This window comes from Bombina bombina, chromosome 11 (genome assembly GCF_027579735.1).
Source record: "Bombina bombina isolate aBomBom1 chromosome 11, aBomBom1.pri, whole genome shotgun sequence".
NCBI classification, from domain to species: domain Eukaryota; kingdom Metazoa; phylum Chordata; class Amphibia; order Anura; family Bombinatoridae; genus Bombina; species Bombina bombina.
The window spans coordinates 155,846,662-155,918,750 of record NC_069509.1 but is presented as its reverse complement, the minus strand read 5'-3'; the positions used below and the strand labels follow the sequence as shown (position 1 = coordinate 155,918,750).

Below are 72,089 nucleotides of genomic sequence, written 5' to 3'. Positions count from 1 at the left end.
AGCAAGCTTGGAAAACACTTTAATAAATGTGAAAAAAGCAATAATAAAAAACGGTACTGTGCCTTTAAGAGAAAAAAACAACCACATAAACTGCAAAACAGTGAAAAAAAAAGTAGTAAACTCTACGAAATTTTTCTAGTGTGTATAAGGGACTAAAGCAGCATTGCACCCACTTGCAAATGGATGATTAACCCCTCAGGCCCAAAAATGAATTAGAAAAACGTTAAACCTGTTAACAAACAGTCAAACACACTGCCACAAGCTCTGCTGTGGCTCCTACCTGCCCTCAAATACGATTTTTGCAGGAACAAAACCCTCTATAGAGGTCCTATAAGCCAGAGGACTCCTTCAGGGAAGCTGGATGTCTTAGACTGAAACGAAAATAGGCCCCTCCCACCATGCACTCAAAGTCAGAGGGCCTTAAAAAAGTACTCCTAGGAGTAATCTAACAAGCCATGTGGAAATTAGGCCCCAAATAAAGATTTATCTCCCTCAGAGAAAAAATGTTTTTATTTATAAATCATGCAAACATTTTTTACACTAAGTAATATAAGTATTAACATGAATATTATCCCTTTTTGCAAGCATGATCCCAGTTGTTGTTAAATCACTGTATCAGACTTACCTTAAATATACCAGGCACTGTCAGCATTTTCTAGACCTTATCATCTCTCTAGAAAAAAAATATACTGAACATACCTCAAAGCAGGCAATCTGCAGCCCGTCCCCCCAACTGAAGTTTTCTTTCCATACTCTTCAGTTATGTGTGAGAACAGCAATGGACCTTAGTTACAAACCGCTAAGATCATCAAACCTCCAGGCAGAAATCTTCTTCCAATTTCTGCCTGAGAGTAAAAACAGTACAACGCCGGTACCGTTTAAAAATAACAAACTTTTGATTGAAGGTAAAAACTACACAAAGTCACCACATCTCTCTTGATACTTCCTTTCTTGTCGAGAGCTGCAAGAGAATGACTGGGGGTGGCAGTTAGGGGAGGAGCTATATAGACAGCTCTGCTGTGGGTGTCCTCTTGCAGCTTCCTGTTGGGAAGGAGAATATCCCACAAGTAATGGATGAACCAGTGGACTGGATACACCTTTACAAGAGAAAACAGTAGGAGAAATATCTGGGTGAAAAATGGTGCCAGAAGAACAATAAATTACTGCCGCCTCATAGACAAAACACTGGTGGGAGCTGTGGACTCTTCCCGTAAGAAGAAAAGAAAATGATCAGGTTAGCATAATTTATGTTTTTCTTCTTAAACGGGAAGAGTCCACAGCTGCATTCATTACTTTTGGGAAAACAATACCCAAGCTAGAGGACACTGAATGCAAACAAAGGTACAAAAAGGGGGCCCCTTCGAAAGGCACCACAGCCTGAAATACTTGACACCCTATAAAAATATAGACAACACGGGTAAAAAAAACAAACCCAAAGCCCAGGAAACTGCACAGTAGTTACACAACCAGCAAAGCCAAGCTATAGACGCCCAGTCCCAGAGTCTGTCAAGCACAAACAGCCTCCGAAGAGGCAGCCTCGCAGCTCTCGACTTCCATGAAGAGTACCTGGCCGAAAGACAAGGACCATTACCTGCCCCCGAAAGGAAAAACAGATTCCGAGAAGAAATCCAAGGATCATTCCACATGGCTCAACAAGCATAGAACAATCCAAGGTTGTCTTACGATAGTAGCACCCAGGGAGACAAACTCCCTAGAAACACAAGGACCTGAAAAAATCCATACTCAGGGAAACACGTCCCAAAAGAGGACTCAAGGGTCACCCTCATATCTCTGACACAGTACCATACCATAAGGTACTCCAGAAACACATGAGTTCCCTGTTGCCTCATATCAGATCGAAACCTGCAGACTAGGCAAGCATAGACAGAAGAAATAGGATAACTATCCCAGCAGTTAGCAAAGAGCTCTCCAAGATAACACCAAACCGTCTGAACAGGAACTCTCAATAACCAACTCCCAGGTAGGAAGCTGACTCAGCCATCATGGAACCCAATCCACCGAGAGGCGATTTACAGCTTGCTAGCACACATTCAAGGTGCAAATAGCTGTAGCTGGTTTCCAACTGTAAACCTTCCAAAAACTCAACAGCCCTCCGAATACCGGACTCCAAGGAGCGTCCCCTCACAGCACCAGACGCCGGTAGAAAAGAGGAGATCATCAAAAGTCCTCCCACCGAAGGGGAGGACAGACTCTAGAAGAAAATGGTCAACATTGCATAGAGTAATCATTCCCTGACCTTCCCTCCAGGGTAATGGTCCCAGCCCAAAGGCTAGTCAAAGACCAAAGAAAAGAGTCTCAGACCCCTGGAAGAAAAAAGGATGGAACTACGAGGAGTAAGCCCCCGAGTAGAACTCTAACCACTACTACAAACAGCATGCTACAGTGAGTCAGGACAGATCTTGTGCTCGTGTACAAGACCCCCTACACTGCTGTCTTCCCTAGAGAGGAACTCTTCCCAAGGGAAGAGGGTTCTCAGACCCCCAGCATCTAAATATGAGAATCCAACAATGAACAGGAGCCCAATCAGGATTCAAACCCCCAGCCTCCCGCTGCAGGAGCGATGGAACCAGTTACTACTCCACATCTCCCTTTCCAGGATTCTGAAAACTCAAGAAGGGAAGAACCCTTACAGGGCAAGAAAACAAGGACCCACAGGTCGTCACAGATACTGAGGTAACTCCGAACCAGGAGAACCCATCCCCCACTCTATTGGAGAGAAGGGGACTTAAAGCAACGGAAAACACCCTACCATAGAGGCGAGATGCCTTTGCCATATCGCCAACCCAGTTGAAAATACACCTGGAGTCTACAAGGAACCTCAAATGCGCCAGAAGACCAGTAGGGACCCATCAGAGAGACCTAGAACCTAAACCACAGGCAGATAGGAATCTCCCATGAGAAACAGAGCCCCGCCCCCTTCAAAGGGACACGCGGGACCACAAACACCTAAGGTGAGACCGAACCGTCCATACCCGAACCAGGGAGAGACATGATCCTAGGCCAGAGTCCTCAAAAAACGGAATCGATCGAAAAATCTAACTTCCTGAGGAAGTCCTATGATTAGGAGCGCACCATTTAAAGTCCATAGACTAGGCGATCTAGCAACAGCCTCAAACTTAAAGTCTCTGAAAGAACTCCTAAACAGATTAAGAATTCGGCACACAGTGCTCCTGGATCGCAAGGAAAAATCTCGTAGACAAGCTTAACCACGTGTTACACACGCTGGCAAGGTAACAACCAACACCCGAAGGTGGATGTGAACCCTGGACCTTGCTTGCCATCCCAGTAAGTTAGCCGTAAACCACCCTCCACAAAGCCACAACGGAGCATCGAGAATAAATGGTCAAATACCTGACCCCAGAAGGGTGACCATCTGTAACCGACCTCGGCTCTTGCTGTTAAGCCCCAAGGCTAGATTTGCAACGAGTACGCAGATAACACCCAAACGTGGAAGACCATGGTCAGACCAAGGGTATTATATAGAAGAGACAACAGCCAGAGATCCTTGCAGGATCGATCTTCCAAAAACCCTGTTAACAGGGTGAAAGCTGGAAGCTTCGCAGCTTCCCTAGAAGGCAGGGAGACCCCTGCACTCCACCTCTTAGAGTAACGCAACTGAGCAAAGGAAGGAGGACATGCTCACACTTCCAGACCAGATGACCCACCCCAAAGCGGGAAGGAAGGAGACTCCGCCACGCAACAAAAAGTTTGAAGCTAAAGAGTCAGCATCTGGAAGAACCTCAAGTGAAGACACAAATCGTTCACCACTCAGAACACTCGAACACATAGGTCACTCACATCTCCAAGCTCCAAAGGAATTGAAACTACGGTTCTGAGTCCCAAGGGACCTGTAAGAACCATGACGACGTCTGAAAGACACATATCTCAGGCGAGTAGCCAGAAATAGCCAACCTTAGATCAGCACTCACAACCCTCCATTCAGAAGCGCTGTGTCTACACACTAGCCCGGAGTCCCTATCAATAGTATGTCCCAGGACATACTTGAAAACGAGAGAAATCTCAATGTATCCTTCCTGGTAAAATATTTTATAAATAAATAAATAAATAGGCCAAGTGACATTAAGAATCCAACAGTATTAAATCAGCACCACGAGGGTGACATGAACCCAGGTAACAGCAGAAAGCGTCCGTCCAGTACCTGCCTGGTACAAGGACACTGCAGAACTATCCAAGGAAATTCGATCTGAAGGTTCGATAAGTGAACAAGAAAACATAATTCTGTTATTCAAAAAGTGCGCAAGTTCAGTGGAAGTGCCCACGCAAAGACAAACGTTTTCAAAACGGAAATCTATCGGACATGAGCTTAAAAAACCCAAATCAAACATATCCAACCGGATCAAAATAAAAGAAAGGCAGCATCCGCAGGTGAATGCCCAAGGAGAATGAGAACGCCAACGGGACCAGCTGAACAGAGACTCCATTCACCCAAGCTCAAAACTAGAACAGGAAACATAAAAGAAAGTAAAACAGAGACTCTAAGGAGATTAGCTTCATCCCCAAACGTCATATCCAATTTGCCATCCAGCATCTAAGGCCTCGGATCCCCCGGTCCACTAAGACTTGGATCCTCTAAAATCGCCAAAACATGTCTTAAAAGAACACGAAGACGTGTCAGCCTATAACGGAAGGCAAAATCATCCCTCGCCGGATCAACGAAATGCTTCCCCAAAAGGCTGAACTGAATCAGGCGATCTCACGCCCAACGGCCCTGGTTAACAGAACACGGACAGTATCTTAGAAATATTTCACTTGGGACATATAAATGAGTCAGCGCCATAGAAATGGCCATGCGGAACCTTGCCGTAATTTCTGGAGGAAACAAGCTACCCTCCGGAGGAGTAAAGGCCCTAGGGACACCAGCATGCGTAGCCGAGAAAGGGTCTGGGGCACACGCCTCACGGGACATGGAAACCTCGGAGGCGGATGGCTCAACGCACTCTAAGCTCCCTGATTCGGGAGAAGAGAGTACTCTAGAACGGCAATTGGAACATAACTGATGGGCATTGATTACCCGGGCCATTTCATATTCATCAAGACACGCATTCTCTGTATCAGAGACATCCATGACTAAGATATCAGAATCCTTCATAATCTTGGGATTACAAAAAAAAGATTAAATACTAACTGGCACCCTTTTTACACCCCCAATAGCTGAGGCACTCACCACCTCCTGTGAACCAGACAACCCACAAGCTAGACTCTCTCTGTCGCCACACAGTCAGTATACGGAAGTGTGAAACGTAACCACACCCGTCACGAGGTGCACCATGCCAGTCACAAAAAGGGCTCGCAATCTCAAGAGATTCATCGTCATTAAGATAAGGCCGTTATGTACCGTAAAAACCATGAGCCTAGGTATTGCTACACATTAGCTGGTAGAACCATATAGCAAACACGATTAAAGTCCCCCCTGTTCAATAACTCCCCTTAGGAGATATTAACCCATGAATCCTATTAAGATAAAAGGAGTCCCACCGGGACCCTACCTTGTTTCGTTAACATTATATTCCCATATAAAAAAAAAATGAAATGATCGTACCGGAATCTACGCCGTGGAACAGGAACTCGGCTCCTCCAAGTGTGACAGATAGTAGCCTCGCTTCTGACATGGACTTGAGTGAATAAAGGCAGGCAGCGAAACTCATCAACGCTGATTGCCAAGGAGTTAATATGAGTCGGGATGGTTTCGCAGGAAAACTCTCCCTGCATCTCCGGACTCTAACATTCATCCATACTCTCACAGAGAGGCTGATAGGATTACTTAAAACTCCAGCCCCATTTGGAAGAGTACTACCCTCCATAAGAGACTATCTCGAACTTCTGACACTTCTCTGCCAAGCTCCTGGAGAAGGGTCTAGCTGCAGACTGGAGCTCCACTCTAGACAGGAAACATGTGACCTCCACTCCACTTTTTTTTTTTTAAATCAACTTTAATGTAACAAAACAAGCTATAGACAGTCATTCTGAAAAACAAAACATTTTGCAGCTTTCTTGTTCTTCTTAATGTGCACTCACAGTGGTTACCTTATAAATGACAATCAGCATAAACCACTGTGAGTGCACATTAAGAAGAAAAAAGGCTGCAAAATGTTTCGTTTTCAGAATGATTGTCTATAGGTTGTTTGTTACATTAAAGTTAATTAAAAAAAAAAAAGCTTTGAATGTAGGTCACGTTTCCTGTCTAGAGTGGAGCTCTAGTCTGCAGCTAGACTACTTTGACCTCCTGTGATGAAAGGCAAAAAATGACTGGGGGATGAGGGAAGTGGGGGAGGTATTTAAGACTTTGGCATGGGTGTCTTTGCCTCCTCCTAGTGGCCAGGTTCTGTATTTCACAAAAGTAATGAATGCAGCTGTTGACTCTTCCCGTTTAAGAAGAAAATATGTGATTTATCCCTCCTGTTCAATAATCCCCTTCCCGAGATATTAACCCTCGATTCCCTTCAGATAAAAGGAGTCACACTGTGACCCTGTCTTCTTGCGTTATCAAATGTGGATAAAAAAACATAATTTATGCTTACCTGATAAATTCCTTTCTCCTGTAGTGTAGTCAGTCCACGGGTCATCATTACTTCTGGGATATTAACTCCTCCCCAACAGGAAGTGCAAGAGGATCACCCAAGCAGAGCTGCTATATAGCTCCTCCCCTCTACGTCACACCCAGTCATTCGACCGAGAACCAAACGAGAAAGGAGAAACTATAGGGTGCAGTGGTGACTGGAGTATAATTTAAAATTTAGACCTGCCATAAAAAACAGGGCGGGCCGTGGACTGACTACACTACAGGAGAAAGGAATTTATCAGGTAAGCATAAATTATGTTTTCTCCTGTTAAGTGTAGTCAGTCCACGGGTCATCATTACTTCTGGGATACCAATACCAAAGCTAAAGTACACGGATGACGGGAGGGACAAGCAGGATCTTTATACGGAAGGGACCACTGCCTGAAGAACCTTTCTCCCAAAAACAGCCTCCGAAGAAGCAAAAGTGTCAAATTTGTAAAATTTGGAAAAAGTATGAAGAGAAGACCAAGTTGCAGCCTTGCAAATCTGTTCAACAGATGCCTCATTCTTAAAGGCCCAAGTGGAAGCCACAGCTCTAGTAGAATGAGCTGTAATTCTTTCAGGAGGCTGCTGTCCAGCAGTCTCATAGGCTAAACGTATTATGCTACGAAGCCAAAAAGAGAGAGAGGTAGCAGAAGCTTTTGACCTCTCCTCTGTCCAGAATAAACGACAAACAGGGAAGAAGTTTGGCGAAAATCTTTAGTTGCCTGTAAATAAAATTTCAGGGCACGAACTACATCCAGATTGTGTAGAAGTCGTTCCTTCTTTGAAGAAGGGTTAGGACACAATGATGGAACAACAATCTCTTGATTGATATTCCTATTAGTGACTACCTTAGGTAAGAACCCAGGTTTAGTACGCAGAACTACCTTGTCTGAATGAAAAATCAGATAAGGAGAATCACAATGTAAGGCCGATAACTCAGAGACTCTTCAAGCCGAGGAAATAGCCATTAAAAACAGAACTTTCCAAGATAACAATTTGATATCAATGGAATGAAGGGGTTCAAACGGAACACCCTGTAAAACGTTTAAAACTGTTGCTCCACCATGGAGCTTAAATTTAGTTCTTAACACAGGCTTAATCCTGGCCAAAGCCTGACAAAAAGCCTGAACGTCTGGAACTTCTGACAGACGCTTGTGTAAAAGAATGGACAGAGCTGAGATCTGTCCCTTTAAGGAACTAGCAGATAAACCCTTTTCTAAACCTTCTTGTAGAAAAGACAATATCCTAGGAATCCTAACCTTACTCCATGAGTAACTCTTGGATTCGCACCAATGTAAGTATTTACGCCATATTTTATGGTAAATCCTTCTGGTAACAGGTTTCCTAGCCTGTATTAAGGTATCAATTACTGACTCCGAAAATCCACGCTTTGATAAAATCAAGCGTTCAATTTCCAAGCAGTCAGCTTCAGAGAAATTAGATTTTGATGTTTGAAAGGACCCTTAATTAGAAGGTCCTGTCTCAGAGGCAGAGACCAAGGTGGACAGGATGACATGTCCACTAGATCTGCATACCAGGTCCTGCGTGGCCACGCAGGCGCTATTAGAATGACTGATGCTCTCTCCTGTTTGATCCTGGCAATCAATCGCGGAAGCATCGGGAAGGGTGGAAACACATAGGCCATCCCGAAGGTCCAAGGTGCTGTCAAAGCATCTACCAGGACCGCTCCCGGGTCCCTGGACCCGTAACAAGGAAGCTTGGCGTTCTGGCGAGACGCCATGAGATCTATCTCTGGTTTGCCCCAACGTCGAAGTATTTGGGCAAAGACCTCCGGATGAAGTTCCCACTCCCCCGGATGAAAAGTCTGACGACTTAGGAAATCCGCCTCCCAGTTCTCCACTCCTGGAATGTGGATCGCTGACAGGTGGCAAGAGTGAGACTCTGCCCAGCGAATTATCTTTGATACTTCCATCATCGCTAGGGAGCTTCTTGTCCCTCCTTGATGGTTGATGTAGGCTACAGTCGTGATGTTGTCCGACTGAAACCTGATGAACCCCCGAGTTGTTAACTGAGGCCAAGCCAGAAGGGCATTGAGAACTGCTCTCAATTCCAGAATGTTTATTGGAAGGAGACTCTCCTCCTGAGTCCATGATCCCTGAGCCTTCAGGGAATTCCAGACAGCGCCCCAACCTAGTAGGCTGGCGTCTGTTGTTACAATTGTCCAATCTGGCCTGCTGAATGGCATCCCCCTGGACAGATGTGGCTGAGAAAGCCACCATAGAAGAGAATTTCTGGTCTCTTGATCCAGATTCAGAGTAGGGGACAAATCTGAGTAATCCCCATTCCACTGACTTAGCATGCACAATTGCAGCGGTCTGAGATGTAGGCGTGCAAAGGGTACTATGTCCATTGCCGCTACCATTAAGCCGATTACCTCCATGCATTGAGCCACTGACGGGTGTTGAATGGAATGAAGGACACGGCAAGCATTTTGAAGCTTTGTTAACCTGTCTTCTGTCAGGTAGATCTTCATTTCTACAGAATCTATAAGAGTCCCCAAGAAGGGAACTCTTGTGAGTGGAAAGAGAGAACTCTTCTCTTCGTTCACCTTCCACCCATGCGACCTTAGAAATGCCAGTACTATGAGACTTGGCAGTTTGAAAGCTTGACGCTTGTATCAGAATGTCGTCTAGGTACGGAGCCACCGAAATTCCTCGCGGTCTTAGTACCGCCAGAAGAGCGCCTAGAACTTTTGTGAAGATTCTTGGGGCCGTAGCCAATCCGAATGGAAGAGCTACAAACTGGTAATGCCTGTCTAGGAAGGCAAACCTTAGATACCGGTAGTGATCTTTGTGAATCGGTATGTGAAGGTAAGCGTCCTTTAAATCCACTGTGGTCATGTACTGACCCTTTTGGATCATGGGTAAGATTGTCTGAATAGTTTCCATTTTGAACGATGGAACTCTTAGGAATTTGTTTAGGATCTTTAAATCCAAGATTGGTCTGAAGGTTCCTTCTTTCTTGGGAACCACAAACAGATTTGAGTAAAACCCCTGTCCGTGCTCCGACCGCGGAACCGGGTGGATCACTCCCATTAGAAAACACACTCCGGTGCTGTTTTAAAATAACAAACTTTTGATTGAAGATATAAAAACTAAGTATAATCACCACAGTCCTCTCACACATCCTATCCATTAGTTGGGTGCAAGAGAATGACTGGGTGTGACGTAGAGGGGAGGAGCTATATAGCAGCTCTGCTTGGGTGATCCTCCTGCACTTCCTGTTGGGGAGGAGTTAATATCCCAGAAGTAATGATGACCCGTGGACTGACTACACTTAACAGGAGAAATGAAACTATCTTACCGGAATCTATGCCGTGGAACAGAAACACAGCCTCTCAAGTTTGACAATCTTGTAGCATCACTCCTGACATGGACTTGAGTCATAGAAGCAGGCAGTAAATCTCGTCAACACGGATTGCTTAGATGCTGTTAATACAAGTCTGGATGGGTTCCCTGCATCTCCGGACTCTAACATTCATCCATACTCTCACTGAGAGGCTGATAAGATTACTTAAAACTCCAGTTCCATTACGAAGAGTACTACCCTCCATAAGGAACTACTCTGTATCTTCTGACACTTCTCTGCCAACCTCCTGTGACGAAAGGCAAAGAATGACTAGGGGATGAGGTGGGGAAGGTACCTAAGCCTTTGGCTGGGGTATCTGCCTCCTCCTGGTGGCCAGGTTCAGTATTTCCCAAAAGTAAGGAATGAAGCCATGGACTCTCCTCCTATTAAGAATGAAAGAAGCATTTATATCTACACAATGTGATAAAGTAATGTGATCTGATTATACCTACAAGCTCAACCCATTTTATTAGGTTGTGGCTTCAAAACACAAAATCAACTCATTCATATACACAAATATGTTTTAAAAAAGCAAATCTCATACATTTAAATTGGAAACACATTAAGGGAAAAATGTTTTATAGTATACTGTCCCTTTAAGTCAGAAGATGACAGAGCTTGCCACTGCCATTTTGTTAATCTTTCCATTTAATGAAGTGTAAATTCGGGACAGGTATCAGGCAGGTTTATTGTGACTTCTGCCATGTGCTCTCAGTTTTCAGGACAGGATCTTTCAGGCTTAAAATTACAGGAAAAGTGGGCAAAATAAATAATTGTACTATAACACTTTTTTTATTACAATCTCTGGTATTTAGACCATCAAATACCCATAAAAAGCTGACCTGGCAGGATAGAGATTATCACCACTTATAACGTAATCAAACAAGTTAAACATGGGACTGAAGATGTGCTAGAAAGAGCTTCTGCGTGAATATTACAACATTTTCCCTCCATAACTAAGGACTGCACACACCTGAAGAAAAGGTGAAAACCCTCACTCCTATACCAGTGTGGAAGAAGTTATTACCAAGATCTTACCTTTGCCTCTTAAATTACTAACAGATTTTTAGTTGCATCTAGAACACACTAATGCCTATTGATAGAAGCAACAGCTAAATGATCCAGGTCAACCAAACAAGCCGATAGAATCATTCAAGTCAAAATTAAAACTTTAATGATTCAGATAGAGCATGCAATTTTAAGCAACTTTCTAATTTACTCTTATCAATATTTCTTTGTTCTTTTGATATCTTAATTTGAATGCAAACGTAGGGGCCATCCCCTTACTTGATTCACCTGGGTAGCGCATGCTGATTGGTGGCTACATTTAGACACCATTACAAGAAATATAGCCCAGTACTTACTCACAGTCCAATAGCCAGGTGCACGTGGCAGGGACCCTGCACAGATCCCTAAACACAGAAGATTCAAATAAAACCAACAGCACCTCCATTCTGCATCAAACAATGTAACAATTTTTTTGCATATATTAACATTATCTACGCACCCCCTCTAGTGGACACAGAAGTAGAAATCTTCTTAACCCATTAAGACCTGAAAGACATATCAATAATTAAGAATACAGTCATTAAAAACATTATCAAATTTTATCATCATATTGATCATCATATTGATCATTAGATATACTGTAAACCACACCTATATCACCACTACTTAATCGTAGCAAGTTTATAATTTATAAAGTAACATTCCAGTCAATCTCTTTATTCATTCCCAATGGTAACAGACTGTAAGGTATAGATCCAGATTGTTTCTCTGGATTTAAGAATTTTTAGTCCATCACCTCCCCATCTAGGTTTCCTAACATGTTCTATAATCTGGAATCTAAATTGGGATATTGAATGACCTGCATGCAAAAAATGATTAGAAACTAGAGCATCTAAATTTTTCTGTCTAATATTAGATTAGTGCGAGACCGGATGAATAAACACAAATCAAATAATAGACGGAAAAATTTAGATGCTCTAGTTTCTAATCATTTTTTGCATGCAGGTCATTCAATATCCCAATTTAGATTCCAGATTATAGTACATGTTAGGAAACCTAGACGGGGAGACGATAGACTAAAAATTCTTAAATCCAGAGAAACATTCTGGATCTATACCTTACAGTCTATGTTACCATTGGGAATGAATAAAGAGATTGACTGGAATGTTACTTTATAAATTATAAACTTGCTATGATTTAGTGGTGATACAGTTTCTTTACTGGTGTGGTTTACAGTATATCTAATGAGCAATATGATAAAATTTGATAATTTTTTTTAATGACTGTATTCTTAATTATTGATATGTCTTTCAGGTCTTAATGGGTTAAGAAGATTTCTACTTCTGTGTCCACTAGAGGGGGTTTGTAGATAATGTGAATATATGCAAAAAAAAATTGTTACACCTGAACAGGTAATTAAGTCCTTCCCCTATTGAAGGGTATAAAATGTGAACAGGGATATGGTTATGTATAACATGATAAAGGTAAATTGCTGACCGAAACGTCGTTATTGTATGCTGTGATGTCTCACCATTAAAGGATTTTTTTTATGCAGAATGGAGGTGCTGTTGCTTTAAATTAAATCTTACATTTAGACACCAATCAGAAACGCTACCCAGGTGCTGAACCAAAAAAAAAAAAAAAGTCCGGCTCCTATGCTTACATTCCTGCTTTTTAAAAAAAAACGATACAAAGGGAACAAAGAAATTAATAGGAGTAAATTAGAAAGTTGCTTAAAATTACAGGCCCTATCTAAATCATGAAAGTTTAATTTTGAAAATTCCTGGTGGACCAAACCAAAGACTATGAGACCTTTCCATACAAGCTATAAGCTGTACTTTTGCTCTTTGGAAGCACAAGAGATGGGTTACTTGGCGTTTCAGATCCCTCACTATAGAAGTAAAAGGACCAACAGTCAGAGCAGGGACAGGGTCTACACATAGGTGTGTGCAGAATGTATACAACCCTAATGCATTGAGTGCAGTTTGTCAGGTCCATCCATCTGTCCTCAAATATATAGAGCAGTATGTATACATTACTATGGATTTACCTTTGGGTAGCCCAAACAAACAAAATTTAAAAAAATATAAAAAAAAAAAAAACGTCATGGCCAAAAAGATCGGTACCACTGCATTTCTGTCAGATAATGCACCAGTTCGTCCAGAAAATTAGGCACTCTCATATTTATATATCTTTTGTTTGTATTGGTATTACACACAAAAAAAAGGGAAGAAAAAAAAAACCCCCACCCAAATGGACTGGACAAAATTATTGGCATCTTAAAGGACCAGTCAACACAGTAGATTTGCATAATCAACAAATGCAAGATAAGACAATGCAATAGCACTTCGTCTGAACTTCAAATGAGTAGATTTTTTTTCCTGACAATTTTAAAAGTTATGTCTTTTTCCACTCCCCCTGTACCATGTGACAGCCATCCACAAATGCATACACACTTATTCTTGACAATGCTCAGTAGGATCTGGTGACTCAAAAAGTTTAATATAAAGACTGTGCACATTTTGTTAATGGAAGCAAATTGGAAAGTTGTTTAAAATGACATGCTCTATCTGAATAATGAAAGTTTAATTTTGATTGAGTGTCCCTTTAAGAAATAAATGCATTCCAAGTTTGTGATGCTCCTGTAATTAAACTCACCTGTATCAATAAACAGGTGCCGACAATATAGAAATCACACCGGCAACAAGTTAAAATGGTGAAAAATTGACTCAACCTTTCTGTTGTGTGTCTGTGTGCCACCCTGAGCATGAAGAGAAAGAGAAGCAAAGAATTGTCTGAGGATTTGAGAACAAAATTGTGTAAAAGCATGAACAATCTCAAGGTTACAAGTCCATCTCCAGATATCTTAATGTTTCTGTGTCCACTGTGCGCAACATTGTCAAGAAGTTTACAGCCCATGGCACTGTAGCTAATCTCCCTGGACAAGAGAGAAACATTGATCAAAGATTGCAACGGATTGTTCAAATGGTGGATAAAGAACCTCAATCAACTTCAAGCTGACTTTCAGGCACAGGGTACAAATGTGTCAGCTTGCACTATACATTGCCATTTGAATGAAAACTGACGCTATGGTATGAGACCCAGGAGGAACCCACTGCTGACACAGAAACAAACAAAAAAACGTCCAGAAGGCAGCAGCACTCTTAAACAGTATTTGTTAGTACAACAAAATAAAATGCAATGTTTGACCTATCAGTCCTTAATCCTGCATGATTTCGAGGTCTGAAACATTGCATTTTATTTTGTTGTACTAGCAAATACTATAAGAGTCCTGCTGCCTTCTGGACTTTTATGGGCCTTGGGTGTGGACCCAGCAGCAAGCACCTAGCTTGCACTAGTGCTGAATATTTCGGTTTTCACAGAAACATAAAAAAGCCAGATTGGAGTTTGCCAAAAACCTTTTGGGAGAATGTGCTGTGGACAGACTAAACAAAAAGAATTGCAGCTTTTTGGTAAAGTCCATACTGTTTTCAGAAAAAAAGAAATTAGGCATTAGAAGAAAAGCATACAGTCAAACATGGTGGAGGTTCACTGATGTTTTGGAGTTGTTTGGCAGCTTCAGGCACTGGGTGTCTTGACTGTGTGCCTGACATTATGATATCTAAAGACTACCAAAGAATTCTGTGGTGCAAAGTTGGGTCTCCGTCAAGAGGTCATGGGTCTTACAGCAGGACAATGACCCAAAGCACATGTAAAAAAAAACACAAAAAAAAAAAAAAAAAATGAACAAGTGCTGGAGAGTACTTAACTGGCCAGCAATGAGTCCAGATCTCAATTCATAGAGGACCTGAGGAGAGATCTCAAAACAGCAGTTGGGAAAAGGAACCCTTCCAATCAGAGACCTGGAGCAGTCTGTAAAAGAATGGCCCAAAATTCCAGTAGAGAGGTGTAAGAAACTCATAGATTGTTACAGGAAGCAATTGATTTCAGTTATTTTTTCCAAGGGGTGTGCTACCAAATATTAAATTGAGGGTGCCAATAATTTTGTCCAGTCCATTTTTTGGAGCTTTGCATGGAATGTGTCAGATTTTGCTTTTTTCCTCCTCCACTTTTTTGTGTCATACCAATACAAACAAAATAAATAAACCTGATAATGCCTAAACATTTGTAATTGCAACAGTTTTCTGGGTGAAGTGGTGCATTCTCTGACAGAAATGCAGGGGTGCCAATATTTTTGGACAGACATATATACCCCTAGCTCCTGTTTTATATATACACCCAACTAGAAGTCTTTTTAAAGACTAATATTGCCTAGGACGCCTTTGTCAAAGTGTCAGAAGACTTACATTAAACATTTTACCCCCCTTCAATAAAAACCAGGCTGGTCCATTTGGAGTTGTTTATTTGCATTATTTAATGTGGTACAGTATTTATATGAATGCTGGATGTCTAAACAAAAGATTAGTATACTTACCATGTGTTTTGGTTTACTGCTGTTTATTTAAATCTGCATTTCAGAGTACAAGACAACAGTATGTTACCCATCTACAAGTTGCCAAGCTACATTTTTTAGGTTTTTATGGGGTAGCAATATAAACAGTAATAAAAAATAAAGTTTACAGATTATACACAAAATAAAAATATTTCATTGTCCGTTTACAAGCCAGAAGATGTACACTTTTGTGGTCCTTTTAATGAAAAAGATAAAATGAAACAAAAACTTTATATAAACAGTTTATTTACTCTAAACAGCAACACAGACAAAAACGCCATATAAACACAAAAAAGGAACTGATGCAGAAGCAAGATGCTGACTGAATAGGAGGCTGTAGGTTGGAATACAACCTATTTTCTTAAAATAGAAAAAGAAATTTAGGGGAGGGGGTGGAATTTATGACATTGTAAGTTTTTTTAGATTTATTTTTTTTATTTTTTATTTATTTTTTAATACAGCCAGCTATAGGCTAGATATATTTCTAAACATTTTAAAGCATGCCTGCATCCGATAGCAAAGGAAACTATAGATTACTAGTGAATTTGTAGAAGTATAAAAGTTTATAATTTTACAGCAGTTGAAATACTGACATCAATATTAAAATAAAAGCAAGTTTTACATCATAACAATCAAATTACAAAAAGACTGAAGGAAGAGACCCTGTATGAAAAAACTGGGGGGATATTCAGCAAATTTAGAACTCTATACAAGTGTCGAAAATGGAAAATGGCACACATACAACCCCCTCCCCTTGGTGAATCTCAATTGTATTTAGCATCATTCAATTTTGCAAAAAAATTTGTAAACAAGTTCTTGCCAAACCAATCCCTTCCTTTAAATTTTGTTTATTGTAAGATGCCATATAAGTTGGTGTTTATGATGGCGCAAATTTCTTGGCTTGTGCTCGGACTCTCTTTTCGTATTCAACTCTGTTTTGGCTGAAAGACAAATCAAAAAATAAAAAATTTTTACCAATGTACTTTTCAGCTTTATTAAAAACATAACTTATACTACAACACCACCTCCACTTAGGAGTACGTGTGTGTGTGTGTGTGTGTGTGTTGTATTCAATTGCAAAAATATGTATGTTTTAAGAATTTGCATTTTTGCAAATTGTATACAGTATGCTTAGAACAATTATCTTAATTCTTTCACATACATGTTTTTTTTTTTAATGTAATATGTATTTTTAAAAATTAACATACAAACCGACACCACAAAAAACACACAAACACTACTAACCAGTAAATTGTGTATGCCTCTGCTTGAGCTGGATCTTGTATATTTGGTTCATTTAGAAGTTCTTGTATTCCTAACAAGATCTAAATAATCAAAATTGGGGGGGAAAGTTAGTTTGACAATTGCATTAGCTCCAGCAAATTAACAGAAGTTAGATTTCATACCTGTTTAATTGTGATTGCTGGCCTCCAATCTTTATCTTCTTCTAAGATAGACAGACACACTGTGCCTGATGGATAGACATTCGGGTGAAATAATGGTGGTTCAAATTTACCTAGGAATGTAAAAAGATTACATGGACTGAGTTGCCAACTATATCTAAAGTTGTTTACACTAGATTTTTTTTCACGCATTTTCAGACCTAGTAAAAAACAAATTATGCTTACCTGATATTTTCCTTTTCTTCTGATGGAAATAGTCACAGCTGCAGTCATTACTTATGGGAAATAAGAACCTGGCCACCAGGAGGAGGCAAAGACAACCCAGCAAAAGGCTTAAATACTCCTCCCACTCAACTCATCCTCCAGTTATTCTGTCAAGGAACAATAAAAGAAATATCAGGGTGAAAGGTGCAAGAAGAATATAAGGACGCCCCATATAAAATTACAGATGGGGAGCTTTGGACTCTTTCCATTAGAAGAAAAGGAAATTAATCAGGTAAGCATAATTTATGTTTAGCTGAGAAAATGTCAAGAGGAAAAGCCCCAGTGACACTGACTCGCAGTTAGTCCAGAAGCCATACTGGAGACCGCAAACTGGCTCAACTGAGCCAACAGTCCATCATGAGACAGTCGCCCAACATATGGCCCCCCACTGCTCATCTCCACAAATGGAGACATCAACCGAACAAGGCAAAGGAGAACCAAGGAAACCAAAAGGTCCCCCAATACAAAAAGTAACACCTCCACTAGTGAGCCCAGAGGGGCCCAAACAGGGAAAGGAGGCCACGCCTATACCAAGCAAAACCTGGGATAAGACCGAGCACAGATCGAACAGACGTCTCCCCAATATCCTGCAAGCACGGAATGCAACGGAAGAGGCAAAATCCTCCGTGTCTGGCCATAGAATACCAAGGTATTCGACCCTGAAAAAGTGTCGAATACACCCAGGTGAAAAACCTCAAGTTTGAGAACACAGAGTCCATAACAGGACGACAGAGGATACTTGTGAGGAAGAAGCAGTCCAGCAAGAAAAAAAAAAAAAAAAGACTGCAAAAACAACCCCCATACAGAGGGTATGTTCCAGGTATCTTAAGTCACCAGACCTACACACAGGTCCCTGAAAAGGGGGAACACAAAAACCTCAAATAGAGGTCACTCGAGAAGGAGGAGAGTATACTCTCAGAACCCGAAGGAAGAGTAAACCTACTTGTAATCAATGGAGCAAGTTGAAAGGACCCTAGGAAACTAAGCTAACAGGATAAACTCAACAAGCTCACACATCCAGGAGGAGACTGCTCAAACACAGTTCCTTAGACCGCTTGGCCATCCTGACCTGCAGACCCACACCCAACTGGACCAACCCAGCCTCCGGGATCCAAGACAGGGAAACTAAAGAATCCCGAAACAGGTACAAGAACGAGTGTAAGGATAGCACAGCTATCCCCCACAGAGCCCCAATACAACCCAACAAGGCCATAGACCTAAGGAACTATCAAAATAAAGGGCCAACAAGTCTGCTTGGAGCCAGCAAGACCCCACCAGGGGTAACCAATCCCACCGCCCATCCAGGAGAAGCCCCAAGCAAGGACTTAATTACCATAGGGAGAATATCCCTGAAAGAAAAAAAAAAAAAAAAAAAAAAAAAAAAAAGGGATGATGCTGAAAGGGCAACAACTGTCCTCAAGGCCCGAAGGCACTGGCTAATGGGAAGTGAAATTCCCAACACAGATGTCCTAGAAAAAGGACCCCCTACAAGTATCTTGCCAAGTAGAGGCACAGCCAACCAAGGGAATCCACGGGAACACTGGCAAGCTGACCAGGGGAATGCAACCCTAAGGCTCACCAGAAATTGGACATCCAGCGCCAGCAGCTTGGTATGAACCAACTACCCTTGAGGCTCAAGCCACATGGCTAGCCACCAGATGACATGGGCCACTCTGTGGCAAGAATAAAATATATTACGAAAACCTGGCCAACCGTAACCAGGCGAGTTAGATGGAGCAAGGACATAGCCCAAGTTCCCACTACCGTGAAACACCCCGACCAGCCCTCAGATCCAAGATTCCAAAACCACCCAAGACTGGGTCAGTAAAAAGGCCAAGCAAAGCATCAGCAACCAGAAGTCTGAGAGAAAAACAGGTCCGGGCACCTAATAGTTCAGGCAAACCTTACCCTAGAACTAAACACCCCAAACGGCCAAAAAGCCAGACACAAGAATCCGGATAGCAAGAAGAACTCGAAAGCTCCAACCAAAAGGAAGGAACCACTCCTAGCTAAAGTCCAACGCTCCAAGAAGCAAGGCTAGAAGTCGTATGAAGATACGTCTCAGAGCCTCAGGGCAACCAAGGGATACCTTGAGGTCTAAAAAAAAAAAAAAAATCCTACTAGCAAGACTAGTCTCCCTAACACCTTTGTAAAAGCAGAGGACACAAGGAAGAGAAGGCACTAAAGCCTACCCAGCTCCGGAAAACCCCAAGCTAAACAAAAAAGTCCCCGCAGGGAACCACCATCACCCAGAAACACAGATCCTAAAAAGGAGATCCACTCACTCGGAGGCAATGGAAGAAGACCCAAAGGCCTCCTTATAACTCAGTCAAGAGTAAGAGCTGCATCTAGATATACTAGAAACTGCTATGCGTACACCTGAAAAGTTTCAAGAGCTGCAACAGGTTTCAAACTGCAAACCTTCCGCATGCTAGACAGCTATCCTGTACAAGCTGATGGATGAAGCCCAAAAGGACACATCCAGAGGCCTTAAAAAAAAAAAAAATATAAATAATTGAAGGCAAAACCGCTCAATAGCTGTAAGGGGCATTAAGCCCTCCCACCCTCCACCACATGGGGGAGGAAACTCTAAGATCTGATGAAATCAGATGTCAGTGACGCAGCGGAAAAACTCCCCGGTCAGCTATGACTGAAGGCTATGAGGACAAACAATCCTTCCCACAGGTCCTCTCAAATGCTTAGTTGAACAAAAAAACAAAACAAAAAACAAACAATCATAACCTGAGAACTCTGTGCTTCTACCGAACCAGCCGAGCAGAACAGCGCCACGCGTCTGAACAGCCGCAAAACCGAACGAACCCGACAGGACCAGCCTGCACCTAGGGTCCCAACCAGCAAGCTGCGTAAATTTTCCCTTGTAGGGGAAGGAAAAAAAAAAAAAAAAAAAAAAAGACTAATCTGTCCAACAACTTCCGAAGTAGTAATTAAAAAAAAAAAAAAAAAAAAAAAAAAAAAAGAGTTTATCAATCCCAGAAGGTTCCCGAAGGAAACAAAAGACATCTCGTCAGATATATCTATCCGGAGGTTAAAGCCCAAAAAGACACAGCCCTACCTGCAGGACCAGGCACACAGAGCCCTATCACACAAAACCGGGAAAGATCTCTAACAAATAACAATCATTACTTCATCCCCACATGTCTAATAAGGTGCACCATTCGAATCATCAGACTGAAAATCCCCATATCTGGTAACGATAGGGTCAATAACCGACAAACCATGTCTGAGCAACACGCAAAGGCACAACACTCAGGGACAGATACCCCTGCGGGGAACTGTAGAGGCCCTCCAAGGCGGAAGGCCCAGGACAATAAGGCACAAGCACATTCTCAAATAAACGTCTGGACTTTTCAAACAATCGCCAACATTATGTGGAAGCAAAATTGTGCTGCAACCTCCGGGGGTAAACACGCCACCCCGCATGGAGGAACCATAAACTGGGTTACTCACATGTGCAGAAATATGATTTGGTAGGGAACTCGCCTCTCGGAGGACAGGACCCCCAGAGGCGGATGGCTCAGTCCCTGGATTCCCTGAGCTCGAGGAACCAGGCGCTCTAAAATGGCATATGGAACATAACTAGTTGACAGGCGTCAACGAGGCCACTCTGGATTCATCACCGGACACAGAATCTGAAATCAAAATAGTCTCAGAATCCTCTAACTGAATCTGAAATTAACAGTCTCAGGATCAGAATCTTCCATAGCTGGATAGAGGATATTTAAATATGGACTAAAGTAGTGGGAAAAAAAAACTAACAGCACCTTCACCCCCAATGGCTGGGGCACTCACCACTTCCTATGACCAGACCCCTGCAGACTAGAAAATTTAATTTGCCACGCGGTCGAGAATGCAGAAATGGAACGGAACGTAGCCATGCCCGAACACAAGGTGAACCGTACAGTCCAAACAAGCGCACCCAGACAAAAGGCTGCGTCACTTCCAACCATGAGCCCAGTAAACATTGCACATAAGCAGGTTGAATCACATAAACATGATTATAAAACTCCCCCTGTTCAATAACCCCCCTCCCCCCTGGAGATATTAACCCTCGAATCCAAGATACTAAGAGAGACTCACTGAGACCCTTATGTTATAAGTTAGGCCCGAAAGGTGGTAGCCTCTCTGGAAACATTACGAAGTAAAATGAAACAATCTTACCGGAATCTACGCCATGGAACAGGAACACGGCCCTTCAAGTGTGACGGATAGGAGCATTGCCTCCGCCATGGACTTGGGAGAAGAAAGCAGGAAGAGAAGCAAATTTCGACAACGTTGATTACTTGAGGAGCCGTTAATGAGTAGGGATGGTTTTGCAGAAATAAACTCCCTGTATCTCCGGACTCTATCTTTTATCCAGGCCCTCACTGAGAGACTGACAGGACTACTTAAAACTCCTGTCCTATGCCGAAGAGTACTACCCTCCATAAGAGACAAAACCAAAATTAAAAATTCTGACACTTCTCTGCAAGCCTCCTGGGACAAAAGGCAAAGAAAGACTGGGGGGTGAGGGGAGTGGGAGGAGTATTTAAGCCTTTGGCTGGGCTGACTTTGCCTCCTCCTGGTGGCCAGGTTTGTATTTCCCAAAAGTAATGAATGCAGCTGTGGACTCTTTCCATTTAAGAAGAAACTATGAGCATATGCCTTAGATATTTAAAATACAATACAGAAAATTATCAAGAAGTAATAGTATATACTGCGAAATAGCCTGAATTTAATGTGAGCCAAATATCTTTGATAAAGACAAAGAATATGGAAGTATAGCAGTTCACTTACATTTGGGAGGTGAGGAGGGATAATCATCCTTAAAAAGCATCCGTAACTTAAATAATCCACCTTCCCAAGGAGTCTAGAGGAAAAAAAAAAAAAAAAAAAAAAAACATAATTTATGCAAGGAACTTACCTGATAAATTCATTTCATATTGGCAAGAGTCCATGAGCTAGTGACGTATGGGACATACATTACTACCAGGAGGGGCAAAGTTTCCCAAACCTCAAAATGCCTATAAATACACCCCCCACCACACCCACAATTCAGTTTAACGAATAGCCAAGAAGTGGGGTGATAAGAAAGGAGCGAAAGCATCAACAAGGAATTGGAATAATTGTGCTTTATACAAAAAAAAAAAAATCATAACCACCACAAAAAGGGTGGGCCTCATGGACTCTTGCCAATATGAAAGAAATTAATTTATCAGGCAAGTTCCTTACATAAATTAGGTTTTCTTTAATGTAATTGGCAAGAGTCCATGAGCTAGTGACATATGGGATAGCAAATACCCAAGATGTGGAAATCCACGCAAGAGTCACTAGAGAGGGAGGGATAAAATAAAGACAGCCAATTCCGCTGAAAAAAGAATCCACAACCCAAATCAAAAAGTTTTAATCTTTATAATGAAAAAAACTGAAAATTATAAGCAGAAGAATCAAACTGAAACAGCTGCCTGTTCTACCAAAAACTGTTTCTGAAGAAAAAAAAAAACCAACATCAACATGGTAGAATTTAGTAAAAGTATGCAAAGACCAAGTTTCTGCTTTGCAAATCTGATCAACAGAAGCTTCATTCTTAAAAGCCCAGGAAGTAGAAACTGACCTAGTAGAATGAGCCGTAATCCTCTGAAGCGGGGATTTAACCGACTCCAAATAAGCATGATGAATCAAAAGCTTTAACCAAGACGCCAAAGAAATGGCAGAAGCCTTCTGACCTTTCCTAGAACCAGAAAAGATAACAAATAGACTAGAAGTCTTTCTGAAATCTTTAGTAGCTTCAACATAATATTTCAAAGCTCTAACCACGTCCAAAGAATGTAAAGATCTTTCCAAAGAATTCTTAGGATTAGGACACAACGAAGGGACAACAATTTCTCTACTAATGTTGTTGGAATTCACTTTACGTAAAAATTTAAAAGTCTGCAAAACCACCTTATCCTGATGAAAAACCAGAAAAGGAGACTCACAAGAAAGAGCAGATAATTCAGAAACTCTTCTAGCAGAAGAGATGGCCAAAAGAAACAATACTTTCCAAGAAAGTAATTAAAATGTCCAGAGAATGCATAGGCTTAAACGGAGGAGCCTGTAAAGCCCTCAAAACCAAATTAAGACTCCAAGGAGGAGAAATTGGCTTAATGACAGGCTTGATACAAACCAAAGCTTGTACAAAACAATGAATGTCAGGAAGATTAGCAATTTTTCTGTGATACAGAACAGAAAGAGCAGAGATTTGTCCTTTCAAGGAACTTGCAGACAAACCCTTATCCAAACCATCCTGAAGAAACTGTAAAATTCTAGGAATTCTAAAAGAATGCCAAGAGAATTTATGAGAAGAACACCATGAAATGTAAGTCTTCCAAACCTTGAGATATAAGGTCTGGCCTTAACGGAAGTGGCCAAAGTTGGCAACTGGACATCCGAACAAGATCCCAATAACAAAAACCTGAGCGGCCATGTTTGAGCCACCAGCAGCACAAACGATTGCTCCATGATGATTTTGAAAATCACTCTTAAAAGAAGAACTGGAGGCGGAAAAAAATATATAGGCAGGTTGATAACTCCAAGGAAGTGTCAATGCATACATTGCTTCCGCCTGAGGATCCCTGGACAGGTACCTGGGAAGTTTCTTTAGATGAGATGCCATCAGATCTATTTCTGGAAGCCCACACATCTGAACAATTTGAAAACACACATCTGGGTGAAGAGACCATTCTCCCGGATGTAAAGCTTGATGACAGAGATAATCCGCTTCCCAATTGTCTATACCTGGGATATGGACCGCAGAAAATAGGAGCTGGATTTTGCCCAAGCAAGTATCCGAGATACTTCTTTCACAGCCTGAGAACTGAGAGTCCCACCCCGATGATTGACATACGCCACAGTTTTGACATTGTCTGAAAACCAATAAACGTCTCTCTCTTCAAAAAGAAGCCAAAAAACTGAAGAACTCTGAGAATCACACAGAGTTCCAAAATACTGAATGGTAATCTCGCCTCTTGAGATTTTCAAACCCCTTGTGCTGACAGAGATCCCCAGACAGCTTCCCAAACTAAAAGACTTGCATCTGTTGTGATCATGGTTCAGGTTGGATGAACCAAAGAGACCCGTAGAACTATACGATGGTGATCTAACCACCAAGCCAGAGATAGTTGAATATTGGGATTCGGGGATATTAAATATGATATCCTAGAATAATCCCTGCACCATTAATTCAGCATTAAAAACTAGAAAGGTTTCATATGAAAATGAGCAAAGGGAATCAAATCCAATGCTGCAGTCATGAGACCTAAAACTTCCATGCATATAGCTACTGAAGGAAATAAGAGACTGAAGGTTCCAACAAGCTAAACCCAATATAATTGTCTCTTGTCTGTTAGAGACAAAGACATTGACACAATCTATCTGGAAACCTAAAAAAAGGTGACCCTTGTCTGAGGAATCAAGGAGCTTTTGATAAAAAGATCCTCCAACCTTTGAAGAAACAGAAGTTGAATCGTATGAGATTCTGCAGAACGAAAAGACTGAGCAAGTACCACGAGATCGTCCAAATAAGGAAACACTGAGAACCTTGAAAAGATTCTTAGAGCCGTCACTAGGCCAGAAGGAAAAATCAACAAATTGGTAATGCTTGTCTAAAAAAAGAGAATCTCAGAAAATGAAAATATGAATGAAAACAGAATATGAAGATATGAATCCTGTAAGTCTATTGTAGGCAAATAATGCCCTTGCTGAACAAAAGGCAGAATAGACCTTATAATCACCATTCTGAAAGATGGTACTCGAACATGACAATTCAAAAGTTTTTCTTTCTTTGGGACAATGAATAGTTCTGAATAAAACCCCAAACCCCGTTCCTGAAACTGAACTGGTATGAATACCCCAGATAAATCCAGGTCTGAAACACACTTCAGGAAAGTCTGAGCCTTTACTGGAATAGCTAGAATATGTGAGAGAAAAAGACTTCTCACAGGCGGTCTTACTCTGAAATCCTATTCTGTACCCCAATCTAAGAAGTTTGGACCGAATTGAACCAAACAACTTTAGAAAAATCTTAACCTGCCCCCTACCAGCTAAGCTGGAATAAGGGCTGCACCTTCATGCGAATTTGGGGGCTGACTTTGATCTTTTAAATGGTTTGAATTCATTCCATTTTGAAGAAAACTTCCAATTAAAAACATGTTACTTGGGGAAGAATTAGGATTCTGTTCCTTATTAAGATCAAAAACTAATATAAGCTTAAGATTTACTCTTAGAACTTAATCTTGAAGCAAAAAAACTCCCTTCCCCAGAGTAACAGTTGAAAGTATTGAATCCAATAGTGAGCCAAATTTATTACCTTGGAAAAATAAAAATCTGGATTTTTAGAAATCAAATTAGCATTCCAAGGTTTAAGTCACAAAGTTCTTCTAGCTAAAATAGCTAAAGACATAGATTTAAACTCAATTGTGAAAATATCAAAAAAACAACATCACAAATGAAATTAGCAGCATGTGGAATCAACTTAACAATGCTAAACAAATTATAATCCGATACTTGTTGCGCTAAAGTATCCAACCAAAAAGTTGAAGCAGTTGCAACATCAGCCAAATAAATTGCAGGCCTAAGAAAAGGACCTGAAAATAAAATAATTTTACTTAGATAAGATACAAGTTTGCCATCTGAAGGAACTTAAAAATAAATACTATTTTCCATAGGAATAGTAGTATGTTTAGCAAGAGTAGAGATAGCCCCATTAACTTTGGGGATCTTTCCCCAAAACTCCAAACTGCTGGCAAAGGATACAATTTAAAAACCTTAAAGAAGGAATAAAAGTACCACCAGGCCTATTCCATTCCCTAGTATCAGGAACTGGAAAAAAAACCTCTGAAGAAACCACAGGAGGTTAATAAGCAGAATTTAAATGTTAGCTAGTCTTAAAATTAAAAGGACTAGTCTCCTCAATATCCAATATAATAAACACCTTTTCAACAAAGATCAAATCTACTTTTTTTACTTTTAAATAGAGTACATTTGTTAGTGTCAATAGCTGATGAAGGATATTCTGACTCAGATAAATCCTCATCAGAGAAGGATAATTCAGTATGTTGTCGGTCATTTGAAAATTCATCAACTAAATGAGAAGTTTAAAAAAAAAAAAAACAGAATTTATGTTTACCTGATAAATTTCTTTCTCCAACGGTGTGTCCGGTCCACGGCGTCATCCTTACTTGTGGGATATTCTCTTCCCCAACAGGAAATGGCAAAGAGCCCAGCAAAGCTGGTCACATGATCCCTCCTAGGCTCCGCCTACCCCAGTCATTCGACCGACGTTAAGGAGGAATATTTGCATAGGAGAAACCATATGGTACCGTGGTGACTGTAGTTAAAGAAAATAAAATATCAGACCTGATTAAAAAAACCAGGGCGGGCCGTGGACCGGACACACCGTTGGAGAAAGAAATTTATCAGGTAAACATAAATTCTGTTTTCTCCAACATAGGTGTGTCCGGTCCACGGCGTCATCCTTACTTGTGGGAACCAATACCAAAGCTTTAGGACACGGATGAAGGGAGGGAGCAAATCAGGTCACCTAAATGGAAGGCACCACGGCTTGCAAAACCTTTCTCCCAAAAATAGCCTCAGAAGAAGCAAAAGTATCAAACTTGTAAAATTTGGTAAAAGTGTGCAGTGAAGACCAAGTCGCTGCCCTACATATCTGATCAACAGAAGCCTCGTTCTTGAAGGCCCATGTGGAAGCCACAGCCCTAGTGGAATGAGCTGTGATTCTTTCGGGAGGCTGCCGTCCGGCAGTCTCGTAAGCCAATCTGATGATGCTTTTAATCCAAAAAGAGAGAGAGGTAGAAGTTGCTTTTTGACCTCTCCTTTTACCTGAATAAACAACAAACAAGGAAGATGTTTGTCTAAAATCCTTTGTAGCATCTAAATAGAATTTTAGAGCGCGAACAACATCCAAATTGTGCAACAAACGTTCCTTCTTTGAAACTGGTTTTGGACACAGAGAAGGTACGATAATCTCCTGGTTAATGTTTTTGTTAGAAACAACTTTTGGAAGAAAACCAGGTTTAGTACGTAAAACCACCTTATCTGCATGGAACACCAGATAAGGAGGAGAACACTGCAGAGCAGATAATTCTGAGACTCTTCTAGCAGAAGAAATCGCAACTAAAAACAAAACTTTCCAAGATAATAACTTAATATCAACGGAATGTAAGGGTTCAAACGGAACCCCCTGAAGAACTGAAAGAACTAAATTGAGACTCCAAGGAGGAGTCAAAGGTTTGTAAACAGGCTTGATTCTAACCAGAGCCTGAACAAAGGCTTGAACATCTGGCACAGCTGCCAGCTTTTTGTGAAGTAATACCGACAAGGCAGAAATCTGTCCCTTCAGGGAACTTGCCGATAATCCTTTTTCCAATCCTTCTTGAAGGAAGGATAGAATCCTAGGAATCTTAACCTTGTCCCAAGGGAATCCTTTAGATTCACACCAACAGATATATTTTTTCCAAATTTTGTGGTAAATCTTTCTAGTCACAGGCTTTCTGGCCTGAACAAGAGTATCGATCACAGAATCTGAGAACCCTCGCTTCGATAAAATCAAGCGTTCAATCTCCACGCAGTCAGCTGGAGTGAAACCAGATTCGGATGTTCGAACGGACCCTGAACAAGAAGGTCTCGTCTCAAAGGTAGCTTCCAAGGTGGAGCCGATGACATATTCACCAGATCTGCATACCAAGTCCTGCGTGGCCACGCAGGAGCTATCAAAATCACCGACGCCCTCTCCTGCTTGATCCTGGCTATCAGCCTGGGGATGAGAGGAAATGGCGGGAACACATAAGCTAGTTTGAAGGTCCAAGGTGCTACTAGTGCATCCACTAGAGCCGCCTTGGGATCCCTGGATCTGGCCCCGTAGCAAGGAACTTTGAAGTTCTGACGAGAGGCCATCAGATCCATGTCTGGAATGCCCCACAGGTGAGTGACTTGGGCAAAGATTTCCGGATGGAGTTCCCACTCCCCCGGATGCAATGTCTGACGACTCAGAAAATCCGCTTCCCAATTTTCCACTCCTGGGATGTGGATAGCAGACAGGTGGCAGGAGTGAGACTCCGCCCAAAGAATAATTTTGGTTACTTCTTCCATCGCTAGGGAACTCCTTGTTCCCCCCTGATGGTTGATGTACGCAACAGTCGTCATGTTGTCTGATTGAAACCGAATGAACCTGGTCCTCGCAAGCTGGGGCCAGGCCTGGAGCGCATTGAATATCGCTCTCAGTTCCAGAATATTTATCGGTAGAAGAGATTCTTCCCGAGACCAAAGACCCTGAGCTTTCAGGGATCCCCAGACCGCGCCCCAGCCTATCAGACTGGCGTCGGTCGTGACAATGACCCACTCTGGTCTGTGGAACATCATCCCTTGAGACAGATTGTCCAGGGACAGCCACCAACGGAGTGAGTCTCTGGTCCTCTGATTTACTTGTATCTTCGGAGACAAGTCTGTATAGTCCCCATTCCACTGACTGAGCATGCACAGTTGTAATGGTCTTAGATGAATGCGCGCAAAAGGAACTATGTCCATCGCCGCCACCATCAACCCGATCACTTCCATGCACTGAGCTATGGAAGGAAGAGGAACGGAATGAAGTATCCGACAAGAGTCCAGAAGCTTTGTTTTTCTGGCCTCTGTTAGAAAGATCCTCATTTCTAAGGAGTCTATAATTGTTCCCAAGAAGGGAACCCTTGTTGACGGGGATAGAGAACTCTTTTCCACGTTCACTTTCCAGCCGTGAGATCTGAGAAAGGCCAGGACAATGTCCGTGTGAGCCTTTGCTTGAGGAAGGGACGACGCTTGAATCAGAATGTCGTCCAGGTAAGGTACTACTGCAATGCCCCTTGGTCTTAGCACCGCTAGAAGGGACCCTAGTACCTTTGTGAAAATCCTTGGAGCAGTGGCTAATCCGAAAGGAAGCGCCACGAACTGGTAATGTTTGTCCAGGAATGCAAACCTTAGGAACCGATGATGTTCCTTGTGGATAGGAATATGTAGCTTGTTCTTGGAAGACGCATCAGCCGACCAAGATTTCAACCAAAGCGCTCTGCGCGCCACAATAGCAAACCCAGAGTTCTTAGCCGCTAACTTAGCCAATTGCAAAGAGGCGTCTAGAGTGAAAGAATTAGCCAATTTGAGAGCATTGATTCTGTCCATAATCTCCTCATAAGGAGGAGAGTCACTATCGAGCACCTTAAGCAGTTCATCAAACCAGAAATATGCGGCAGTAGTGACAGGGACAATGCATGAAATGGGTTGTAGAAGGTAACCCTGCTGAACAAACATCTTTTTAAGCAAACCTTCTAATTTTTTATCCATAGGATCTTTGAAAGCACAACTATCCTCTATGGGAATAGTGGTGCGTTTGTTTAAAGTAGAAACCGCTCCCTCGACCTTGGGGACTGACTGCCATAAGTCCTTTCTAGGGTCGACCATAGGAAACAATTTTTTAAATATGGGGGGAGGGACGAAAGGAATACCGGGCCTTTCCCATTCTTTATTAACAATGTCCGCCACCCGCTTGGGTATAGGAAAAGCTTCTGGGAGCCCCGGCACCTCTAAGAACTTGTCCATTTTACATAGTTTCTCTGGGATGACTAAATTTTCACAATCATCCAGAGTGGATAATACCTCCTTAAGCAAAATGCGGAGATGTTCCAATTTAAATTTAAATGTAATCACATCAGATTCAGCCTGCTGAGAAATGTTCCCTAAATCAGTAATTTCTCCCTCAGACAAAACCTCCCTGGCCCCCTCAGATTGGGTTAGGGGCCCTTCAGAGATATTAATATCAGCGTCGTCATGCTCTTCAGTAACTAAAACAGAGCAGCCACGCTTACGCTGACAAGGGTTCATTTTGGCTAAAATGTTTTTGACAGAATTATCCATTACAGCCGTTAATTGTTGCATAGTAAGGAGTATTGGCGCGCTAGATGTACTAGGGGCCTCCTGAGTGGGCAAGACTCGTGTAGACGAAGGAGGGAATGATGCAGTACCATGCTTACTCCCCTCACTTGAGGAATCATCTTGGGCATCATTGTCATTATCACATAAATCACATTTATTTAAATGAATAGGAATTCTGGCTTCCCCACATTCAGAACACAGTCTATCTGGTAGCTCAGACATGTTAAACAGGCATAAACTTGATCAGAAAGTACAAAAAACGTTTTAAAATAAAACCGTTACTGTCACTTTAAATTTTAAACTGAACACACTTTATTACTGCAATTGCGAAAAAACATGAAGGAATTGTTCAAAATTCACCAAATTTTCACCGCAGCGTCTTAAAGCTTTGAAAATATTGCACACCAATTTTGGAAGCTTTAACCCTTAAAATAACGGAACCGGAGCCGTTTTAAGCTTTAACCCCTTTACAGTCCCTGGTATCTGCTTTGCTGAGACCCAACCAAACCCAAAGGGGAATACGATACCAAATGACGCCTTCAGAAGTCCTTTATAAGTATCAGAGCTCCTCTCACATGCGACTGCATGCCATGCCTCTCAAAAACAAGTGCGCAACACCGGCGCGAAAATGAGACTCTGCCTATGCTTTGGGAAAGCCCCTAAAGAATAAGGTGTCTAAAACAGTGCCTGCCGATATTATTATATCAAAATACCCAGATAAAATGATTCCTCAAGGCTAAATATGTGTTAATAATCAATCGATTTAGCCCAGAAAAAGTCTACAGTTTAAATAAGCCCTTGTGAAGCCCTTATTTACAATCGTAATAAACATGGCTTACCGGATCCCATAGGGAAAATGACAGCTTCCAGCATTACATCGTCTTGTTAGAATGTGTCATACCTCAAGCAGTAAGAGACTGCACTCTGTTCCCCCAACTGAAGTTAATTGCTCTCAACAGTCCTGTGTGGAACAGCCATGGATTTTAGTTACGGTTGCTAAAATCATTTTCCTCATACAAACAGAATTCTTCATCTCTTTTCTGTTTCTGAGTAAATAGTACGTACCAGCACTATTTGAAAATAACAAACTCTTGATTGAATAATGAAAAACTACAGTTAAACACTAAAAAACTCTAAGCCATCTCCGTGGAGATGTTGCCTGTACAACGGCAAAGAGAATGACTGGGGTAGGCGGAGCCTAGGAGGGATCATGTGACCAGCTTTGCTGGGCTCTTTGCCATTTCCTGTTGGGGAAGAGAATATCCCACAAGTAAGGATGACGCCGTGGACCGGACACACCTATGTTGGAGAAAAAGACCTTTACATTTTATTAGAAGGCGGGGGATGGCAGACAAAGCCTTTAGAATAGAATCAGAAAAATAATCCTATAAATTCCTAGGTATATCTTGTACATTATATGTTAAAAGAATAGCAATAGATAATGCATAAATACTGATGGACTCTGCATGTAAAAATTTATCATGATAACGTATTACAAACCATAGCTAAAAGATAAAAATTCATAACATTAAAATAAATGAACTTAGCTTTGGTAGGACTGATATCAGTCATCAGGAATCCAACAGTGTTTTCTGATACAGGAACAGTTTGAGATATCTTGCAAATGTAAGAGAAAAAAAAAAAAAAAAAAAAAAAAAAAAAAAATAATTTGGGAAAAAAAATGCAAACAAAATAAGCCTCTGAAAACCAGAATGAAATAAAGACTTAAATAATATCAGAAATCTGGTGCCAAGTATGATGCCCACAACAGACAAAATATTTTTTGGCGCCAAGAATGTCTGCAACAAACACGAGCATCATAGATGACGCAACTATGTGAAAATTCTCGGCGCCAACAAAGACGCTGGAAATGACGAAAATACGTCAAACGTAATTCTCGAGCAAAAAAAGTCTCGCGCCAAGAATGACGCAATAAATTATAGCATTTTGCGCACCCGCAAGCCTAACAGCCCGCAATTTAGAAAGAATGTCAATTAGAAAATTGAAGGTAAGAATTTTTTTTTATTATGCATTTCTCAAAATGAAACTGACAGTCTGCAAAAAGGAAATATACTGATAAACCTAAATCATGGCAAATAGAAGTACAAACATTATATTTAGAACTTTACAAATAAAGTGCCAAACCATAGCTGAGAGTGTCTAAATAAAGGAAAATCTACTTACCAAAAAGACACTCCTCTACATAAAGTAGATAGCCAAACCAGTACTGAAACGAGAATCAGCAGAGGTAATGGTATATAAGAGTATATCGTCGATCTGAAAAGAGAGGTAGAAGATGAATCTCTACGACCAATAACAGAGAACCTATGAAATAGATCCCCGTTAGGATGACCATTGCATTCAATAGGTAATACTCCCTTCACATCCCTCTGTCATTCACTGCACTCTGAGAGGAACCGGGCTTCAGCATGCTGAGAAGCGCATATCAACGTATCCAGTAATCCAGCACAAACTTAAACTTTGCCTCCTATGGAGGTGGTGAAGTAAAACTGAATTGTGGGTGTGGTGAGGGGTGTATTTATAGGCATTTTGAGGTTTGGGAAACTTTGCCCCTCCTGGTAGGAATGTATATCCCATACGTCACTAGCTCATGGACTCTTGCCAATTACATGAAAGAAAAAAAAGAAAAAAAAAAAAAAAAGAAATGAATATAAATAGGAGTACAGAGTGTGGATTAATTCAGTTTGGTCGGATATCTAATATCTGTGACTAATTCCACTATCTATGCACTCATATCAATATCTAAATCTTATTGCCATGTATTTCCTGGGACTGACTGGTTCTTTAACCCCTTTTTGCATATCAGACATTACAATTTATTATTAGGGATGCACTGAAAAATTCTGGACCGAAACCAAAAATTCAGGATGCCCTTGGCAGAAAACAACTTTTTAAACAAAATTATTTTAAAATAGTTTTTTCTATAATTTTAATAATTTAAGACTTAATTAATCTGAAATAAAAAAAAAAACAAAAAAAAACTACAAAACCAATAAAATATATAAAAACTATTGAAAGTAACACCAAAATTGGACAGAAAATAAAAATCTATTAAACTGTTTGTTATATAGGATTGAATGAAGAATATTATATTATTGATATTCATTTAATATCAATATACATTCAGTTCTATGTAACAGAATCAGATTTAACAGATTATATATATATATATATATATATATATATATATATATATATATATATATTTTTTTATTTTTTTTTAACAATTATCCAAATAAAGTATAGTCCTAGAAAACTAACAGTAAGTCAAGTAATGAACTCGAACAGCAGCTCTAGGCTAGCATCAAATTTGAAATATGTTACACAATTTTACAGAAAAAAAACAGGCAAAAAGAACGAAACCGAAAATGCCATTTTCAGCTGAAACTTTTCTGCGGCTAAAATTTCGGTGCATCCCTAAAATTTATTATGTACAGTGGTATCAAATGATTGCCAGAGATAAGCTACAGCTACTCTACATAGTCCATTACTGCAGTGTGGTATTGGCATTAGAAAGGGAATCAGTATTGCCTTAAAGTGACATAACTTCTTTTTCCCCTTTCACAATTTAGAAAGAGCATGCAATTTTAAACAGCTTTCTAATTTACTTCTAGTTTTCTTCATTCTCTTGATATCCTGTGCAGAAAAGCATATCTAGATAGGCTCCGTAACTGCACATAGCAATGCCACCAAACGCACATCTATTTCTTTAACAAAGGATGAAGCAATTTAAAATTGGAATATTGTATTCTTTACCTGAATGAGAAAAATAAAATAAATTGGGGTTTAGTGTCTCTTTAAGTCTTTCAAGTTGCTATTTTCAAATGAATACAAACCTTCCTATAGAACATAAAACTAAGAAACCCACAACTACACATCATGCGGATGGAAATGAGCATTGTTTAATAGTTTGTAACCTTGGCTGGATATTATAAGGCTTTTTTATGCCTCTATATAGATGGCGAACCTTGGCAAATTATTGTTTTTGGGTTGGGGGAATTGGCAAATTATTTTTTTTGGGTTGGGGGAAAAAAAAAAAATAACTTACTCCTTTCTTTCCTGGAATTGCACATTCCCAGTTCATCAAATTCATTGTGCCATCTGGATTTTTTGTTGGTACTGCAACAAACCCCTTCAGAAGGAAAAAAAAATAAAAAAAAATGCAAATGTCACTAAAAAATGTTTAGTGGATTTGTAGACTCTGAAGCCTTAAGAGACAGTCAACACTAAAATTGTTATTGTTTAAAACTTCTTTACTACTCATTCCCCAGCTTTGCACAACCAATATGTATATTAATATACTTTATAACCTGTAAAACCTATAAAATATCTGCCTGTTTCTATGCCACTACAGACAGCCTCTTATCACATGCTTTTTTTTTTTTTTTTTTTTTAATTAATTTATTTTTTATTAGCTTTTCACAAGTTATTTAAAGGGGCAGTCAAGTCCAAAAAACAAAAAACTCATGATCCAAATAGGGCATGCAATTTTAAACAACTTTCCAATTTACATTTATCACCAATTTTGCTTGGTTCTCTTTGCATTCTTATTTGAAAGCTATACCTAGGAGGTTCATGCCAATTTCTAACTTTGAAGGCCGCCTCTAATCTGAAAGCATTTTGACAGTTTTTCACCACTAGAGGGCATTAGTTCATGTGTTTCACATAGATAACATTGAGCTCACGCACGTGAATTTACAGAGGAGTGAGCACTGATTGGCTAAAAGGCAAGTCTGTCAAATTAACTGAAATAAGGGGGCAGTCTGCAGAGGCTTAGATACAGGGTAATCACAGAGGTAAAACGTGCATTATTATAACTGTGTTGGTTATGCAAAACTGGGGAATGGGTGGTAATAAAGGGATTATCTATTTTTTTTAAACAAATTCTGGTGTTGACTGTGCCTTTAAGACTTAGCACAATACACGACTTATCTATTGACTCGCATTTAGTACTGATCAGGGGGCTATCAGAAGGTGCTTAGATACAAAATACATAGGAAAAAAAAAAAAAAAAAAAAGTGCATTAAAGGGACATTATACACTCATTTTTTCTTTGCATATATCTTTTGTAGATGATTTATATAGACCATAAAGTTTTTTTTTTGTTTTTTTTTAATTAAAAAACAAAACAAAAAACAGAATTTATGTTTACCTGATAAATTTCTTTCTCCTACGGTGTATCCGGTCCACGGCTTCATCCTTACTTGTGGGATATTCTCCTCCCCCCACAGGAAGTGGCAAAGAGAGCACACAGCAGAGCTGTCCATACAGCTCCCCTCAGGCTCCGCCCCCCCCAGTCATTCTACCGACTGTTAGGAGAAAAAGGAGAACCATAAGGTGCAGTGGTGACTGTAGTTTACAAAAAATAAATTTAAACCTGACCAAAATGCCAGGGCGGGCCGTGGACCGGATACACCGTAGGAGAAAGAAATTTATCAGGTAAACATAAATTCTGTTTTCTCCTACATTGGTGTATCCGGTCCACGGCTTCATCCTTACTTGTGGGAACCAATACCAAAGCTTTAGGACACGGATGAAGGGAGGGAACAAGTCGGGTAACCTAAACGGAAGGCACCACTGCTTGCAAAACCTCTCTCCCAAAAATAGCCTCCGAAGAAGCAAAAGTAATGAATTTGTAAAATTTGGCAAACGTATGCAGTGAAGACCAAGTCGCCTTACAAATCTGTTCAACAGAAGCCTCATTCTTGGAAGCCCATGTGGAAGCCACAGCTCTAGTAGAGTGAGCTGTAATTCGTTCAGGAGGCTGCCTTCCAGCAGTCTCATAAGCCAACCGGATGATGCTTTTCAGCCAGAAAGGCAGAGAGGTCGCAGTCGCCTTTTGACTTCTCCTCTTGCCAGAATAGACGACAAACAAGGACGATGTTTGTCTGAAGTCTTTAGTTGCTTTTAGATAAAAATTTAAAGCACGAACCCCATCAAGATGGTGTAACAGACGTTCCTTGTTAGAAACTGGATTAGGACACAGAAGGAACAACTATTTCCTGGTTGATATTCTTATTGGAAACCACTTTTGGAAGAAAACCAGGTTTGGTACGTAAAACGACCTTATCTGTATGAAACACCAGATAGGGTGAATTACACTGCAAAGCAGACAATTCAGAAACTCTTCTCGCAGAAGAAATAGCTACAAAAAAAAAAAAACTTTCCAAGATAGTAACTTAATATCTATGGAATGTAGAGGTTCAAACGGAACCCCTTGAAGAACTGAAAGAACTAAATTTAGACTCCATGGAGGAGCCACAGGTCTGTAGACAGGCTTGATTCTGACTAAAGCCTGTACAAACCCTGAATATCTGGCATGGCTGCCAGACGCTTGTGTAACCAAACAGACAGAGCAGATATCTGTCCCTTAAAAGAACTAGCTGACAGACCTTTCTCCAATCCTTCTTGGAGAAAAGATAGTATCCTTGGAATCCTAATTTTACTCCATGAGTAACCCTTGGATTCGCACCAGCAAAGATATTTCCGCCATATCTTATGGTAAATACCAAGTCCTGCGTGGCCAAGCAGGAGCTATTAGAATTACCAAAGCCTTCTCCTGCTTGATCCTGGCTACTAGCCGGGGTAGAAGGGGAAACGGTGGAAAGACATAAGCTAGATTGAGCGACCAAGGCGCTACTAAGGTATCTAGTCTACCAATGTCGCCTTGGGATCCCTGGACCCATAACGTGTAGCTTTGAAGTTATGACGCCATCAGATCCAGATCTGTAATGCCCCATAGCTGGGTCAGCTGAGCAAAAAACCTCCGGGTGGAGTTCCCACTCCCCCGGATGGAAAGTCTGAAGACTCAGATAATCCGCTTCCCAGTTGTCCACTCCTGGGATGTGAATTGCTGATAGATGGCAGGAGTGATCCTCTGCCCATTTGATGATCTTGGATACCTCCCTCATCGCCAGGGAACTCCTTGTTCCCCCCTGATGATTGATGTACGCAACAGTCATCAAGTTGTCCGACTGAAAACTGATGAATTTGGCCTCCGCTCTCAATTCCAAAATTTTTATCGTGAGAAGAAATTCTTCCCGAGACCATAGACCCTGAACCTTTAGGGACTTCCAGACCGCGCCCCAGCCTAAGAGGCTGGCGTCGGTCGCGACAATGATCCACTTCGGTCTTCGGAAACTCATTCCCTGAGACAACCACCAGAGGAGTGAGTCTCTGGTTTGCTGGTCCATCTGAATCTGGGGAGAAAAATCTGCATAATCCCCATTTCATTGTTTGAGCATGCACAGTTGCAATGGTCTTAAATGAATTCGAGCAAAAGGAACCACGTCCATTGCCACAACCATTAGTCCTGTTACCTCCATGCACTGAGCTATGGAGGGTTGAGGAATGGATTGAAGAACTCGACAAGTGTTCAAAAGTTTTAGTTTCCTGACCTCTGTCAGAAAGATTTTCATTTCTACCGAGTCTATTATTGTTCCCAGGAAGGGAACCCTTGTGAACAGGGACAGAGAACTTTTTTCTATGTTCACCTTCCACCCATGAGACCTTAGAAAGGCTAGAACAATGTCCGTATGAGCCCTTGCTTTGTGAAAAGACGCCTGTATTAAATGTCGTCTAGTTAAGGTGCTACTGCAATGCCCCTTGGCCTTAGCACCGCTAGAAGGGACCCTAGCACCTTTGTGAAAATTCTCGGAGCAGTGGCCAATCCGAAGGGAAGAGCCACGAACTGGTAATCCGAATGGTTTCCATTTGGAATGATGGAACTCTGAGCAATTGGTCTAGGATCCTTAAATCCAGAATTGGCCTGAAAGTTCCTTCCTTTTTGGGAACTTCAAACAGGTTTGAGTAAAATCCCAGTCCTTGTCCTGCTGTTGGAACTGGGTTTATCACTCCCATTTTTAAAAGGTACTCTACGCAATGTAAGAATGCCTGTCTCTCTATCTGGTCTAAAGATAAGCGAGACAAGTGGAACCTTCCCCTTTTGGAGGAAGGTCCTTGAATTCTAGAAGATACCCCTGAGAGACAATTTCTAGTGCCCAGGGGTCCGGAACATCTCTTGCCCAGGCCTGAGCAAAGAGAAAATCTGCCCCTACTAGATCCGGTCCCGGATTGGGGGCTACCCCTTCATGCTGTCTTGGTAGCAGCAGCAGGTTTTTTGGCCTGTTTACCCTTGTTCCAGCCTTGCAATGGTTTCCATGCTGGTTTGGGCTGGGGTGCGTTACCCTCTTGCCTAGTGGCTGTAGAGGTAGAAGCCGGTCCGTTCCTGAAATTGCGAAAGGAACGAAAATTAGACTTATTTTTAACTTTGAAAGGTCTATCCTGTGGAAGGGCATAGCCATTTCCCCCAGTGATATCTGAAATAATTTCTTTCAACTCTGGCCCGAATAGGGTCTTACCTTGAAAGGAATATTAAACAATTTTGTTTTGGACGACACATCCGCCGACCACGATTTTAGTCAAAGCGCTCTACGCACCACTATTGCGAAACCAGAATTTTTGCCGCCAATTTAGCTAACTGAAAAGCGGCATCTGTAATGAAAGAATTAGCCAACTTCAGGGCGTGAATTCTATCCATGACTTCATCCTAAGAAGTCTCCTTCTGGAGCGAGTTTTCTAATTCCTCAAACCAAAAAGCAGCTGCAGTGGTTACAGGAATAATACAAGAAATTGGTTGAAGAAGAAAACCTTGTTGAACGAAAATTTTCTTAAATAAACCTTCTAATTTTTTATCCATAGGATCTTTGAAAGCGCCACTGTCTTCTATTGGTATAGTTGTGTGCTTAGCTAGCTTTGAAACTGCCCCCTCTACCTTAGGAACTGTCTGCCACGCGTCCCTTCTGGTGTCAACAATGGGGAACATTTTCTTAAATATAGGAGGGGGAACAAAAAGGTACACCTGGTTTCTCCCACTCCTTATTCACTATATCCGCCACCCTCTTAGGTATCGGAAACGCATCAGTGTGTACTGGGACCTCTAAGAATTTATCCATTTTACACAATTTTTCTGGGACCACCAAAGGGTCACAATCAAGAGTAGCCAGGACCTCTTAAAGTAGAGCGCAGAGGTGTTCTAGCTTAAATTTAAATGCTATGATATCAGGCTCTGCCTGCTGAGAAACTTTTCCTGTGTCAGAAATTTCTCCCTCAGACAAGCCCTCCCTCACCGCCAAGTCAGATTGATGTGAGGGCACTACAGATAAATTATCCTCTGCGTCTGCTTGCTCATTTTCTGTATTTAAAACTGAGCAATCACGCTTCCTAGGAAAGCTGGCAGTTTGGATAAAAATGCTGCGATAGAATTATCCATTACTGCTGCTAACTGTTGCATAGTAATCGCAATTGGTGCGCTAGATGTACTGGGCATCGCCTGCGCGGGCATAGCTGGTGTTGACACAGAAGGAGAGGAAAGCAAGCTATTTTCACTACCTTCAGCTAAAGAATCATCTTGGGCTATATTTTTAAGTGTGATTGTACTGTCCTTAAGCTGTTTGGACGCTATGGCACACTTCACACATAAATTTAATGGGGGAACCACCCTGGCCTTTGGACATACAGAACATAGGCTAACTGAAGACTCAGACATGTTTAACAGACTTAAACAGAACTATTATGCAATAAAAATTATTTTTGACAAAAACGTTACTGTCTCTTTAAATAATTAAAAAGCACACTTTTTTACTGAAATATCAAAAAACCATGAAATAAACATCCGATTTTAATGAAATTTTCACCACAGAGTCTTAATGCTTTGAAAAGATTGCACACAAATTTTCAGATCAATTAACCCCTTAATGCCTAAACCGGAGTTAATAACAGTTATTAACCAGTTAACACACTACAGTACTAGCCACAGATTTCACTGTAGCCTTTTACCTTCATTAGGGATTATTTTAGCAGGAAATAAGCCTCCCTGGAGTCTTTTATGATGCCTCTCGACTCCCCACATGAAGTTGCATGGATTGCCTAGGCAAAAACAACTGCACAATTTAGGCCTAAAGATGAGGCCTCCTCCCTCTTCATTCTAGAGTGGAGGGGCCTTTCTGACTAGATTTAGGTGTCTTAATAAGTGCCAGGCCGAAATTAAACCCCAAAAGTGTTTTAAAGTCTGAAAAAACACCTTATTTATAGTGAAAAACATGCTAAAAAGCAATCGATTTTAAAGTCCACAATAGTGTCAACCAGCATAGAGCCCTAAATATAAGCCATCATTTTATACAGAGTCTATTAGAAGAAGAAAAAAAATGGCTTAGCAATCCCAGAGGGAATTTCTGACAGTCTTCTAGCATTACATGGTCTTGTTAGAAACATGACTGATCATACCTGAAGCAGATAAGCCTGCAAACTGTTCCCCCCAACTGATGTTGTCTGGTTAACAGTCCTGCGTGGGAACAGCAATGGATTTTAGTTACTGGTGCTAAAATCACACTCCTCTCAACAGAAATTTTCATCACTTTCTGCTGTAGAGTAAATAGTACAAACCGGCACTATTTTAAAATAACAAACTCTTGATAGAAGAAATAAAAAACTACAACTAACACCACATACTCTTTACCACCCCCGTGGAGATGCTACTTGTTCAGAGCGGCAAAGAGAATGACTGGGGGGGCGGAGCCTGAGGGGAGCTATATGGACAGCTCTGCTGTGTGCTCTCTTTGCCACTTCCTGTGGGGGAGGAGAATATCCCACAAGTAAGGATGAAGCCATGGACCGGATACACCAATGTAGGAGAAAAGTATAGTTTTGCTTATTTTAATTAACATTGCTCTGATTTTCAGACTCCTAACCAAGCCCCAAAGATTTATGTGAATACCGTCAGCTACCTTCTCCAGCATGCTCCTGTTTGTGTAAAGGGTCTTTTCATATGCAAAAGAAGGGGGGGGGGGGGGGAGTCTTACCACTTGCAGTGGGCTTTCCAACTACCTTTTCAACAGAGCTAAACTGAAAGCTTCTAAGTAAGTTTTTAAACAGTTTTATACTGGATTTTTATATCAGTATCTGTGCATCTTATTCTTTATAGTAGTGTCTATTACATGCACTTATATGAAAAAGTGTTTACTGTCCCTTTAATATAACTTAGCTATGCAAAACTGGGGAATGGGTAAAAGGGATCATCTGCCTTTTTAAACAAACATTCTAGTGTAGACTGTTACTTTAGTAGACAACGTATATTGTTCATACCACGTAATGGGGATTTTAGACATTTTTGCAGTTTGATACTTACAAATGGGTGATCTTTTCTCCATGCTTTCCTCTCCTGTGCAAGTCTACTAAGGGCTATGCCTGACATATTTCAGATTTCTGTAAGAAGAAAAATAATAATAATAAATATATACACATATACATAAATACTAGGGTTGCACCGATACTAGTATCGGTACCGATACCAAGTATTTGCATGAGTACTTGTACTCGTGCAAATGCACCGATACTTAAACCGATAACTCCACTTCCTAGCCATATGCTATCTTGTGGCGTTTTTTTAAACTGCATGTTCCCATTTCATTTTAAACTGGAGTGGAGACTAAACTAAAAATTGTTTACTACTGTTCTGCCAATAAAAATTGCTGTTATTTGTATTATTGTAGGAGAGATCACTGTACCTCGTTCAGACAAACCCCTGAAGTACTGGGCACTTAATAAACTAAGATTTCCATCTCTGGCTAAAATGGCCCAAAAAAAAAAAAAAAATTATATATATATATATATATATATATATATATATATATATATATATATATCCCCTATTATGCAGTAGTGTGGAAAGTGAAAGACTGTTCAACTTAGAGTCGAACCTCCTTACTGATAGCAAAAACACTTATAGCTGAACATGCAGAGATGCTTCTAACTTGCCACTAACTTGAAAAATTATTCTAATTGCTAGATTGCCTTTTTTACTGCTAGTTCTCATCTTGCACAATTATGTTCAAAACATACTGTACTCTGAGGAACATCTATAGCCAGGGCTGGACTGGAAATAAAAAGCAGCCATGGAAAAATATGAAGACGAGCCCTATTTCCGTTGAGTCGGTAGAATGCACGTCACATTTTTCTCATAGGGGTTTTACTGGGACACTCCTTCCAATATTTTTTCAGAATTAAATTATATTACTTTGTATTAAATACAAAATGTTAGATTGATGTTATATAAACAGCCCTACAACCCAATTGCATCACCCCTTTAAATTTAATATTTTATTGTAATATATTTTTATTTATAAACATGTTCTGTGAACTTTGTGACAAATAAAAACTGTTTTATTATTCCATAATGTATTTTGAGTTACAGTCCTTTATAAATTATAAAGAAGGAATCTTAAATAATTAGTCTTTATTGTGCTTGGTAAACGGTCACATGACATTAAAAAAAAAAAAAAAGTATCGGTAACTGGTATCGGCGAGTATTTGAACACAAGTATCGGTACTTGTACTCGGTCATTAAAAAAAATGGTATCGGTGCAATCCTAATTCATACACACAGGTATATAAATTTTGATACTGTGGGGAGTAGGATTCAAAGAATATACAGGTAGCCCTCAGTTTACGCCAGGTTTAGGTTCCAGGAGGAATGGTTGTAAATTGAAACCCAGTTTATAATGTAAATCAATGGGAGGTGAGGGAGTTAAGTTCCAGACCCCTCTCAAAATTGTCATAAAGTAACACCTAATAAATTATTTTTAAAGCTTTGAAATGAAGACTTTAAATGCTAAACAGCATTATAAACCTAAAAATATAATTGTATCAAACTAAGTTTAATGAACAAAAACATTTTTTTCTACTATCAGTTCTCTGAAATGCATAGAATGCATTGCTTAACAAAAGCTTTTCAATAGCAGTCACATGACCAAAAAAAAAAAAAGTTGTTATTCTGAAACACCGCAAATTGAACCATCGTAAACCGAGGGCCACCTGCATTAAAATAATCCAGAGTGCCACAAACCAAGAACTCAAAACCCACAGGACATTACATTTATAAATCTATTGAGAGATATCTATCTCAGGTACATGAAAGTCAAATTAACTTAGAGTATGGAGAGACTTTTCTCAATTTATTTACATTATTAAATTTAATTCATTCTCTTGATACAATTTGTTGAAAACCATGCCTAGGCAGGCTCAGCAGTAGCAATGTACTATTGGGCACTAAGTGGCGATTGGTGGCTACACACATGTCTTATTAGCTAACCAGATGTGTTCAGCTAGGTCCCAGAAGTGTATCGCTGCTCCGGATTAGACTTAAAAGGGACATGAACCCCCCCCCCCCAAAAAAAAAATTAAAAAAAAAAAATTCTCTCATGATTCAGATAGAGAATACCATTTTAAACAACTTTCAAATTTACTTCTATTATTTAATTTGCTTCCTTCGCTTGATAACCTTTGATCTAGGCAAGGTCAAGAGCAGCAGAGAACCTAGGTTCTAGCTGTTGATTGATAGCTGCCTCTCCCCCCTTAATCCACCCTAAATGCCTCAGATAGGCTAATCCACCTCTCCCGACGCTCTGTATCTGCTGCAGAATTAAATTCAAAATTCTCACTCTGACCTACAAAGCCCTTACCAATGCAGCCCCCCCTCCCATACCTGTCCTCACTCAACAAATATACTCCAGCCCGCCTCTTAAGATACGATTTATTCCTTGCCTCTTCTACCATCACCTCCTCTCATGCTAGACTACAGGACTCTCGGGCAGCACCAACCCTCTGGAAAGCACTTCCTCGAGCTGTCAGACTTTCCCCCCAACCTCTCCTCCTTTAAACGCTCCCCAAAGACCTTCTTGTTCAGGGAAACCTATCACCAACTCAGTAACTAATGAATTCCACACTTACATCATTCCCACCTTTGCAGTCCCTACCTCCTGTTTCTCACCCTCCTACCCATTTAGATTGTAAGTTCCCACGGGAACAGGGCTCCCAATTCCCCCTGTATTTGCTAAATTTTGTCTGGTGTCTCATATTGTACTGTCCGTTTATCTTTGTTACCCATGGACAGCGCTGCGGAATCTGTTGGCGCTTTATAAATTAATAATATATATTTTGAGTGTGATTGGCTCACCCATGAGTTCAGTTAGAAACCATTAGTGCATTGCTGCTCCTTCAAAAAAATTATACCAAGAGAATGAAACAAATCAGATAATAGAAGTAAATTAGTAAGTTGTTTAAAATTGTATTCTCTATCTGAATCATGAAAGAAAAAAAAAAAATTGGGGTTTCATGTCCCTTTAATCCCCTGCAAAAGGGGTTAAAAACAGCGAACGCTTATAGGTCTGTTACATGGAAGCAGAAGAGCATTTTATTGTTGCACTTTTATGCCGTTTTCTTTCAGCACTCAGATTATCAAGGCCACAGCGCTTGCAATTAGCAGCAACCAGTCTGATATTTCACATATAATAAACCTACTTAGATTAGGAATATAAAATTAGCAGATCTGAGATGGTCAAGCACAAAGCAGATACCTTAGAGCAATAAGATTTATAAATACGGGTATTTTAAATAAAATAGCTGCTCTCTAAAATGAAGAATATTCTTTTGAACTCCCCCCCATCCCAGTTACTGCATTTTCTTTAATCTTGAACATGTGCACCATCTAGTGTTTGAATTTAAAAAGCGCAGAACACAAAAAAAAACAAACATTTTTTAAAGCAACTAGCAACAGTAAGTAATACTACAAAAAAAAGTGTTGTTAAAGGATCACTAAATACAGTAGATGTACACAGGATTTTTTGAAGCTGTAATCAGCTTTATTTTTGTCATCTATGTAATTGTAACACTTATTAGTAATGTTAACAGTACTAAAAACCAAAAAATATCCCTTTAAGAGACATGAAGTGCAAATTAAATCGCTAGCAGCAATGCAAAAAAACAAAAAAAAACAAACACACAACTTTAAAAACATACAATTAATAACTTAGTAAATAACAAGGTTTTTGTTTTTTAACTTGGTACTGAAAACAAAAATGTCCCTTTGACACTAGAACTTAGTAAAAACAAACAAAAAACACAATAACTTGTTTTAACGCAAACTATTAGTACTAAACTGCGGTACTAACTTTTTATTTAAAATAAATTAGATCAGTAGTTTAAGAGTTAAAGGGACACTGAACCCAACTTTTTTTCCTTTCACAATTCAGATAGAGCATGCAATTTTAAGCAACTTTCTAATTTACTCCTATCATAATTTTTTCTTCGTTCTCTTGCTATCGTTATTTAAAAAAGCAGGAATGTAAGCTTACGAGCCGGTGTTCTGTCGAAAACTCCAAGACGTTGAAATCTCTAAATTACGTCACTTCCAGTGACTCTCCCTATTTTCGCCTCTGTAAGGGAAGCAGCACCCCGTCGATCCTCTGGCATCCACCCCATGTGAATCTTGGGGAAGTGGGTTTATAAGGGCGGGCTTTGCCACACCATGAACCCCCCCAGACGGAGGCAAAAATAGAAATTGAAGATAGGCGCTAATGCTGAATTACAGTGCCGTGTCTACGCGAGAGACTGAATGCACAATCAGATGTCTAACTGGAGATTTCAACGACTTGTTTTCTACAGTACACAGGCCCATTCTTGGTTCAGCACCCTGGATTGCTCTTGCCGATTGGTGGCTGCCTCAAAGTGAGCATGAACACAAAATAAATTATATATAATATAGCATTTTGAGAATTGGAGAGTTATTTAAAATTGCCTGTTGTATCTGAATCATGAAAGTTTAACTGACTTTATTAGTCAAACAGTAAAATTGTTTAAAAAGGTCACTCTATAGTGGTTGAAAAAATAAAAATGTGCGGGCAGTCGATTCCTTTTTTTATTTCCCTACAGGTCCACATTGTTTAAAAAGATAGATAATCCCTTTATTATCCATTCCCCAGTTGTGCATAACCAACACTGTTATATTAATACACTTTTTACCTCTGATTACTATGTATCTAAGCCTCTGCAGACTGCCCCCTTATCTCAGGGCTGTTTACGACTTGCATTTTAGCCAATCAGTGCAGTCTCATTTGTAACTCCACAGGAATGAGCACAGTGTTATCTATAGGGTACACATTAACTAGCTGTGTCTTGTTGTGAAAAGCTTATAAAATGGACTGAGATAAAGTCGGCCTGCAGGGGCTTAATAAAAAAACAGGCATTTTGGAGTAGACTGTCACTTTAATTTTCCACTTTCAATGCATTCGGATGAATTCCAGACATTAAAATAAATTTAGGGGAATTGCATATTGTTTTTAAAGGTTACACATCAAAACTGTGATAAAGTGCAATATTCAGATGGTTTTTATATACACAGAATTTGTTTAGATTTACACACAGGCAAATTCTATTAACAAAGAGCTACAGTAAACGTTAAACAAGAGTAACAATTCAATCATAGTTTAACTCTGCAAGTGGCAAAAAAATGGAAGCCCCTTAATGTGGTTAAAATGATTGCTGCATTTCATTAAAGGGACGGGAAAAATGCAAAATGTTCTCATTGTTTTGATAGAACATACAATTTAACGACTTTCCAATTTACTTCTATTATAAAATTTGCTTTATTATCTTTTACTGAAGGAACAGCATTGCACTACTAGCAGTAAGATTAACACATATAGTTAGCCAATCACAAGAAACAAGTGTGCAGGCACCAATCAACAGCTAGCTCTGCGTATTTATTTTTTAAATAAAGGATACCAAAAGAACAAAGCAAATATGAAACTAGAAGAGGCTCAGACGCAGTACTGCACTACTGGGAGCGGTTTAGTGGAAATATAAATTATCTATATAAAACTAGATCTATTTTCCAAATTAATTTTATTCTCTCAAGATAAGTAAATTTGATAATAAAATTAAATTGGTTTCAAAGCGCATGCTCTATGTAAATCAAAGGGCCTGCAATTGTTGTTATTCAAATAGAACAACGTCCCAATTTACTTTTACCAAGATTGCGTCATATTCTTGCTATCCTAGCTATGCACCAATGGGAGCTAGGTGAACATCTGGTGAGCCAATGAAGAACAATCTGCAGCTAGCTCCCAGTAATGCATTGCCACTCCTGAGCCTAACTAGGTATGATTTTCAAGCAAGGATACCAAAAGAGAATGAAACAAATTAGAACATGCGATTTAAAAAAAAAAAAAAAAAACTACAAATAAAAAACACTTTCCAATTTACTTATAAATTGTGAAAGAAAACCGTATTAGCTTCAGTATCCTCAAACTTAAAATTATGATTTATGCAGTAAACAAAGTATCACAATAACCGTTTATATTCCTTGTGTCTGTTTTTAACCCCTAGACGCCGTTAGGATGTTCCATGTCATCCTAAAAAGTGCTGGGCTTAAAGTGAAGGGCAATTTAGATGAATCAGTTCCCGGTTTTTACTAATTCTATTAAAAACAAGGGCACTTTAATCAAAATTGACATTTCACTCGTTTTCTTCAAATACCTTTTAATCCTGACAGCCAGGAGCCAATCAGCTGTTTATGAAGCACATGATCAGTGACAAAGTACTTTAGTTTACCATCTGATTTTGGGCAGATACGTCTGCCCTGAAGGGGTTAAACCAGAAGCAATGCACAGTTTACATTTGGCAACAAACATCTGGAGTTATAGGCCAAAAAAAAACCAAACACAAAAACCTAAATTGTAAATAGGAGGTGCTAAAGTAAAGTAAAAATCTTAGGCATTTGGCAATTTAAAATGCCTAAAGCACCAGCAAGGTCACAAAATCAGTTATAAATAGATGTTCCCCCTTTCATGATTCAGATAGAAGTAAATTGGTTTAATATTTTATGCTTCACTCTCATGGTATTCATTGTTGAAGGAGCAACAAAAAGCACCACTTGAAAAAGATAGCGGAACATATAGGGTGAGCCAGTGAAGAGGCAGCTCGCTCCGCCAGAAGTGCATTGTTTGTCCTGAGCCAACCTTGGTGTGCTTATTAAACAAAAGGATACCAAGAGAGCAAAGCAAATTAGAAGTTGATAATTAATATAATATAATATATATATCTTTCTCTGCCTGAATCATTACAATATAACATCTGAGCACCACTGTGCATTTAAAGGGATAGTCTAGTTAAAATATAAACTTTCATGATTCAGACAGAGGAGCAATTTTAAGCAACTTTCTAATTTACTCCTATTATAAATTTTTCTTCGTTCTCTTGCCATCTTTATTTGAATGTAAGATTAGGAGCCGGACCATTTTTGGTTCAGAACCTGGGTAGCACTTGCTGATTGATGGCTACATTTAGACACAAATCAGAAAGCGCTATACCCAGGTACTGAACCAAAAATAGGCCAGCTCCTATGCTTACAGTCATGCTTTTTCCAAATAAAGATAAGGGAATGAAGAAAAAAAAAAAAAAATAGAAGTAAATTAGGACATTGCTTAAAATTGCTGCTCTAACTGAATCATGGACGTTTAATTTTGACTTGACTCTTCCTATAATCTTAGCATCACTAAGTCAAACTCAATGTGAAGCCATCATGAAGACAATATAGTAAGATGGAGAAGATTTTACATACAACTCCTTTCTCTACGGCGTGTGGTTGTGTCCCAAGAAAAAGCAACATGGGCAAAGTTGCAGACCCTGTAAAATGACTTTCAAGCCACTAGAAACGTCATGGCAAACCTTGGCACTCCAGATATTTCAAAACTACATTTCCCATGATGCTAGGCACTCGGAAGTCCAGTAAAGCATCATGGGATCATGGGGGCACTAGATGCTGTGCGAAAGCTGTAAAGCAGTTGACAAGAGACCATATGATGCTTGAAACACTCATGGACCAGGAGGAAGTAGCTCCTTTTATTTCTGTAACGCACACACTACCTGAATGAGAACCACTGACCGAGCACACAAATGTATAATAAAATCTATTTAAAACAAAGCTTTTCTTTCATGAATCAGAGAACACACAGTATTTAACAATTTCCAGTGTACTTCCACTTGATTTGTTCTTTTGGTTTCCCATGTTTAAAATCCTACCTAGGTAGGCACGAGAACAGCAATGCACTACTGGGAGCTAGCTGCTGATTGGTGGTTGCACGTCTCTTGTTATTGGTTCAAGGTCAGTTAGCTCGCAGCAGTGTATTGCTGCTCCTTAAGAGGATGATGCAAATTTGATAATACAACAAGTACATTGAAATAAAAATGTGGGGTTCATGTCCCTTTAAGCTGGTTCTGGGATTTTAAGATGGGTAGCTACAGTTTAGCCGGGGAACAGATGCCATTCATGATTGGCATCCAAACCACTTCAAGTTTTGAAAGGCAAAAAGGATATGGATCCTGATTAGGAGGTCTTCTAGTGCAAAATATGGACAAGAAAATAAATTACAATCTGTATTCTTTTCTTACAATAACTGAACATAAAATTTACAAAACATTTTTATTATTTTGTTAACGTGTCAGTTTGAAAGTTAAAAAGGGACAGTCTTGTCAAAATTAATCTTTTATGATTCAGATAGGGGCATGCAATTTTAAACAACTTTCCAATTTACTTTTATCATCAAATTTACTTTGCTCTCTTGGTATTCTTTGTTGAAAGCTAAACCTATGTTGGCTCAAACTGATTTCTGAAGTCTGCAGAGGCTTAGATACAAGGTAATCAGAGGTAATAAAGTATTAATATCAGTGTTTGTTATGCAAAACCGGGGAATTGGTAATTAAAGTGTCAATAAACCTAAAAATAATGTTATATAATTCTGCACATAGTGCAGAATTATATAACATTATTTTACTGCTATAGTTAAAAAACCCTTTAAATATTTAAAAAACATGGCGCTTTTACAGACCTGCTCTCTGCTGAGCGGGTCTGTTTTTTTTAGTCAGCGCATCGGGCCAGCTGTATATAGTCACAGCTCGGCCCGACCGCGCCATAAGACTAAGTGCAGCTCGCTCCTGCTCTGTCTGACAGCAGGAGCGAGCTTCACTTAATGTTATGGCGCGGTCGGGCCGAGCTGTGACTATATACAGCTGGCCCGATGCGCTGACTAAAAAAAAAAAAAAAAAAAAAAAAAAAAAAACAGACCCGCTCAGCAGAGAGCAGGTCTGTAAAAGCGCCATGTTTTTTTAAATATTAAAAGGGTTTTATAACTATAGCAGTAAAATAATGTTATATAATTCTGCACTATGTGCAGAATTATATAACATTTTTTTAGGTTTACTGTCCCTTTAAGGGATTATCTATCTTTTTTAAACAAAAACAAATGTTAAAGTAGACTGTTCCTTTAATAGCAAGTAAATCTTGTCAGAGGATACAGAAACTACCACATTTTGAACTTCATACCTTTAAAAAGGATATGAAAACCAAAGAAAAACCAACACCACCACATTTGTTTCTTTAAGTTTATTTGTACTTGCTATCCTTGGTTGAAGATCATACCTAGGTAGGATTAACAGCATGTATATGTATGACCACTGTGTCAGCTGTACTGTTACATTGTAGAAAAAACCTGCCATATAGTGGTCAAGTAGACACGCTTCAAAAATAATGTATTTGTTTTATAAAAAGTTAGATCTCACAACTACTGCAATTTGCTTTGCTCTCATGGTAATCTTTGTTTCAGAGTATACCTAGTGTGCATATGTCTGAAATATTGCTGCCATTTAGTTCTCTTGCCAAGGTAGAGCACTGAAAAAAAAAAAAAAGTATTCTTGCAAAACTGCTGCCATTTATTGGCGCAGACACATGGATGCTCCTGAGCCTACCTACATGCACTTGCAGAGGATACCAAGAGAACAAACTAAAATTTGACACAAGTTTTTAAAATCCTACACTCTGAATCATGGGGGGGGGGTTTGTATGGTTTCATGTCACACACAAAAAAAAGTCTAAACTTGGCATGTGGATTTATTCTGAGTGTGCAAGACACTAAGATATGGATTTGCACACTCACAAGAATAAATCCGGCTCCAAAAATAGCCGAATGCAGCTTGCGAGCTCCATCTTTGGCATTTGTTTAGACCAGGCATTTACACCTCGTTTACTGAAACTGCTTTTCAATAGCTAAACTCCCAGCATCCCTTGCCTTATTTGAAAGGGCCAATCCTGACAAGGCTAGTCACGTTCCTCATGATAGTATAAGGTGCATTGTTTACAGCAGTTATCTGTTAACCAATTAGGGACATATGTAGCAGGGTTGCCTTGAGACGTCAGCAGGGTGCTTTTAACGTTCTGGAAATCCCCTTTTCATGATATTTGTAGCTCTTTTTTTAGATTTAAATAGAGATTTACTTTCCCTTTTTTTAGCTGATAAAGTGCATTAAGGGACATTAAACTAATGCACTGGTTTTAAAACCTGTCCCGAGGCCTCCCAACAGGCCAGGTTTTCAGGATTACCTTGGTTGAGAGCAGGTAAAGTAGCCATGTTTACTAATCAGCTGATTATTTCACCTGTGCTCTAGTTCAGATAGCCTCAAAATATGGCCTGTTAGGGAAACCTGTGAACAGGTTTGAAAACCAGTGAACTAATTCTTTTAAATATTTTATATTAAAATTGAGACAGTAAACACCCTAAGATTGCAACATAAAATGCTTATGCACAGTAAGACATTGCAATAGAGAGTTCATTATTTTGCACCATTTTCTGAATATATGAAAAATGATGATTTGCAGATAGTTGGGATCTTAAGGTCTATATTGTTTGACCTCAGTAGAAATGATGTTCACACAAATAGTGGTAAGGCAAGCCCTGCTTTTTCCATATGCACGTCTGGATTGGCTATTACCAATAAGAAAAAGTGATGGGTGATATTTGACCACTGCAAACAAAGGGTTAATCTGTTCTAACATTTGGATTCAGCTGATAACTTAAAGAACCATTAACAGGATATGAAACCCAAAAGTTCTCTTTTTGTGATTCAGAGAATATTATATATATATATATATATATATATATATATATATATATATATATATATATATATATATATATATATATATATATATATATATATATATATATATATATATATATATATATATATATATATATATATATATATATATATAGTAGCCCCCAATTAGCAGGGGCTAGCTCCTATGCTTACATTCCTGCTTTTTCAAATAAAGATATCAAGAGAACAAAGAAAATTTATAATAGGAGTAAAATAAAGTTGCTTAAAATTGCCTGCTCTCTCATTGGTTTTGAAACCTGTCCTCAGATCTCCCTAACAGGCCACATTTTGTGGATATCTGAACTAGAACAGGTGAAATAATTAGTTTAGTAAACAGTTATTTTACCTGCTCTCATCCTAGGTAATCCTGATAATCTGGCCTGAGGACAGGTTTGAAAAACCAGTGCTCTATTTGAAAGAAAAAGGTGTGTTTTTTTGTCCCTTTAAAGGGACAAAATGGCAGACTATCCCAGTCTTTCCTTAACATGTGCAAACAGTTCATGCTATATATGTGTATTAGTTTGTGGTTAGTTAGCAAGGGTCTTAAAGGAGATTGTACTGCAAAGGTTTCTTTACTTAAATATGGGCCCAATGATGCATTTTACCTGCTGGAGTGTATTACATTGGTTACCTTAGCTCCTTTATCTTTATCATTTGACATAGCTGATTTTGCCTCCTACAGCCATCACCTATACTAAAAATATCCATACCTTTGTATTCTCTAAAAATAAATCCAAGTAAACCAGAATCAAGGAGTAGCCCTAAAGGCTGGGAAAGATTGGTACTAAAAATGGTACTTTTGAATTGTTCTCTGTAAGTGCCTGATAATCTCTAGCTCTCTACTCAGATGAGATATGAAATGATCCTCCAGCAATGCTCAATTTATCACAAAATTCTAAAAAGGCAGATTCTGCTATACCTCACTTTACATCGCTTCACTAATACAGCGCTTCGTGGAGCTGAAGTTCAACCTACAAGGAATTTGAAACAGTGCTGTACTCATCGTGAAAAGTGACTGGCACCATTTTGTTATGCCCAGTGTACTCTGCAGTGCAAACTGCCTCTGTGTTGTAGTCTGGCAAATTTTACTATAGTAAATATATATATATATATATATATATATATATATATATATATATATATATATATATATATATATATATATATATATATATATATATATCTTAAAGGCGGTTTTCACTTTACAGCGGGGCTCCGCTGTATGAGTGAGGTATACCTGTACTTCTTCAAAAGCGGCATTCTCTGCATTTCTGTATGTGAATGAGAGACAATATAGCACTACATGCCATAAGAGTTCTGCTGCATTTACACTTTGTGCTCTGTATTTTATATTACACTCATTAAGTTTTATTACATTTAAAATTTGCACTATTTTAATGCATTTAGATTCTGTATACAGCTTTAATAAAGCAGGTTCATAGTACTTTATATTTATATGTATAATTTATAAATTACATTTACTTCTATTTAAAATAGACTGCTTCCATTTCACAGAGAGCTTCCTTTATTATGGGCCCAATGAGCAAAGATTCTCTAGTTTGGAGAGAAATTAGAGTGCAGAATTCACAGGGGATGAATTTATGGAATTCTATAAGAAAAAGGGCCGGAACCTGGAAGTCCCATAGAGATGCCTTCTGTAGAAAGTAATGAGGCTTTCTGGGATACAGAATTTTACAGGAAAGAAAGTAAAAACAGAACACCTGGGATTGATATCCAGGGCTCAGTTTGCAGCAAACACAAATTAAACAAAAATATTTTCACTACAATTTAAAGGACCAGTAAATACAATAGATTGACATAAACAAATGAATTTAACCCCCCCCCCCCCCAAACAATGCAATAGCATTTAGTCTGAACTTCAAATGAGTAGCAGATTTTTTTCCCCCTCACAAATTTCAGTTAAAGGGCCATGATACCCAAACGTTGATACACTTGAAAGTGATGCAGCATAACTGTAAAAAGCCGACTAGAAAATATCACCTGAACATCTCTATGTAAAAAAAGAAAGATTTTACCTCAAAATGTCCTTAGTATTCACACCCCATTGTAAAGGGCTTTAAGAAAAAAAAAAAAAAAAAAAATTAGTATGCCTGTCCCAGGACCTGCAAGGGAGCGTGCTTCATGCACACTCATGTTATTTCCCTATTCAGTTTAAAGGGACACTGAACCCAATTTTTTTCCTTTTGTGGTTCAGATAGAGCATGCAATATTAAGCAACTTTCTAATTTATTCCTATTATCAAATTTTCTTCATTCTCTTCCTATCTTTAGTTGAAAAAGGCATCCAAGCTAAGGAGCCACACAATTTTTGGTTCAGGCCCTGACAGCATTTGTTTATTGGTGGGTAAATTTATCCACCAATAAGCAAGAACAACCCAGTTCACCAAAAATGGGCCGGCATCTAAACTTACATTCTTGCTTTTCAAATAAAGATACCAAGAGAATGAAGAAAATTAGAAAGTTGCTTAAAATTGCATGCTCTGAATCACGAAAGAAAAAAAAAAAAAAAAAAAAAAAAAAGGTTCAAGGTCCCTTTAAGGAAGTTTACAATGAAACTTCATGGGTTCACAGTAAAATAGTTCATGACCTCGGCACTGTTAAAGCCGATTGGCTGCTGTTCATTTCTTCCTTTTTTTACCTGCAGCTGGGCAGTAATTGAAAGATAACTTACACAGAACTTACTCTGGTGAGCTGAGGAAATTGTGAGGTAAAATATCTTCCCGTTTTTTTTTTTTTTACATAGAGATGCTCAGGTGATATTTTCCTGTCAGCTTTTTAGTTATACTGCATCAGTTTCAAGTGATTTAGCATCTGAGTTTTATGTCCCTTTAAGTGTACCATGGGACAGCCAATCATAAATGCATATCCTGTGAATTCTTGCACATGCGCATTAGGAGCTGGTGACTGAAAAAGTGTAAATATAAAGAAAGCACATTTTGTTTATGAAAGTTGGAAAGTTGTTTAAAATTGCTGCTTTGAATCATGAATATTTAATTTTGAACTGAGTGTCACTTTAACTTGCTTTTGCCTATATATATATATATATATATATATATATATATATATATATATATATATATATATATATTATATTATATTACTTTTGTCATTTAAATATGTTTATTGAGCAAACATCACCTGCATACAGATGGCCAGATAATTCAGTGAAACCAGCTTGTGTAAAATGCTTACAGCATTTTATGAAGATTGTGAGTGTCAGACGTACCCAGGGTACTCCTTTGTTCTGCCCACTTTCTAAAGCTGTCCGTTTTATTTTACAATAAAGCAAATTAAATTACATTTATAAAACATAATCCTAATATTTGTATAGCAACATCTGCCTGTCTAGAATCTTGTGAAAGATCTTGCAGTGCTAGAGTATCATTTTGGATCATCTAATCTGAGCAGAGAGCTTGATGGGCGGCATCTGAGACTTCCAGTTTCCAACCTTTTTCCTCATAAGAAGGAGAAGCACCCACAGACAGACAGACAGCCGTATCGGAAGGAGAAGCACCCACAGACAGCCGTATCGGAAGGAGAAGCACCCACAGACAGACAGACAGCCGTATCGGAAGGAGAAGCACCCACAGACAGACAGACAGCCGTATCGGAAGGAGAAGCACCCACAGACAGACAGACAGCCGTATCGGAAGGAGAAGCACCCACAGACAGACAGACAGCCGTATCGGAAGGAGAAGCACCCACAGACAGACAGACAGCCGTATCGGAAGGAGAAGCACCCACAGACAGACAGACAGCCGTATCGGAAGGAGAAGCACCCACAGACAGACAGCCGTATCGGAAGGAGAAGCACCCACAGACAGACAGCCGTATCGGAAGGAGAAGCACCCACAGACAGACAGCCGTATCGGAAGGAGAAGCACCCACAGACAGTTAGCCGTATCGGAAGGAGAAGCACCCACAGACAGTTAGCCGTATCGGAAGGAGAAGCACCCACAGACAGTTAGCCGTATCGGAAGGAGAAGCACCCACAGACAGTTAGCCGTATCGGAAGGAGAAGCACCCACAGACAGTTAGCCGTATCGGAAGGAGAAGCACTCACAGACAGTTAGCTGTATACTGTCAACTACTATCAACCCGGGTTAACCTGTTTATCAGGGGACAGAGCAACAAGTAGTTAGTTAAACACAATCACCAGCTCTTCAAGTGGCAGCACTTTGGGAGCTTCACCTGCAAAACTGCTATTTAACATAAAGTGGGCATAAAATGAAAGGGACAGTCTACTTGAAATGTTTTGTTGTATAAAAAGAGATAATCCCTTTATTATCCAGTCCCCAGTTTTGCCTAACAATTATAAAAACGTACTTTTTTACCTGATTACCTTGTATCCAAGCCTCTGCAGACTGACTACTTATCCGAGTGCTATGTTATCTATATGGCACACGTGAACTAGCACCGTCTGACTGTAAAAACTAATAAAATGCACTAAGGTGGCCTGCAGGGTCTTAGAAACAGGCAAAGATTTAGAGATTATAAAGTATATCAATATGTGTTGGTTGTGCAAAGCTGGGGAATAGGTAGTTTACACTTTTAATTTATTTTTAGACTGTTCCTTAAATGGTATTCACATTAGAGAAATAAGAGCGCTCCCATGACCTGCGTCACAGCTAGACCAGACAAGTGCGTCTCGCAGTATTATAGTGCAGTTTAACACAACAGAATAAAGAGCTAGAATACTTTCAAGAGCTGTTGCTCAACTAAGGCTGTAAAAGAATTACAGGAGCCCTTTGGTATTCCTATATGGGGTGAGGTGCAAGTGTGTGCAACTTTCCTTCCTTTTGGAAAAGTGATTATTATTATTTGGTAGCTTCAGCAATTGGTAGGCACCCTAAGGAATTAAAATATTTCATAAATAAATTCAACAACTACAAAATTACCAGGTTAAGAGAACAACTAAAAGCATTTGATTTAATTCTTCCAATACTCAAAACAGGGTATTAAAAAGGGACACTGAACCCAAATTTTTTTCTTTCCTTATTCACATAGAGCAGCAATTTTAAGCAACTTTCTAGTTTACTCCTATTATCAAATTTTCTTAATTCTCTTGGTATCTATTTGAAAAGCAAGAAAGTAAGTTTAGATGGCTTCTTGTTCAAATAAAGATAGCAAGAGCACGAAGAAAAATAGGAATAAATTAGAAAGTTGCTTAAAATGGCATGCTCTACCTGAATCCCGAAAGAACATTTGGGTTCAGTATATGTATAATAAAAAAAAAAAGTTTTCCCTTAATGTGTTTCCAATAACTTTTTTTTTTACCAGCTGCAGAGTATAAAAATGTATGAGATTTGCTTTTTATAAAGCAGCTTATTTGTGTATATGAATTAGCCGATTTTGTGTTTTGAAGCCACAACCTAATAAAATGGGTTGAGCTTGTAGGTATAATCACCTATGTACATATACACGCTTCTTTATCTTATATCTGTCCATAAACCAATCACTAATACTTGGAGAATACAATTGAAAATTAACATTTTATTTTCTTAGTCACTTCTATAACCCACTGGGAGTGTAATTTCTTCTACTGGCTGTGTTAACACAGCTTGGCCTGGAGGCCAACAACTTTCAGGATGGGTGGGGATACCAAAGGCTAAATAAACTTTTAACTGCCAATATAAAGGGTAGTGGAAATACTTGTAAACAATTTAATACACTCCAGCAGGTAAAGTGGATTATTGGGACCAGTTTAAAAGGTGAGAAATTTGAGTAAACTGTCCCTTTAAGAGAACTGTTAGCTGCAATGAAATACTGATTTAGTTTTAGGGAAATCAATTGGTTAAGACACCGTTAAAAAAAAATTAAACTTGAGATTCATGAATGGAAAGTCCATAGAATTAAAGCAAACAATTAGTACAAAAGAGGAAGATAACGACTGCCAGGTTTGGTTGTCAAGATATTAAGAAGCTGAATAAAAGTGATTGAGCAAGTCACTTTGCCTGATCCACTTTTGCAAAATGAATGAAAGCCTGACCTATTAGAAAGCAAGATGTGCAGCTGTCTAGTTCATATGGATTACAAATAATATCATTAAAAACACGAACTACAGCTCCTCTGAAGCAGCTGCTATTGGAACAAGGATAAACTTACAGATAACCATTATACTTTTGTAAAGGAATCAGGTGCTTACGTCACTTACCAAAGGTAAATTTAGTTCAGAAACTGACTGTTCTATAGCTATTTAACAAGTGTGGCACACTCCAAAATTTCTTTTAGCAAAACACAAATAAAAAAAATTAAATTAATAATTTTAGCCATTTTTAGTTAAATATAGGCTTACATGTTACTCAGGTGGTGGGCCCATTAACCCTTTGAGTGCTAAGCACTTTCCTACCAGGGTGCTAATATAAATATTTTCTAAGGTCTAAAAAAAAAAAAAAAATTACATTTTAAACTTCACAGCAGCTCCAGCTTCCTCCGGTCTCACAAGCCATTTCTGATGTCAGAAATGATTGATAGGTCATCCTCCAATCACAGTTTCCCCCCAGGGGATTCAGTGTCTGATTCACTGCTGTGATTGGAGGAAGCCGAATTCTTCATTTTAGACCAAGGAAGAGGCTTTGAGGTGGAGGAAGCTGGAGCTGCTGTGAAGATTAAAAAGGTAAGTTTTTTTTCACAACAGGAGTGAAATGAAAATTGATGAATTAAAGTGCCCCTGTTTTTAATCAAAGTTTTAAAAACCGGGCACTTTAGCATCAGAATTTACATTCACTTTAAGTATAAATAAAATTGTTGTCATCACGTCATTGCGCGTGACATCACGGTGATGCCGGTCACTCTACAGGCACGATCGCCGGGGTAGGAGCAGATAGGAGCCCCCAGATGTCCCTCCAGGTGGGAGAGTGCTCATGACGGCTCTGAGCCATCATTAGCACCAGAGTGAGAAACAGACGGCTCAGAGCCATCATTAGCACTCAAAGGGTTAGAAAGGGCATGGGGGGAAATAGATATATAGTTACAAAGAAAATATATATATATATATATATATATATACACACATACATACACATACACTTTTTTTGAGTCCAAAATTATAAACAAATACACAAACTGGCAACCAGGGCACCAAGAAAATGGGATCTGGTACCCAGCAATATATATCTTTCATGGCCTAGCTTTCTGGAGAGGGGTAGTGGCAAGTTAGAACAAAACCACAGTCACTCTTCCCTACACAGCATACACAGACAAACATAACCAGCTGTTTAACAGCAGCCATGGTCTTAGCACTCCAGCTACATACTCTTCATCACTGAAACCTCTGTACTTATGGCACAGACAGACAAGGCAGTATACCTTGTGCAGGTAACGGCGCATTAAAAGGGACAGTAAACACCTTGACACATTTATGCATAAACAACTATGAAATATAACTTCATTTATCTTGTCCCCTTTTCACATAAGCTCTGGAGGGAAAATTCTCAGAACTTTAAATGCACGGTTGACTTTCCAAGGCTAACTGTTACATGTCTGTCCTTAACTGGATTTATCAGATATCAACTGCAAAACAATTACAATTTTTTTTTTTTTTTTTTTTTTATTTGATCTCACTTAAATGACAGTGGCTTGCCTTGTCGCCTGTGGATTAAAGTTCAGATAGGCTCCTCCCAATAAGCACATGGTGGGTGGAGTTTAGCTATTGATAAATAATTGTAGTAAAAAAATTTTATATATATATATATATATATATATATATATATATATGTTAATTTGTTCTAAAAACATTAAGTTTGGGTTTATATGTTAATCTATAGCAGTGGTTTTCAGTGTGAGGCGGGCGCTAGTGCATATGAGAGGCGCGGGAGCAGTAACACTTTACTGTCCTATGGAAACTGCACGGTTTTTAAGAGACGACTGACACTTGCCATTTCGTGCCTGAATAAAGGCATAGGGTGGGATGTAGGTGGAGGAAAGTCACCAAGGACAAAATCGCTGTGAGACTACATTGCATGTTGATCAGTAACTTGCATTTAACACCGGAGTAACAAAATGCAAACTGAAATGGCAGTGAAACTGTTATGCAGAATCAGCATGAGAGAGGAGTGTGAACCCTGGATTGGATATAAATTACCCAAATTAAAAAGACTAAAATATTACAATTTTCTTTAAACCCTTCAGGAGGGACGCATCCCTCCAAGTTCGGAACGTAAACAAATTAAGCACATGATCGTCACTGATCATGTGCTTCAAAAACAGAGCTGACTGGCTCCTTGGGGGACTGCCTGCGTTTCTAGGCACATTACCCAATCAGAGTTTGTACAAAGAAGTAAGCAGGATGTTGCAAAAGTTAGGACGTTCCATGCCACCATGAGGGCGTTAAAGCCCAGAGCTGTCAGGACGTCATGGAATGTCCTGAGGGCATAAAGGAGTTAGAGAAAAATAAAAAGTAAACTATTATGAGGGGGAAGCTGTCTTGTAAATTTCTCCAGAGGGGAGGCTCAGCGCTTAAGACTTTGAATACCCCTGTTCTATAGCAACAGGACAGAAATGTCTTGTAATAGGCGTTTACTGTTCCTTTAAATCATTGCTGCATGTATTTCAGATAATTGAAATGTTATCACTATCCCAGGCAACCAATAAGTTACTATTTTGTGCTTTAATCATCTCCCTGTAGCTCTGTTTTCTAGGAAATAGCCATTAACCTCACTGACTTGGATATGAACTAGCAAGAACAGAAAACTACTATGATGTGATCCAATCTGTGTATGACGGTATGCACATCACATAGACCAGTACCCCTGCTATACCAACAGCATCATGAAGTGACCACACAAGGGATGGACCAGTAAGGGAAAGCCAGGCTGTTATGGGATGTTCAAGAGCCATCCAAGGCAGTTTGTATATTAAAGTCTTAACAAAACTCAAGAAGCTTTATCCAAAAGTTTATAAACCCCTTTTATACAACAAACACACAACTCAAGCCATAAATACATGTCCTTTTTTAAAGTGATGGTAAATCCTAGCGTTTCTGAAATACTAGGATTTATCAGTGCTATAAATAAAGGGAACTTTCAGGATAAAGGGGAGATAGATATACACACACCTGAAAGTTCCTTTATTTGCCTGCAGTTTATGTCGAGCCGAGTGCCACCGGTCACCCACAACAAAATACTATTTTTCCCCCCAATGCAGTGTGGTTTCCGCCTCTTAGCGAATAGTAGTGCTTACCCTTCTGCATTATGTTAGATGGTTAACACGACTATTAGCTAACAGGTGGAAACCATCTCAATGGACAAAATGAAAAGTTTTGCCAAGGGGCTCAGCGTAAACTACAGGTAAATAAAAAACTTTCAGCATTTTTTTTTTATTTACATTTTATTATAAATACTTTGTGGATTAAAGTCCTTTAGTTATAGCACTGGTAATCCTAGAGTTTCAAAAAGACTAGGATTTACCACCACCTTGATAATCATCTTTATAGTTTACAACAAAATCTTGTACAGTACTTCAAAGTGATAAGATGAAAACCATTGGTCACCTTCACTTTAACCCACAGCATCTCAGCTGTCTCCCACCTTTACTCAACCAAAGCAAGCCCAGCTTTTTCTCCTCCCGTTCATGACCACAACAAGAGTAAGCCAAGTTTCTTCAGGTATGAAGGAAGCACATGAAGTTTGTACACAGCACTAAATGGATTTAACCCTTTCCTGTCGTGGTTAATGTGTCTACATTGGAACAACTGTTCAGTTGTAAACAATTTGAAATCTCGTGATCGTGTCAGGGGGGCATCCCTATGCTGCTAGGCACGCCCTCCAGACTGCAATCCCATCAGGGAAGCGCCAGTGGCTTCAGAAAAGCCACCCGGTTAGGACGTTGTAGTCCGTCTATCAGCGTTAAAGCCCAGAAAAATTTGGACGGAATAGAATGCCATTAAAAAGGTTAAGTATCTGAGCTGCAATCCAATGTGGTCAAACAGATAACATAAAGGAGGCCCGACAGCTTGCCAAAAACACATTAAAGAGAAAACAAAAATAAAATAACCCCCCCCCCCCCATCATGAAATACTTTGTTTAATTTAAGCACACAAGTATCTTCATTAAAAAATGTTTTTTATATAAAATCACAAAAAATGTAATTCTACCAGGCTACTATCTTCTTTATGGTGAGATATGCAAACCGGTCATTTTTCGATTAAGCATATTTGTCCAAGAAACACTAGAAAAAAGGTTAAGGATTGTTAGTTCCTTTTTTAATTAAGGGGAGCAATATGTGTCCCAAGTACAATAAAGTCATTTGCAGCATAATTTAAAAAACACATTAAATACAAAACATTTTTGTGCCCGTCACACGTCACTGCCCACCAGTACAGCTAAGGAAATTTCTGTACCAGCCAATGAACTCCTAGCCTACAGACCAGTTGTAAACAAACATAAAATTCCTGTTTATTTTAAAAACGCACATCTAAACTTATATGTTTAACCCCTTGCAGGGTGCTGCTCTAACACAACTGAATATTTTATTTTACACCTGAATACTACTTTAACAAAATTAGAGCTTCCGATTCAGGCTTGTTCATAGGCTAATTTTTTTTCTGCCTGATTAAAAAAAAAGGGACATCATCCTGTGAACTTCTTGTCCCTTTAATGTGTTCCTAATTATCCATTTTACTGCTGGAGTATTAATTTGTTTATAAAAATAGCCCTTTTACCTTTATTGTCACCAGGAATAGCTATTTTACCAATGAAACTCGCACCTATGCTGCAGTATTGGCTACAGCAAAGCATCCAGAAAAATAAAATAAATTAAACCTCGCAGTGGGGGGTGAGAGTGACCTGCCGCTTGTAAAGAGAGTTGCTGAAACAAAATTAAATTAACTCTTTTCACTTTGCCTTTAAGATTTTTATGACAAAACACTTAATATAATCACTTTGGAGAAAGTTAGCTGCAATAGTTGGACAGTGGTGGTGACAAATCAATGCCTCAAAAGGAAGACAGCACAAAAAATGTCAATACCAATGCAAAGTATTTTAAACTGTGATGCTGGACCAAAAGCAGAGTTTAAATGGCCATTACACACTCTCATTCGGTGGAGCATGTAATTCACTATCAACCCTGCAAATCTGTGTTCAACTCATGCAAGAGGGTTGAACCCTGAACTGATGTTCCAGAGCAGAAACTGCCATGATACATTTAGCAGCACTAACCTCACAGCTGCGAGGTATAGCCAGTTAAAATTATACTGGATGTTGTGCAAATGGGCAGTTGTAGTCAAAGTCAAAACTACAAAATTAACAGTACAGGACTTTCTGCTGTATATTTACAGGGGTGGCAGTACTGCCCATTTGTCAAAAAAGGAAAAACTTGTACAAAGGAGAACAACCAGCAGGAGCTTAAAAGGGCTAAATGTATATATTTGCTTCTACAGAGAACAGCAGTAAGATTTACATTAGTACGTGCATATTGGATAGTTTTAAAATATAGTAAACTTTATGTCACTCAGCTGCCAATAGGACAAAAAGGTGCCGTTGTAGACAGAGGTACCTGCTAACCTCCTCAAATCACCCAAAGAGTCTAGAATATCCACAACACCAATTTCTCTCATAAAATCAATCATGCATGATTAAGGGTGGATGCACCCAAAACGTCACATGTTTATATTTTAAAATTATCCAATAAAAGATTGATTTTATGAGAGAAATTGGTGCTATAGACATTCTAGGCTTCTTGGATAGTTTTAAAATATACATTTTATTCTAGAAAATTTACCATCACTTTTACTCTTCATGGGTGGGTTACTGTCCACCATGAGGTCTGTGGAGTTGTTCCTATCAGACGGCTAGTTTGTTGCAAGGGGTCATCTCAAAATAGTTTAAACCCCTCTAAGGGTGCTTAGCAGCTATGTTCGGGTTCTGAGCTTCAATCAGCACTTTTGAAAGATAATTGAACAGGTTCTGGAAAGCAATGTCCCCAAACTGAAACCTTTTATAAAACCTATTAAAGGGCATAACTCTCCATTGATAAAGTTGTGATTCTTCCTCGGATATTCCACTGACTAGTGATGCAGAGAAATCCACTTCCTGTTGCTTTCACATGTTTGTTTTAATGTATTCACAGCCAAAATGATACAACATTATGAATTCTGCAAGAGTTTGTACAGTATTCAAATCCAAACTACTCTTGCAACTATTGTCCCAAGTAGAACTTTTGCACTAACTAGGTTCAGACAATTATAGAAACTAATTTATATCTGGATGTAAGAAAAAAAAAAATAGGACCCACAGCTTCTTGCTCTCAAGGTTTACACACAAATTATTTTTTAGATTAAAAGCAGATCTTTCTAAACCCAACAATTATTTTGAGATTTTATCTCCAACCTGCAGCCAATTATCGAGCAGGGGTCAGACTGATATGGAAGATTATGAGCAGAAAACAAAGTTAAAAAAACATTCACACCAGACAAGGGCTTTTGTCTAATCTGTTACAACAAGGATTTGTCAATTCCTGATTTAGGGGAATTTGCTTTTAAAAAAAAAAAAAAAAAAAAAAAAAAAAAACCCATTTACTTTTCTAAAATGAGCTGATCATTTATACATGTCATTTAAAATTGCATATCTATAAATGAGAACAGAAAGGGGGTGTGCCTTCTTTTTATATGCCCCATTTTTAAGAATTTATGGGGGGGGGGGGGGTATTCCACATTTTCATAAGGAAACATTGCACTGGTCTGAGTTACAATAGTCCTGATAAAACATATACAATATTATTTGAATATACTCATCATCTAAAGGTGCTGCTGCCAGTGCCAAGTCTTAAGATCCTGTACCTGCAAGACCAGAGCTGTCACTGCATGGGCCACACGTGCAGATGTCAGCAGCACATCCTACAAGGATGAGTGAATAAAATAGACTTTCAGCCTTGTGTGCCCAGCTACACTATATAAAGTCACACTAATAAGGGATAGTGATCTGCCTGTCCCAAACACGAGTGGGGGAAAAACACACAAGAAGGGATCCCGTGGGTCAGTGCGACTATTTGGGATAAGAGTTGGGAAGATAGTGTATGGGACGTGCCAGCCCCTTCCTATGGCAGCATGTTTGTTACCACCTTGGCAGCAAGAGAGGGGTGCAGTTGGCAGCCAAAAGATTAACGCACCCACTGTCTGTCCCGGGACAGTAGTGTGGGCATGCTCAGTACCTACTGGCAGCCAATGCAAATCAAATCCGATTAAAGGGGCAACACTTGAATCGTATCAGTAGCTGGGACCCCCATGCTGCTTTATTAGTAAAAATGACCGGGACATATGGATTCGGCTACTATATCCCAGTGTTGAGCTGTCCCAGATAACGATGCGCCTCCCCGCCACCGCAGCCCAGAGATAGGAAGGGCGAGAACCGGAGCCGTTGCTGCCGCCCTACTTCTATGTTGCTTCCCTGAGCCGCTCACCTGCGACGACAAATCCGGGTTCGGCGGTGCTCGCTGCTCTTTGTCTCGGGACAAAGCCCCCTGAAGTTTCCCTCCTGAAGCAGCACTGAACCTGACCCAGACTAAATAGGACCTCATGTCACAAGGACCCCGGCCGGGGGCTGTCCTTGGAGGTGCCTGTGCTCAGCCTGCATTAACCAAACTCCCCTTTCCCCTTTTAAAAAAACACACAACTATTTTATAAAGAGTCCCAAAACACTCGAAAATAAAAAGATGCCATTCCTCACTAAGCACCTAACAAAATCATCTCGCTATAGGACCAGCAGCCATATAGTCTCGGAACAGGCTGTGTATACAGGGTATGGGACTGTACAGATATAAAGATGAACCTGATGCATCCGGGAGACAGAATTTATTAAATTATGATTAGAAAAATGAATGTTTTTAAAATAAAGTTAAGTTTTAAGGGTTTCACTTGAATTGTAGTAGAATTTATATCAGGCATTGCAAAGGGCAGCTATATATTTAAAGGAGCCGCGTTCTATAAGTTAGGGACCGTCTATAAAGTGCCGGTTGGGATGATGCAGTAGGCCTTAGGGAGAGTGTGATGAGGAATATCAGAAGCATCAGTGTTATATAATCCAGGCTATAATCTGTATATCAAGAGAGTAGCTGTCCATTTAGCGATATCATTTTTAAAAATACAGCGCAGTCGAGTTATTGCCGCCTAAAAACTTGTTGAGGCCTAAAATGTGTCAGGTTTTTGCCTGCTCGAACGGTGGCCACCCGGTACGGAAGCTGAGAGACCTCTTCAGTGATTGGTGCGGTTGGAGAATTATGGGCGTGGCTTGTGAATATCAACGAATAAGAAAGGAGATCTCAAAGGTTTTTTTTATTTTGATAGAGACTGAGTAGAGCATTTCAGATGGTCCCTATTTTTTTCCATAAAGTAATAATGTAATATGATCTCACAACTCACTTGCACTGCATGGTCATTTGTGTTACTGTGATCTTGTTACTTAAACTGAGTTTATGGATTTACTTAAAAATTACAGTAATTCTTACAAATACCTGAACAGAATATATATATATATATATATATATATATTTTTTTTTATTTTTTGTGGGGGGAAAGGGTGCCAGTATATATTATTGATTGATATATTCAGACATCCCAACCTGCAATAACTCATTTCAGGGACTTATCATTAAAGGGACATTAAACACTTTGAGATGGTAATATAAAATGATAAATTGTTTATAATAAAACAACTCTGCAATATACTTTCATTATTTATTTTGTCCTCTTTGCCTGCAATTCCATTCTGAAATTGTGAGGTTTTCAGTTCCTGTTAGAAATGGAAGTGCAGAACACTGTTAAATCCAGCACAACCATTGGCTGCACACTTTAGTGACCTATTTCTAACTGACCCTAATTGGCCACAACAGAGAAGGTAACACAAGTTACAACATGGCAGCTCCCAGTGTTTTATAGACACTAAAACTTTACACTTATTTTGTCACTTTTTAAACAACTAATAAAACTTTAAAAAATACATCTACATGTTAGTCATGGACTAATCTTTTCTTTGAATACATCATTCTATCTAGCATGTATTTAGTGTTTAATGTCCCTTTAAAGTAGCTTCCTACTAAAGTCACATAAAAAAAAGTAGCTTTATTGCACAACTACATACAATAAACCTATTTTCCAGGGATCATACGCTTGTTGAATGCTTAAATATTTTAGAATACAAAGTTTAATTACGAGCAGTAAATGAGATAGTATTTGTGTTTTATTAGAATTAGTGGGGGCCTTTTGGTTACTGATGCATGCTTTGAGGGTTCTATAACGTCCCAGCAACTAAAGGCATTCCTTAAAGAAACACTTTTCCGGATTTGGGCCACATTGGATCATGGTACTTGGAGTTTCAGGGAGATTGCATTCCATTTGCTGGCATCAGGGAGCCGCTATTACAATCAGAAAAACTCCCTGAACTTCAGGGAGAGTTGGGATGTCTGTATATTGTGCTCTGTAAATTCTCAAAAAGAAACAAAGTTATTTACAACCCTTGATATACCAGTATTTTGCAGCCCCCTCTGGTGAAAACTATAGTATTGATTACAAATATTAGCTGTGTAACGGTGAGTTGCTGATGTTTTTAGCACAATAAAGGAGTTTTTGTCACTGTATTTGGAGAGCCACATTTATACTTTTATGTAAGTAATACCTCACATTCCTATGTTCTTCACTTAGAAGAAAATGTTTTTATTTTTACATATTTATATATATATATATATATATATATATATATATATATATATATATAATGTGCGTGTGTATTTTTGGAAAATATATTTTGATACTTATATCTCTATATGAATAATTACAGAAATTCATACCTTTCTTCTACTGATGAGAGCTAATAAGCTTAAAACAGCTGTCCAGAAGTGGTTTTGTCTTTGATGTATCTGCCCCATAAGAGGATTAGCTGTGGTTCAACACAGTACCAAAAGCAAAGAGCATGAAATATTGCATAGCTAATTTCCATATCTTACCCAGAATCCTCAGCTGCAATGGTAACCATGTATGCAGAGTACTTTGCAGGAAAGGCAAGCATGGATACTTGCCTAGATGTGTTTATTGCCTATACAATAACTGATTAATTCATTCTCTCTTTCTCTCTAATTTTTTTCCCCTAAATGATGAACATAGGAATTTCAGATATGTCTATTGAAAACACATTAAAACATATTGAATTTGATTAAAAATTATATTGCATGCTTCAAGGTATTTAAGAAGGGCTCAAAAGTATGTATGTATGTGTTTATATTTATGTATGTGTGCATATATATATTTACACATATAAACACATAAATACACATATATATATATAGACATGTATGTGTGTGTATATAAATATATATATATATATGTGTGTGTGTGTATATATATATATATATATATATATATGTATATATATATATATATATATATATACACACACACACACACACACGTTGGAGCCCTTTCCAGTCAAACACCTTACTATATCCTTATTTTAATAAAAAACTGTACATATGAGTGTAATACTTTTATTTTAATATGTTTTAGATGTGTTTTGTGAAAAACATTTTTATCCCTTACACTTTACTTCAGGTCTAATTCCTCTACCACTATTTGGGCTTTCACTTGGGCGCAACCCATATCTTTCAACTTGTAATATGAGCGCTATTTTGTGCAGTAGCAATATCTATTAAAAGTAACGGGTGCGCTAGAGTGATGTCGGCCGCCATGGACTTGTAATATCAAGTTGCGCACTAATGTTAACACTTCCAGCGATACTGCTTATGGCATCCTGCACTATCATTAGCATGCCACTTGTAATCTAGCCTGAAATTGGAAATTGAAATTTACTATGTCAAGAACATAGAAATATTCATATTTTCATGTTGGGTTAGCACACTTGAGAAAATGCCATCTGGTTTGCGCGTGAGTGGGTTTTTTTCCACTTTTCGTACTCCATTGAAGTCTATTGGGTAATACGTTAGCGTGGTCGCGATATTCTAACTGGCTTTTTCCGCACGCTGCCAAAACTTTTTACTTTTAACCTGTAATACGAGTGCTACCCGACAAGTGCAAAAGCTTACTTCTAGCAGAATTAGTGCGAGAACAGGAGCGATAAATAGCGCTCCACTCGTAATCTAGCCCTTTATAAAAAATATAATCACACAATACTGTCTCTTTGGTAAATAGGTCAGATATTAGACAAAGGTATAATTTAATAAAGAAATATTATTTATACACTAAGAATTAACAAACAAAATTACATGTTGCTAGCAGATTAAAATAAAAAGAATAGACTAACATAATCACTATTGCTGTCCCAAGGGAGATTGGAAGAAAATTATCATCCATACAATAAACTCCTCCCATGTAAAAGTTTTTTAGTCAAATTCAACATTAAATACATTTTTTGGCTCTAGTAAGGTTTTTGGCCAATTCCCTTTCAGAGAGGGGACAAAGGATATAGCCACCCATTTTATTGCTGGTCATAAACCAGTTCCCAGACCTTAATTTTATTTAGGTACATTCAGTAGCCATACATTTATGATCAATCATATTGTGGAACCATGTGGGTCATTTTGATACCAGAAGCAACATGTCAGCCATATTTGGTCACCCGGTAAGATAAAATAATTAAAATGTTTCCCGATGATATCCTAGGTTGTCTGGAATTATGTTAGGAATATGTAGTTGGTGATAATGAACTGCCTCAGATTAGATACTAGTTACTGAACCCCAATTTTAGATGTTCACCAATTGCTGCAGGAATGTGTATCCACTTAATTTATTTTAACAAATTCTTTTAACCAAGAGAATATTTCAATCAAGAAAATATTTTAACCCACAACATCCCAGACACTAGTTACTTCGGGATATTATATGGCAAGTATGATTTGTCTAGGCCGTCAAACTGTATTATTATATGTTCGGCAAGATACTCTCTATCCTGTATACCAAGGTTATTTAAACTTTTCCCCCCAAAACCCAGTGCCATGAAACCACATACCTTCATGACGATATTATTATGCTTGGTCTGAAAATGTATGAGGTATTATAATAGATACTATACTATATACAAGATAGCTGCAATTATTGTCACTAAAGTAACTAAATATGCGCATATTTTATTCCTGATTGTAGTGAAACTTGAAAGTGTTGTAAAAGATAACACAAACACACACCCAACACTCTCATACAACACACACACACTCTCATATCTCATCGCGACCCAGTAATGGGTCTCAACCCTTGGTTTGAAGAACCCTGCTCTATACTATTTGGACATGTGGCAATCTCTTCTGCAGTTTTCCAATTCATGGTGATTTAACATAGTGAACTAATACAAGGTACAAAGACATGCTCAGTAGTGATTTAGCAGTCTAGGCTTGTGGGAATTGTAGTTTCAGATATTAGCCTATATTAGAGTTGTGCAGCAACAAAAAAATTGGTTCATCCAAATCTGTCATAATGAATATTCAGGGAAATTTGTTTCCCCTAATATTTGTTGGCTGCTCTATTTGGTATTTGTTTTGTTTTAAATTAAACAAATACTGAATATTCTCAGAACATTTATATTTGTTTTTCCGAATGTAAATTTTCCAAAGCTACAGGTAAAAAAGTTCACTTGTAGCTTTTTACTTACTTGCGCTAGAGATCCATGCTACCCGCTCCTCTTCACAGAGCCCCGGCCCACGCTAATAAGAGGCTTAGCGCGACAGCTCTCAGGGACTGCGCTGAACAAATCTGACTAGCTTGCAAATGTATGGCTGATGAAAGATTGAAGAACAAATAATGGCTGTGGACTTAGCAAACCCTGGAACTGTGGAGGTGGGACTTGTAATGCTGATGATCCAGTCTTCACTGACAAAGCCCAGAGACGTTTTGTCTTTGTTATCATTTCTTTTATGCTAAATTATATGTTCCCTTCTTGTCATCTTATTTCTTTATTATTTCTTGGTATTCTTTTTGTAAGACCGATGAATGAAAAAGATATACAACCACTAATGAGAAATAGTATAGCCCTTATTGCTTTGCAGAACGGTACTGATGAGTGACCCAACTTTGACACATTTTTCTTTTTTGTCTGGTAAAAATATTAAAGGGGCACTAAACCCATTTTTCTTCTTTCATGATTCAGATAGAGAATACAATTTTAAACAACTTTCCAATTTATTTCTATTATCTAATTTGCTTCATTTTTTTAGATATCCTTTGTTGAAGAAAGAGCAATGAACATGGGAGAGCCAATCACAAGAGGCATCTATGTGCAGCAACCAATCAGCAGCTACTGAGCCTATCTAGATATTCTTTTCAGCTAAGAATATCAAAAGAATAAAGCAAATTAGATAATAGAAGTAAATTAGAAAGTTGTTTAAAACTATATGCTCTTTCTAAATCATGAAAGAAAAAAATTGGGTTTCATGTCCCTTTAATTACAAATTCCATTTATCTTCTTTTCCAATTAACTTGTTTGCATTTATAGTATTTAAATATGCTTCATTCAGTATGTTTGTGTCAGTGTAACTCTCTTAGTCAACTCTGTACTTTTCAGACAAAGGGTCCCCAGGAGATTAACTGTAAAGACCTCATTATACATCAGAATCGTTGCTACAAGGAACAGATAAATGGCAGTCAAATGATCACAGTTTAGAAAGACTTCTACATTTTTGCGAGTAAATTAGACTTTGAATAAAGCATTTATCAAACATTGTGGTCTGATCTTCACAATAGGTTTTCTTATTGCAGTAATTGGTTTGATGTTTCTTGCAAGTTGTGTAATTATATTTCTAATGTATTCGTTCTACCCAAAACTGCATCATAGTAAAGAAAAACTACGCTGAGACAAACAAATACAGATTTTTATGGCAGAAGAGATCCAACAAATTAATATACGTACAAACCTCTTTTATCAAGCTAAAATCTTATGTTGCAGTCCAAAACTGCAGTACAATGTGAGTGCTAGGTGGAAGCCCTTTTTCCATTTCTATTATGGGAATCTCATTTAAGGGGCAACATGTATTTAGGTTGAGCGCCAAGGTATAACCTCAGGCTGGTATACAAAGACCACCTAGCTGGTCTGAATAATGAACAAATATTAATGTGATAGTGGTGTACACAGCGCCTAATTAGGCCGGAGGCTTTATATTCAGTGGAGAATCCGGGTGTAGAGTGAGTATAGATAAATATACATTGTAATTATAAATTGATCGATCAATCAATTTATTGCTGACACTTTGAATCT

At 39.1% G+C, this 72,089-nt stretch overlaps 1 protein-coding gene across 1 annotated transcript; it reads right to left on the bottom strand.

Moving 5' to 3' along the window:
• Positions 1-15,645: 15,645 nt before the first annotated feature.
• Positions 15,646-65,451, bottom strand: UBE2I (ubiquitin conjugating enzyme E2 I). Its single transcript, XM_053695123.1, has 7 exons — positions 65,302-65,451; positions 41,247-41,323; positions 34,110-34,193; positions 21,878-21,950; positions 16,823-16,932; positions 16,662-16,741; positions 15,646-16,357 (listed from the first exon to the last, which is right to left on the bottom strand). Exons 2-7 carry the CDS (start codon positions 41,310-41,312, stop codon positions 16,294-16,296), a joined length of 477 nt encoding a protein of 158 aa, XP_053551098.1. The 5' UTR covers positions 41,313-41,323; positions 65,302-65,451; the 3' UTR covers positions 15,646-16,293.
• Positions 65,452-72,089: the final 6,638 nt, after the last annotated feature.

What these genes read in the sequence shown, in the direction of transcription:
- UBE2I (XM_053695123.1), bottom strand. Translation starts at nt 41,312, where the DNA reads ATGTCAGGCATAGCCCTTAGTAGACTTGCACAGGAGAGGAAAGCATGG. An exon ending in CAATTCCAGGAAAGAAAGGA is followed by an intron (nt 21,951 to 34,109) that starts GTAAGTTATTTT and finishes TTTTTCCTCTAG; the next exon opens with ACTCCTTGGGAAGGTGGATT. An exon ending in CAGCAATCACAATTAAACAG is followed by an intron (nt 16,742 to 16,822) that starts GTATGAAATCTA and finishes TTGATTATTTAG; the next exon opens with ATCTTGTTAGGAATACAAGA.